This window comes from Rhinoderma darwinii, chromosome 5 (assembly GCF_050947455.1).
Source record: "Rhinoderma darwinii isolate aRhiDar2 chromosome 5, aRhiDar2.hap1, whole genome shotgun sequence".
NCBI lineage: Eukaryota > Metazoa > Chordata > Amphibia > Anura > Rhinodermatidae > Rhinoderma > Rhinoderma darwinii.
The window spans coordinates 332,025,771-332,097,859 of record NC_134691.1 but is presented as its reverse complement, the minus strand read 5'-3'; the positions used below and the strand labels follow the sequence as shown (position 1 = coordinate 332,097,859).

General features: G+C 41.1%; 1 long non-coding RNA gene across 1 annotated transcript; it reads left to right on the top strand.

Moving 5' to 3' along the window:
* Positions 1-21,032: 21,032 nt before the first annotated feature.
* Positions 21,033-43,787, top strand: LOC142653060 (uncharacterized). The gene is made up of 3 exons (XR_012848034.1): positions 21,033-21,620; positions 24,552-24,603; positions 43,618-43,787. It is a non-coding gene; the product is annotated as an uncharacterized LOC142653060 (long non-coding RNA).
* The last annotated feature ends 28,302 nt before the right edge of the window (positions 43,788-72,089 follow it).

Genomic DNA, 72,089 nt, shown 5'->3' with positions numbered 1-72,089 from the left:
ATGAAATGCCATTTAGGGTGCACAATGGCCCTTAGATGTGAGGCTGGATATTTAGAACATGAAGTAGCACATAAACAGTACCCTCAGTTATTACCGGACTGCTCTACCTTTATTACAGCTCATCATTGTTTGTTAGGAATTTAGATGTATATTGAATGCTGAAAAGATAAAAGGGAATTATTTCTATGCTCCCCCAAGGGTATAGGATTGTTTTGCAGAAGAAAACCAGAAGGGTAAATGCTCCTTAGGGAAACCCACTGGGTTATATCAATTACAAAATGAAGAATTGACTATTTCGAGACTATATGAAATAATCCAGTTTAGTGAAGCCAAGCCGGTTCTTAGTTATATCTATTCCTGGGAAAGCTGAGTAGAAATTAAGATTGAAATTCCCGTCTCCCGTATCTCTGGATAACTATGCACAGCGTCGGATAACTTGGGCAAAACACAGTAAGAGACTTTTTTTTTCGTTTAATTTGCAATTCAGGGCCTAAATAATGCTGCACTACAGTTCCCAAATATTAATACTGTACAGAGCCCAAATGAAACCACCATACCATGCCAACAAATACTACTGATAGATAATGACTGAAAAATACAATCATAAAGTGCCATAATAATACTGGCAAAGAGTGGACAAATAATACTGCCAAAGTGTGACCAAATAATACTGCCAAAGAGTAACCAAATAATACTGCCAAAGAGTAACCAAATAATACTGCCAAAGAGTTACCAAATAATACTGCCAAAGAATGACCAAATAATACTGCCAAAGAGTAACCAAATAATACTATTAGAGAGTTCAAGTAATACTGCCATACAATGACTGAATAATTTCACCATACAATTACCAAATAATACCACCATACAGTCCACAAATAATACTATCGCGTGATCAAGTAATACTGCCAAAGTTTGACCAAGTAATATTGCCAAAGAATGACCAAATAATACTGCCAAAGAGTGACCACAAAATACTGCCTACAAATTACACATAATATTGCCAAACTATGACTGAATATCTTTGCCATACAATTCCCAAATAATACCACCATACAGTCCCCAAATCATACTAGCAAAGAGTGACCAAATAATACTACCAAAGAGTGATCCAACAATACTGCCTACAAAGTACAAGTAAAACTACAATACAATACAATGACTGAATAATTTTGTCATATAATTCCCAAATAATACCACCATACAGTCCCCAAACAGTACTACCAAAGAGTGACCAAATAATATTGCCAAAGGGTGACCAAGTAATACTGCCAGAGAGTGACCAAATAATACTGCCAAAGAGTAACCAAATAATACTGCCAAAGAGTGACCAAATATAATTTCCAAAGAGTGACCAAATAATACTGCCAAAGAGTGACCAAATAATACTGCCAAAGGGTGATCAAGTAATTCTGCCAAAGAGTGACCAAATAATATTGCCAAAGAGTAACCAAATAATACTGCTAAAGAGTGACCAAATAATGCTACCAAAGAGTGAGCAGATAATACTGCCAAAGAGTGACCAAATAGTACTACCAAAGAGTGACCAAATAATACTGCAAAAGAGTGACCAAATAATACTGCCAAAGAGTGAGCAGATAATACTGCCAAAGAGTGACCAAATAATACTGTAAAAGAGTGACCAAATAATACTGCCAAAGAGTAACCAAATATTATTACCAAAAAGTGACCAAATAATACTGCCAAAGAGTGACCAAATAATACTACCAAAAAGTGATCAAATAATACTACCAAAAAGTGACCAAATAATACTGCCAAAGAGTCACCAAATACTGCTACCAAAGAGTGACAAAATAATACTGCCAAATAGTGATCACATAATACTGCCAAAGATTGACCAAATAATACTGCCAAAGAGTAACCAAATATCTTTACCAAAAAGTGACCAAATTATACTGCCAAAGAGTTACCAAATAATACTGCCAAAGAGTAACCAAATATCATTACCAAAAAGTGATCAAATAATACTGCAAAAAAGTGACCAAATAATACTGCCAAAAAGTGACTAAATAATACTGCCAAAGAGTGACCAAATAATACTGCCAAAGAGTGACCAAATATCATTACCAAAAAGTGACCAAATAATACTGCCAAAGAGTGACCAAATAATACTGCCAAAGGGTGACCAAATAATACTGCCAAAGATGGACCAAATAATGCTACCAAAGAGTGAGAAATAATACTGCCAAAGAAGGACCAAATAATACTGCCAAAGAGTGACCAAATATTACTGCCAAAGAGTGACAAATAATACTGCCAAAGGGTGACCAAATAATACTACCAAAAAGTGATCAAATAATACTACCACTGAGTGACCAAATAATACTGCTAAAGAGTGACCAAATAATACTACCAAAGAGTGAGCAAATAATACTGCCTAAGAGTGACCAAATAATACTGCCAAAGAGTAACCAAATATCATTACCAAAAAGTGAACAAATAATACTGCCAAAGAGTAACCAAATATCATTACTAAAAAGTGACCAAATAATACTGCCAAAGAGTGACCAAATAGTAATGCCAAAGAGTAACCAAATATCATTACCAAAAAGTGACCAAATAATACTGCAAAAGAGTGACTAAATAATACTGCCAAAAAGTGACCACATAATACTGCCAAAGAGTGACCAAATAATACTGCCAAAGAGTAACCAAATATCATTACCAAAAAGTGACCAAATAATACTGCCAAAGAGTGACCAAATAATACTGCCAAAGGGTAACCAAATAATACTGCCAAAGAGTGACTAAATAATGCTACCAAAGAGTGACCAAATAATACTGCCAAAGAGTGACCAAATAATACTTCCAAAGAGTAAACAAATATCATTACCAAAAAGTGACCAAATAATATCGCAAAAGTGTGACTAAATAATACTGCCAAAAAGTGATCAAATAATACTGCCAAAGAGTGACCAAATAATACTGCCAAAGCGTAACCAAGTATCATTACCAAAAAGTGTCCAAATAGTACTGCCAAAGAGTGACCAAATAATACTGCCATACAGTCCACAAATAATACTACCAAAAAGTGACCAATCAATACTTCCAAAGAGTGAGCAAATAATACTACCAAAGAGTGACCAAATAATACTGCCAAAGAGTAACCAAATAATACTACCAAAGAGTGACCAAATAATACTGCCAAAGAGTGACAAAATAATACTGCCAAAGAGTGACAAAATAATACTGCCAAAGAGTGACCAAATAATACTGCCAGAATGACCAAATATTACTGCCAAACAGTGACCAAATAATACTGCCAAAGAGTGACCAAATAATACTACCAAAAAGTGATCAAATAATACTGCTAAAGAGTGACCAAATAATACTACCAAAGAGTGACCAAATAAAATTGCCAAAGAGTAACCAAATAATACCAAATACCAATACCAAAGAGTGACGAAATAATACTGCCAAAGAGTGACCAACTGATACTGCCAAAGAGTGACAAAATAATACTTTCAGAGAGTGACCAAATATTACTGCCAAAGAGTGACCATTTAATACTGCCTACTAAGTTGAAGTAATACTGCAATACAGTGACTAAATATTTTCACCATACAATTCTCAAATAATACCACCATACCGCCTTATTGTTCACAAATAATACCGCCATACAGAACCCAAATATTAACCACAGAGTGCTGAAAACTGCCCGGCACATAACAAAGCCTTTCAGGAGTCCGGAAACGCAGGGTGACAACCCCTCTGGGTGCTACACTGGCAGCCATATTGGTATGACTACTAAAAGGCTAAACAGACTTTGTACCACCTTGGTAGAAGTGACTGACTCCAGGATTTATATTCACTTGTGATGTTTTCAGGGTGGAAATAGCCTTGAAGAAAAGTGAAGAGTCCGAGTGTGTGACCCCCTAGTTGGGTGCCAGAGTCTGCAAATCTTCACATATGGGTTTATATGTTCTGTAACAATATAAAAGTACACGTATAATACATGCCAGACCTTTGAGCTATCATTAGGCCGTGTATGTTTGTGTAACATCAGTCTATAGGTATTACAGCGCCGTTTTATTACAATAGTCGGAAACATATGAGCAATTTTTTTTCTTTTTTATGCCTTCACTTTCCTTTCTTGCTGTTTGAGGTCCAAGCCCCGGGTTTGCTGCAGATGTAACTTTATGTTTGTATTTTAAGTGCTACTTCAATTCTCTGTTGTGTCTAGGGAAGTGATTTCCGGCCCTGCATCTGAGCAGATTCTGCAGCAATGTGTGCCTGCTCCGCAGCTGTTCCTCCCGCAATGATTGCCACATGACAAACCAACACAACCCTGATGAAAAGAGACAATTTTAGGATAAAACTTCAAACAGAGAAACAAACACAGAGAGCACTGGAAAGTATCAGGGGTTAGGATGCAGCGTGTATGGAACAGACTGAGCCGTTATGCTACTCTGCGCTGTTCCACCCGGCTGCATCTGTTCCGTACAAGCTGCACGATCAATCAGACGCCTATAAGACATAGTCATAGTCTTCTATCCACTGAGGAAATAATATTCATTAAAGATCTCCTGACCTCGCCCGTCCTTACCATGGACCTTCGAGCCTGATAAATCCTCCAAAATCAACTTTTTCATTAAATTTTATATTGAAAGAGTTAAAAGTTGTACTGTTTGCTGAGAAGTGGCCTGAATATGCCCCAAAGGTTAGTCGGTGGTACAGCTAGATCTCCATGAGATAAAGATCCATCAGCAGGAGCAGGGGCGTAGGTATAGGGGTGTAGAGGTGGCAGTTGTACCCTGGTTCTGGTGCCTGTGGGGGGCTCAAAGCCCCATCTGCCGCATATGAAGATAGCAGTATTATAAATGGCACATGTTAGATGAGGGGCCCCCTTATAGATTTTGGATTGGGGCCTAGGAGCTTCAAGTTACGCCTCTGAGCAGGAGGACTTGTAAAGCTTGGAGATACTCCTCTGGTCCTGGCTGATAATCTGACCATACACGTTAGATGGCTGTGGCCTGAATGGTCATTTTTCCCCAAAAAAAATCTGCAATGCTCTAACCAGGAGCAAAGCACAGCAAAAATAAAAGGAGGAATCTGAGCTGGTTCATCCTTCTTCTCCATTTCTATTTATTGTAGGAGGTTGTGAAGCTATTGGGGTGCAGAGATTGCATGGGGGTAGCCAAATGCTCCTCTGTTATGTAAGAAGACAGTGCCAAAAAATGTGAATGTTTGGAAGGCCCTGGCACAGATTTTTTTATGTGGCTCGCAGCTTCAAGTTTTGCCCCTGGTTATAGGAGAAAATGGTGGTATAGCCTTGGATCTGATACCCCTTCCCCAAACTTGTTTGATAAAGTGGTAAATCGGGTGGTGATGGGGAGCCCTCTACAGTTTTACAAACAAGGGCGGACGTAACATCGAGGCAGACCATGCCGCCCTTGAAGAGAGGGGGCTCAGCCCTGGTTGGTTATATCTCCTTTGTAAAGGACTCCCCTCTCCAGAGGAACTGCACTGTCACCAAACAAGGTGGGGGAAATTGGCCCAAGGGTCATAAAATGGTGTGTGTGGAGAGGGAAACAAACACCAGGCCCTTCGGTCCTAGGAGGCAAAACTCAGCACCATTTTGAACTTTGCTATAGGCTCCCCACTTGTTTGTACCGTTCAGAAAGACTATGGAAAGGATATGGGTCCACCTAAGCTAGACATACCCTTCATCCTCATTAGGGTCCAACATAAATATGTATTATTACATTGTCTTATTTGTAAACCAGACAAAAAAAATCAATGGAACGAAGGGAAAGATGGGAAATTTGCAATTAAAAGTATCTGCAGAATAGTCTAACACGGTAACTTTTTGGACCAGATATTAGATTTATTTCACTAGGCTTTTGGACAACACTGCCTGTGCATGGAAAAAAATTACTGTGAATTCCCCAAACACTTTCTTCAACTGATCAAAACACGATTTTTAGTGTTTACTAATCAATTGGAACAGTTTGTGACTAAACATTCAGAATTCTGTGGAGCGTACTGTACTTGAGGTTAGCAGCTAATGTTAGGTCTATCCTGGAAACATCTCTTCATACCAAAAAGATGTCAGCTTTGGGTCATCTCCATAGTTTACGAATGTCAAAATGTCTTAGATAGTATTAAAGTTCAGAATTATAATGATTTTTCTTCTTTAATCATAGATCCAAATGGATTGGACAAAAAAAGAAATCATAAATTTTGGCACCCAATGAATCCTTTCTTCAACTCAGCTGTCAAAAAAAATAGATTGTCTTTCAAAAAGATTAACAAAAACATCAGAGCTAATGGAAAATAAATGAGAAATGGAAAAAATGTGCTTGGAGGAAGAGTGTCCTAGCGTTGTGTCCCCCCCCCCCAACTCCCGGACTCTAGAGTAGTGGTGTGGTATACTTCTAAGGTATTTCTGAGGATCATCGAGACTATTTATGGTGTCTTCCAGTTCTTCATAAGCTATGGGCAACGGGGCTGTATGGATCCCAGTAGGCGTAGCAGAACAGCTGGACTGGTAAACAGACTAAAGTTCTTTTGAGTGTTAGCAGGACAAACCAAACAAACAGATAAATTGTTTAACTTAGCTCTGCTACATATATGAGTATTTAATTTTTGCATAAAGGCATTAGTTCCAGATGAATTTATGATAGATTTGTTACCATAGTTCTTGGTGGGTACTGGTTTTCCTTGTGGAGATACAGTTGGTGGAGGAGTCTTACAGGTAATGCTCTCTGGGAAAAGTATGCAAATGAGCTCTCGCCAAATGGAAGAAAATTTGTCTCTCTAGCGCCACCTATCAATAGCTACCCTATAAATCAATGCCTGACTCATTAAAGAGCCTGGAAACATGACTAGAAGTATCAGCCAAATCAGAGACAATGATCTGTAGACCGCACTGTTTTGGAGTTTTTTCTCCTCATCAGTAAAAAGTAGTGTACTGGTTGGCTGGGTGAGATGCTTTAAGGGGGTTTTACACAGGACGATTAAAGTGCAGACGAGCGTTAATGCAACACTCGTTGCCGATAATTGCTCTGTGTAAACAGGGGAACGATCAGCAGATGAACGAGCAAATGCTGGATCATCTGATGGTCGTATCGTTTTAAAAAAGTAAAAGATTATCGTTGTCAGCACCACATCTCAATTATATACGGGGAGTCGTGCTGCTGACATGATGTGTGACAGGAGCAAGCGAGCACCGATCAACGATGTCTCGTTGATAGGCGCTCGCTTCACTGACCGCTTATCGGCTGGTGTAAAAGGACCTGTAGACTCATCTCACCACCCAGGGGTGGGTCTTTGATTTGTCTGATATCCCTAATCATGTTTCAAGGCTCCATAGACTGGTCGGACATTGACTTACAAAGTAGCTACCAATAGGTGGCACTAGAGAGACAGTTTTCGGCTTCTCTAGGAGAGCTAATTTGCATACTTTTCCCAGGGAGCATTGCCTGTAAGAATTCCTACACCAGCTGGATCTCTGTAAGAAGAACCAGTACCTTTCAAGAGCAAAAACTCTGAGACCGTTCTTGGTTCAAATGGGTGTCTCTGCTTTGGCTAATATACTTAGTTTTGTTTCAAGGCTCTTTAATGGGTTAACCATTGATTTACAGGGTAGTCATCTGTATGTGGCACTAGAGAGACAGTTTTCTTCCCTGTGAAGGGAAGATAATTTGCATTGTTACCATAGATGCAGAGATGGAAGAGTCTCTATGTTTGAGGGACAGAATAATTGCTTGGGGCAGAAGTAGGATGCAGTACAACAATGATGAAATTATACTAGTTAGACCTTTGTTTGCAAAAAATGGCAAAAATTTGTTTCCGCATAACGTTTTCATACAATGAGCACATAAAAATAATATACACTACATGCATAATACCACCATACAGTAATACGCACAAAAGTGCAATACACTGGCCAAATAAAATTACCACCATGGGTTAAGTTAAAGGTCAACCGCAATGTGATTTTTGAGGTGGCAATCTGTGTTGCGGAAACCCCTAAAATGTGGTGGTCAAGGGTTATGTGTCCCTTTTGGCCATATTAAACTTCAGCAGTGATAAAGGTCATGCAGAGTGATGTCATGAGATATGGAGATGAGTGATGTCATTAAAGGATAGGTGTTGGGTCAAGGTACAGTTTTTGCAAAGGAGCCCAGAAAAATCTATCTGCTCTTTTACTGATAGGCATTGAAATAATTGCTAGTAAAAATGCATGTGGTAGGAGACAGCGAGTGGTGCGGATAACTTTTTCACAAAAACAAGCAAAATGTTGACAAGAAACCACCAAGGTCAAACAAGTAGGTTATAACTGATCATGACAAAGGGTCCGGCACAAGTATGTCACTGGGCCAGTTATGCCAGTTCCCTCCTGTCCACTCCTGCCCTGCAGGTCATGTGTCCTCTGACCCATAGACCTATAATGTGATGAGCTAGTTCCAGCTGGACTGATTTTCTATGGCCATTCAAAGTACAAGAATCGTGACCCTGCTTTACATGTAAATACCAGGCTTATTGTCTTTGCTCCATTCAACTTAATGACAACGTTAGTAGAGATACATGAAAAGTCACCTGCTGAGCCGAAATAGGTCATGTGTCCGCTTACACCTGCAGTAGAGGGGTGGGAAATAAGAGGGTTAAACGCTAAATAATACTGAAGCAGAGATATATGTGGCATCTACAGGGTCAGGGGAAAAAAATAAATCAGTACCAGGGCCACTAAAACGTCACCAGGCATTTTTAGTGATGTCCTCATGTAAAGGTGATCTTTAGGTCTCCTCGGACACCAGGACAAGGGTGCAGCTGCATATGTTTCAATCTTCAGTCATGGAAAATCATATGTGGGAATCATCTGGGTATGAATGCCCATACCCACCAATAACATCTTCTGATATCACAACGTCAATGTGCCCACATAAGATCAGCCATAGTGCCCATAACTTGCAAACTGTAGTTTCCACATAATGCCAGCCATAGTGCATATATACTGACAGCAAAAGTTTTAGGCAGCTGTGAAAAAATGCTGCAATGTAAGAATGCTTTCAAACATAGAAGTGTAATTAGTTGTTTTTTTTAAATCAATTTAACAAAATACAAAGTGAATGAACAGAAGAGAAATCTAAATCAAATCAATATTTGGAGTGACCACCCTTTGTCTTCAAAACAGCATCAATTCTTCTAGGTACTTGCACACAGTTTTTGAAGGAACTCGGCAGGGAGGTTGTTCCAAACATCTTGGAGAACTAAGCGCAGATCTTCTGTGGATGTCGCTTCCTCAAATCCTTCTGTCTCTTCATGTAATCCCAGACAGACTCGATGATGTTGAGATCAGGGCTCTGTGGGGGCCATATCATTCCGTTTCAGGGCTCCTTGTTCTTCTTTACGCTGGAAACCATTAATCCTGACCAAATCCCCAACTCCATTTGAAGAAATGCAAACTTCCAAGGACCCTCCACCATGCTTCACTGCTGCCTGCAGACACTCATTATTGTACCGCTCTCCAGGACCCTCCACCATGCTTCACTGCTGCCTGCAGACACTCATTATTGTACCGCTCTCCAGGACCCTCCACCATGCTTCACTGCTACCTGCAGACTCATTATTGTACCGCTCTCCAGGACCCTCCACCATGCTTCACTGCTGCCTGCAGACCCTCATTATTGTACCAGTCTCCAGGACCTTCCACCATTCTTCAATGCTGCCTGTAGACACTCATTATTGTACCGCTCTCCAGCCCTTCAGCAAACAAACTGCTGCCTGCAGACACTCATTAGTGTACCACTCTCCAGGACCCTCCACCATGTTTCACTGCTGCCTGCAGACCCTCATTATTGTACCGGTCTCCAGGACCCGCCACCATGCTTCACTGCTGCCTGCAGACACTCATTATTGTACCAGTCTCCAGGACCCTCCACCATGCCTCACTGATGCCTGCAGACACTCATTATTGTACCAGTCTCCAGGACCCTCCACCATTCTTCACTGCTGCCTGTAGACACTCATTATTGTACTGCTCTCCAGCCCTTCAGCAAACAAACTGCCTTCTATTACAGCCAAATATTTCACTCTTTGACTGATCAGTCCAGAGCACCTGCTGACATTTTTCTGCACCCCAGTTTCTATATTTTCATGTATAGCTATGTCGCTTGGCCTTGTTTGGAAGGTATGGCGTTTTGGCCGCAAATCTTCCATGATGACCACTTCTGGCCAGACATCCCCAAACAGTAGATGGGTGTACCTGGGTCCCACTGGTTTCTGCCAGTTCTGAGTTGATGACACTGCTGGACAGCTTGTGATTTCGAAGGGAAGTTAGCATGATGTGTCTTTAATCTGCTGCACTAAGTTTCCTTGACCGACCACTGCGTCTACGGTCCTCAACGCTGCCCGTTTCTTTGTGTTTCTTCAGAAGAGCTTGAACAGCACATCTTGGAACCCCAATGTGCTTTAAAATCTTTGCCCGGGAGAGAGACCTTACTGATGCAGTATAACTACCTTGTGTCTTGTTGCTATGCTCCGTCTTGCCATGGTGGACCTGTGAGATTAAACTGTCTTCCACAACCTCACCTTTGTAGCAGAGTTTGGCTGTTCCTCAACCCACATATAAAAATGATGATCATATCACCTATTTGGTATAATTGGTTAATCATACACCTGACTATAATCCTACAAAATCCATAAAATTTGAGCAAGTGTACCTAGAATAATTGAGGCTGTTTTGAAGCCTAAGGGTGGTCACATCAAATTATGATTCAATTTAGATTTCTCTTCTGTTCATTCACATTATATTTTGTTAATTGATAAAAAAAAACACTATGAAAAATTATATTTTATTTTTTTTAAAGCATTCTTACTGTGCAAACATGGCGTGCCCATTCAAAATAGCCATAATGTCTCACAAACAGGGCTGTACGTTCAGCAGTTATTCTGCAGTTTTTCATAGGAACTAAAGCAAACTTTTGAATACATCCTGAAAAAGAACCTGAAATTTGGAGCTGGATTACACTACTATCCTGCAAAACCTGAGACAGAAGTAGAATTGCAACAGAGGTCACCCTATCCCAAGTCCTACTTAGTTTAGCACCCCATTTCTATGATCCCGATAGCCAAGATGAGGACCTTTACACCAATCCCCAAAATAGTGACCGCTTTGCAATTAGATTTCTTAGTAAAGTAAATAAAGTTTAGCTCAACCTCCTGCAGATTATGAAATGGATTGTTTCTTTCAGTGCAACCAGTAAAGAATCCAAGTTCTTACTTTTTTCAAGGAATAGGGGTTGAAGCCAACCTGGAAATCTCAGCCACCTGAGATGTAATATTAGAGGTGATGCTTGGTACGATAATGCTACAAAAAGGTTAATTGGAGAAAGTAAATGAGATAATAATCCGGTACGTGGCTTGCCTTGAAAACACAGGTAGGGACAAACTTTACATGCGTTGAACCTAAGCAGTTCTTAATCATAACTTGAACCCAAATCACCAAATTTTCGTTACAGCAACTCCCGAATTATCGCATTATTATAACTCCTCCAATTAAACTTTTTGAAAAATTATCACTCAAAACGGGACCTATAATATTAAGTTTCAAGTGACCAAGTTCTCCAGGTCCGCTCCATCCCCTCTTGGCATAGGTTAGAAGTCTAACCGAATACAAGCTTTTGCATGATAGTACCTCTTAAGTGATTGAGCTTTCTAGGTTCACTCCATCCCCTTCTCCTCGGCATAGGATAGAACTCTTACCTACTACAAGCTTCGGCAGAATATTACATCTCAACTGTGCGAAATCTCTAGGCCTACTCCATCCAGTTCTCTTTGACACAGGTTAGAATACTTTCCACCTAAAAACTTTGTCAGAATATTATGTCTTAAGTGGCTGACATCTCCAGGCCTACTCCAATTCCTTCTTCTTGGCACAGGCTAGAACTCTCACCAACTACAAGTTCAGAAGGATATTATGTCTCAACAGGCCGAGATCTCCAGGTCTACTCTGTGCCCTACTCCTTGGCACAGGCTAGAACTCTCACCGACTACAAGCTTCAGAAGGATATTATGTTTTAAGAGGCCGAGATCTCCTCTGTCCCCCACTCCTTGGTACATGCAGGAACTCTCACTGACTACAAGTTTAGCAGGATATTATGTCTAAAGAGGTCGAGACCTCCAGGTCTACTCTGTCCCCTACTCCTTGGCACAGGCTAGAACTCTCACAGACAACAAGCTTCAGCAGAATATTATGCTTCAAGAGGCCAAGATCTCCAGGTCTACTCCGTCCCATGCTCCTTGGCTCAGGTTAGAACTCTTAGAACTACAGACTTCAGCAAGATACTGTAATGCAAGTGGCACATGACCAAGTGGCTCCCGATAGTTTTCACAGACCCATTCACTTTAGTGGGTGAATCGGGTCCGTGAAAACAGATTCGACACTCTGATACGTGGAAAGATTGGACATGTCCTATCTCTCCACGGATCATGGACAGGACTCGTGCGGTGCACATGGTCGTGTGCATTGGGGATAGAGTAGTCCCTGAGAATTTGACCTCTAGTTAGCATTTACGCCTTTCTCCTTGGCATAGGTTAGAACTCTTACTGACTACAGGCTTTGACAGTATATTGCATCTCAAGCGGCTGAGATCTCTAGGTCTACTTCATCACCTGTTCCTTGGCATAGGTTAGAACTCTTAGCGACTATAAGCTTCGGCATAATATTACGTCTCAAGAGGCAAGACATCCAGGTCTACTTCATCCCCTGCTCCTTGGCATAGGTTAGAAGTCTACAAGCTTTGGCAGGATATTACGTTTCAAGTGGCCAAGATCCCCAGGTCAACTTGATCCCATGCTCCTTGGTTTAGGTTAGAAGTCTACAAGCTTTGGCAGGATATTACGTTTCAAGTGGCCAAGATCCCCAGGTCAACTTGATCCCGTGCTCCTTGGCATAAGTTAGAAGTCTTACTGATTACAAGCTTTATGAGGATATTTCGTCTTGTGGCCGAGATCTCCAGGTCTACTCCATCCCCTTCTCCTTAGCATTGGTTAGCAGTCGAATTATCTACAAGCTTTGGCAAGATAATACGTCTCAAGAAGCCAAGATTTCCAGGGCTACTCCATTCCCTTCTTCTTGGCATTGGTTAGAACCCTTACCGACTACAAACTTCCGCAGGATATTTAGCCTCAAGAGGCCAAGATCTCCAGGTCAACTCCAGCACCTTCTCCTTGGTATGGGCAAGACATCTTACGAACTACAAGCTTCAAAAGGATTCTAATGTTTATCTGTAAGATTCTTCTATGCAAATGTGATTTTCTTGTGTGTACAAGATGTATATTCTCCCAGGGAAGCAAATGAATAAATATTGCTGATTGCTTCTCGGTGATTATTACATTGCCTTTACAGCGCTGTTATTTCTCCTCTCGCACGATATGATGAGTAAAATCTGTTTTGATTTAATAGATATAAAACACGGAAACACTGAAGTTCTCTGTTTTGATTGTGATATCCTGAAGAGTCTCCAATGCACTAATAGAATTTGTATATATCTATAAATTGTTGTAATCATCTTGAAGGGCATCTTGTCGGTAAGAAAACAATAGATTTGTGTAGGTGTGACTCTGTATTCCCATAACGGATGCTGAAGAGAACGGGAAGAGTTTCTAAATGATTCAGACATTACACCGGGGCTGAGGTATAACCAGCAATGCCCTAAAATAAAGTTGTTTAAGGGTCGGATACGATAACTTTTTGATGTGCACACGTCAACATAAAATCATGAGACTACCGCAATAAAAATTAACGTCCCAGGTCGGGTCTATGAGATTTTTTGTAACAGCTTATAGGTTGCCCCTAAAGTAAAAATTTAGGTCACGTCAAGTCTCAATTTAGGTAAGTGGATTCTATCACCCCTTTACATAGCACCACCATATTCTGTAGACTTTACTATATATATATATATATATTGACTCGCATCTGGCTTTGTCTCCATTGGGGTTCACTGTCTCATTTCCCACTTTTCTCACATAAGAAGCTAATTTTATGGAAATCAATTGACCGGTTATAAAATTTTTGGAGATTGGGTGGAAACCAGAAGAAATCCACGTGAGTATGGGAAGACCATATGCCATGTAGACATTACCATGGCCATAATAACCAAGGTAGCAGTCAAAGCACCGGCTATGGGTCCCACCTTTACGATAAAGGAGTCTCTGAGGGGTGGTGAGCGGTCACTGTGGATAGCGAGAGAAAATGAGGACAACGGGAGTAAAGGAGGCCATAGAAGGGCGGAAAAACCCCAAAATACTGTGAAGACCACAATAACCAGATCATTTCCATTCCTTGAACTAAGGGGGAGACGGCCCAGTTGGGCTTCATGGATGTGTCGCCCCTGCTGGTCATGTTCAAAGCCGTGATCCCAGTAGGGCAAAGCTATAGTGCCAACCACAAATTTTGAGCCCCCTTGATGCCACTCATGTCTGAGAGATTGTGCACTGTATTTGTATACTATATAGGGTGTGCTAACTTTTGCCTACCCCTACGTTTACTATCTGGGGGTCATTTACTAGTCCCTTTTATTAGGGAATGTTGTATAAAAAGGGGTCTAAAATCTGTTTGTGATTCGCCAACCATTAGAATAATTTGGCTACATTCATTTTCCAGGTTTAAGATTCGCTTTTGTGCCAAGAATTCACGTTATTGGGAGCTTTGGGTAAATTCGAAGTATTACACTTAAGTGAAGAAATATATCTGGTAACATGACATAATTAGTATTAACATTGGTTTGAAAATGGCATAGTAAAGTTGTTTGTTCTTTTTTGTTTATGATTATGTATATCCTTCAATGACATATCACATGTTTGTATTATTGTATGCAGGTCCATGTTCTGGGACCAAGGATGGTTTATACTGTTTGAAAAAATTGTACAAATTTTTCAATAAAAATTTATTGATTTAAAAAAAAAAAAAAAAAAAGATTTGCTTTTGGTGAATAAGGTGAAACATCAGAGCTTTTAGAGCAGGTGCCATTGTTTCAGTTCTCTTCCCAATAATCCATTTCCTTCTTCCCAGGACCCCTCATGTCAGATTTTATAACCCTCTCATAATAAAATTTTAGGTTGCTTCTTTTCGGGAGGTATGATGCAATTTATGCATCTGGAGACTGGATTTGATGTAGCTTGACCTTAAAGAGGTGCAGAAAGGACATAAAATATAAGAATTTGTCTGTAGCCGAGCTAAGAATCTCAAGGCATTTCCTTTTAATCCATGCAAAAAAATCACATGAGACTAGGCCTGGGAAGAAAATACATTTTTAAAGGAACACTTTAGGCGAAACTGATACACTCTGCTCTTCCGAGTGCAGGTCCTGAGGGGCGGAGCCTGACACCAAAGAGCACCACAGAGTGCAGTTTATTGAATGCTGTCTGTAGTTTGTTTCAGGCATAAAATGGATAATAAATTCTAAGGTCTCATTTGCACTTGTGTTTTCGGGATCCTTATTCTTTACATACAGAATAGGACTCAAATACGGAGCCAATTGTAATCTAAAGGTGCATTTAAAGTCCATAAAGGCCGTATTCCAGAATTTTCAGTATTCAGCATGCCCTAAGATGACAACAATAATGAGTGAACTAATGAAAACCATTCTGTGTAAATTTTGACATCAAACCGAAGTCATACAGCGCATATACGGTGCACATCAGCCCCCTATTTAGCACCATATAGATTCTCAGGTGCATTAACATAAGAGTTTATAGTTTATTTACTGCATGTCTTCGAATATTATTATATTTATTTTCTTCCAGTCTCTTTAAATATATATGTGGGCTGTCATGTGGATGTTTCTGACTATTAACTCAACGAGGCATAGAAGGTATCGGGTCATGACTATGGCAGTAACATACATAAGTTTGATAAAAATTGCGCATAGTGAGCGGGTAGGAGGGAGCAGTGAAGTGCCTGTGTGTATGCAGGTGCGTGACTGGGTGACCAGCAGCCTCCAATATGGCTGACTATGATTATAACGTCCTGCTTTCAGTTAGAGGAAGAAGAGCAGCTCTGGAGGATAAACTGTGAATGTGAAGAATAAGGGCACAGGAACATTGTACAGTCATGTGTTACTCCCTACCATCTGCCTCCATCTTTCTAACCTACATGACTGCAGGACCAAACGCAGGGTTTGTGAAGACACATGAGTCTGCATAGGAGCTGAGTACATAAAATAGTAGGAGAGTTCTAATATATTCTATTTGCAAAGTTGAATTTAGATAAAATAAATGATTCAACTTTTGACAACATTTCAGTTCAAACATACAGAAAAAGTTCAGCAATTTTGCTAATTTTTTCTATACAATTTTTGGATTATTCAATTTTATTTTCTCCATTCACATCCAAAGCTGCTGGTTTAAAATCAGGCAGAGAAAGCCAGTAGCTCTATCCCATTGTCAAAGAATGCGACCTAACATCTCACTGTGTAGTTGTCCTTCGAGCCCCCGCAATCCCTAGTAACAGGAAACCGGCTAAAGTTCTAGGTTTATCTTGGGCTGTGACTAGAGAAGATAACATTATTTACCTCCAAAGAGGTAGAAGATCAGTAAAGCGAAGCATTTCCAAAGTTACTCAACATTTTATGTAAATTCTGAATGCGAAAGGTTATACATTGTTGATTAAATGTGGAAATTTCCTTTAAAAAATTGAAAAAAAAAATTTACACCGCAAACTGGATAATTGCAGTAAAGCATCTGGGAAAGCTTTAAAAGCCACTTTCAGCTACTTTCACATTTCGTGGAAATGTTTCTGTTGACTTTATTAAGGTTGTGGAGTGCAGGGAGCATTTTTTTTTTATTATTTATATGTTAAGAGTTGTTGCTTCCAAAGTTGGTTTTTACCAAGCACTCAATGCCGTACTTCACATCCAGGGAAAGTGCAATGGAAATGATTGCATAATTTGGTACGGTCTGAAGTACTTTAGAAAAAGCAGGTTTAATTGAGCATATACAGACTTGTTATCTTGTCAATCCGGGAGGAGGCAGTCCTCATAGGTAGAAAGTAGCTCATCACAGCGGCACGACGCTCCTGGCCTCTCCATAGTTACTTCTTTTATCTCTTTTATGCTGTCAATTAACATTAGGATTTGCTGCTCAAGCTAAGTGAATGGGATGGATTCCTTCAGGTGAAACTGATCGAGCGGATGCTTTGATAGGGACTAGAGACGTCAGTGTAATAACTCATCCATCACTTTCTCAATGTCCCTTGAATCCGCCATCAACTGGACCTGATAGTTTACGGATTATCAAACACTCAGACATAGAGAAAAATACTCACACCCAAAAAGTTGCACCGCTACCGTATCGCCGTGCTTGTCTCCAAAGAATATCAGGGAGAAACAATGTATTAAGAGCTGCGTAATATATCTTTTTTACTTACATTTTGATAAATTTTTCAAGAAAAACATAAACGGAAACAAAATGTTCGGTAGTCCAAAAACATATGTGATAACAATAGGACAGATCCAAAAATTGGAGCAATAAAGAAAGCACCATATCAAACAGATAGCCTGGAGGTAAAAGACAGGCGCCGCACAAAATATTTTAATATTGTATATACCCCGCCTAATTATATAGGGCACACCATCAGCTTCAGGCTATGTTCACACAGGGCGGATAAGCTGCGTAAAAGTAAACAGACTCTCCGCCCTGGTGGCCGCAGGCAATTCCGGATGAAAAACCGCACCAAATTGTGATGCCGTTTTTTTGTCTGGAATGTCCGCTGCGGAAAACTGCACATAAAAAAAAAAGTTTCATACTTACCTGTAGATATGGCGACACGTCCCTCTGCTGTCCTGCAGCCCAGCCTCCTAGGATGACATTTCATCCCATGTAACCGCTGCAGCCTGTGATTGGCTGCAGCGGTCACTTGGGATGAAATGTCATCCCTGGTGGCAGGGCTGGACGCAGGAGCAGAGAATTCTGGGTAGGTATAAGTTTTTGTTTTTTTCCTGAGTTGTGGCGGAATCACAGCTTTTCCACTGCAAAATCGCAACATCTGCTAATTGCTGCAGGTTTTACCTCCCTAGAGATTTCAATGGGGAAAACTCATTGCGCAAATACAATTCACATTCTGCGGATTAAAAAGCTGCACCGCAGGTCAATTTCTGAGCGGTTTTTCTGCTTATCATTTACGCAGCGTGTGGATGAGATTTGTTAAAATATCATCCACTCTGCTGATACTGTATTATGCTGCGGATTTTCCGCAACAACATTGCGGAAAATGCACAGTATTTTACGTCCAAGGTGCACTGGTGCGGGACACGTTATTACGCATCCCCCATAGACTAGAGTTTATGGAGAGATGCGTAAGGCGCAAAAAAATTGGACATGTCCTATTTTTTCACGGACCCTTCACATGCTCCGTTGAAACAATGGCAATGTGAATGGCGCCATTGAAATACATGTGTCCGTGTGACGACCTTTGTTTTAACGCCCGTCACACGGACGAATTACGCGCTAGTATGAATGCCTAAAGTATTTGAAACACAAGTAGTGAATATGACCCCCCTTATCACACCCCAAAATCAATACAGACCCCAGACCAGACCCTTTAAACAAAAATATACCCCAAACCAGCCCCCTAAATACAGACCCCATAAAAGAAAACCAAAACAAATACAGACCCCAGACCAGACCCACTAAACAAATACAAATTCCACACCCCTAATTGCAGACCCTAGACCAGAACACATAAATAAATTCAGATCCCAGACCATACCCCCTAAAAACGAATACAGACCAAAACCAGAGCCCCTAAATACAGACCACCTAAATAAATACAGACCCCCTAAAGAGGCTCAGACTCCCAGACCAGACCCCCTGACACTAATACAGACCCCAGACCAGACCCCCTAAATTTATTTGGACCCCCAGATTAGACCCCTAAACTATTAAAGACCCCAGACCAGACTCCTAAACAAATACAGATCCCACAATACAGACCTCCAGAATACAGACCCTGTAAATACAGACCCAATACCAGACTCACCTCTCCTCATTGCCTGCAGCAGTGGGCAGGAGTGAAGAGGACTGCAGGAACGGGGAGAGGTGAGTATGTTGTCAAGGTGCGGCACCCGGGTGATTGGTCGGCTTTTCCAAAAGTCCCGAAGGTCTCCCCTTTTTTTTTGTGAGTCTTCCCGGGAGATAAGGCAAGTATTAAAATGGCGCACATGCCATAGAACATTTGGAACAACTCGCTAGGCCTGTTAGATACTTTCAACTTCATTTTTAACGCCTCATGGCGCGTGTACATGTATGTCATTTTGAGCCCAAAAAATAGCACATTTTAGTTCTAATCTTACCGCATTTTACGACTCCACTAGGCCACAACTCTTTTCTAGACACTTTTTAAAATTTTCGAGCTAGGTAATAAAAGCGAAAAGGGCAAAATGACGTCAAAATCCGCAATATAACCACACTGCTTGAATACACTTTTATTCTTTATTTAAAAAATCTGTAGAAAGGATTTGAGAAAAGATTTAGGAGAGTCCTAAATTGGCAACGGACCTCGAGATAATCATTACCGATCCACTAATGTCTAGCGATAATCTCTACAGGGTGTAACACAGGGGCCCCAAAAGAAAAACTAGAACTGAGCCCAGCTCTGCTGTGATCCCCATCATCAGAAGGAGAGATAATTCTCTCTCTGCATCCATAATCCACACTAATATCTACACCTTACCTATGAGGCCCCTGTAATTATGAAGGTGGGCCCCCTGAGCTGCAGGGCCATATAACAGCAGCTATGCCTGCTACCCGGGCGGGTATCAGTATCTCAGTATTTAAAAGTATGGTTAGACGCTGATGAGATTGGGTCACAATTTTTGACCTATGGCCAACTTTAGGATCGTATGTGAAGAAAAATACAATACGTCAGACCAGTGGCTCTCCATGTGGGCCCCTCAGCTTAGGGGGCCCACAGGTCCCCATCTACTTTATGCACATGATAGAGACTATTGTCAAGTCCCAGCTCATTAATCTGAAAAGATTGGATACAGCTTTAATGGTAGAGGAGACTTCTTATACATTAAAGGGGTGTTAAGATTGTGGGTCAACTGGGGCAAAGCTTCTACTGGAGGATCCAGAACCCCCCACACACCCATCAGACATGAGGTATTATTGAAAATATTTTATGTCCATTGATCCCAGTGGACACCAAAAATGTGATTCTGGTTCTGCCTAACCGATAATGGTCTAGGGGCCGACTACGGTCTACTTAACCCTTGGGCCTTACCAGTTATGGGCCTCTTATCAACCTCAGTGGCCATGATACTTTTTCTTTGTGTTAAGGAGCACTTATCATATTCCGTTTGCAGGCCCTAAGGAGTGTCCTTCATGTCTACCGTAAATGCCTAATGCCCAAGCGGTCATTTTGCCCCTTGGGTAATCCCAATCAGAGGACAACTCCTCCACCCCACCATACTGTCATAGAACATCCTTTAAGACATCTTCCTGACCAGAAACCTATTTAAATAAGTTTATGCAACTTTGTAATCACAAAAAAAAAAAAAATAATTATTATTATTATAACAAAATTGATTTTGTATCTGTTGAAATAAATTATCATTCTAATGTCATTACCGGCTCCTTCATTTCTTCTCTCCAATTTCTACAGGCAACATTTTCCCGCCTGTGATTATTAATATATTTTATTAGAATTTTTGATTGTTTTCGGGTAGCGACGGCGATTGAGAACGCTCTCATCTCTCAATTACAAAGACGAAACCGGCGCGCGTCTTCCTTTATGGATGATATAAGCCTCGTGTCTAATTAAGATGCATTACTATTCTTCAGCGTATCATAATGTAATCATTAAGCTACAAATTATACCAAAATATTCCCTGATTATGTGACTCGAATGGCTTTTCTTAATTTCGTTAATGCAGCCATTAAACGCTGAAGGTAAAGAAGCACCAGGGTAGTAATTTTACTTATGTATAAACACTAGGAATTTTCGCGACTATTACAAATTACTCCTCAAGTGCCGCACTTGTTCTGCAAACATTGAACATCGAGTCCTCCATGCATCGAGTTAACATAATATAAAGCCTCCAGGGATGTTTTTCTTAAGATTTTTTCTTTTTTTTGGGGGTAAACCTTATGCAAACACCTGTTTTAATTGTCTTCTCCCCTCATCACGTGCTCTCATTGTGTTTGAAGGAGAATTCATCTCACATGAGTTAACCTTGCTTTTCACAGAGGGCACCTGCCTACTTCCTAGCGCTTATTGTAAATCAAAACACGTTGAGACGTTAAGGCATTAAGATAAAGGAGCGATGACAAGGAGCTGTGCCGATGGGATTAAATGCTTTCTTCGCCACTTGAAATTTCAGAATAGGAGGGGCGGCCGAGGCAAATAAAATTACAGGGAGCAAGGAATTCCTGAAAATTCTTCGGATGGGTGTTCTCAAGGAATAGAAGTTGCTATAGTAGTGTTTAAAGATAAAAGGACGGACACCACTCTTCGTAGCCCGAGGCTTCTCTAATTGACCAAGACTTGCGATTCCACCCATCCAAAAATACTTGGCCCCCAACCGAGCTCAGGCCTGCAATGCATGTAAAACCGGTAGCTGAGCATTGTATATGCCTGCACATCTATTAGGGTAAGTGGCAGGTTGGGTCTCAGCAGTATATTCAACCAGTGATTGTCCTAGAAGCCTAGTGGTGCGTATATGACAAGTGCTGGTTATGGATTGAGCTTGGCCAACCACATCATCTCCTTGTCCTTATGCGTTACTGCCTTTGAGGACATTTATGAAATTGTTGCTTTGTCAGAAATTTGGCATCTGGGAGAACGCCACAAATTAAATTGGAGGTGCACCATAGGATCATTAAAGAGAACCCCTCCAGACCGGAGATGAGCAAATTTCCCAAAATTGGTTTCGGGTCGAATTGGACTTCCAACTTGATTCGGTTCGAATAAATTTGCTGCGAATCGCAAGTCCCCCTATTGACCTGAAACCTCACGCAGCCCCTCTGCTCTCTTCCGAAAATGTCCACTGATGGAGGAGCGCGTGATGCTACGCCGTCCATCAGCGTCTTTTATTGTTATGCACTGCACCTGCGCTAATTTTTTGGTGCGCAAGCGTAGATGAGAGAATTATACGAAGCTTTCATTTGCACTTGCACACCAGGAAACTAGTGAAGGCGCAGTGCATTACAATAAGAGACGCTGATGGGTGGAGTCAGGTCACGCGCCCCTTCATCATCAGACATTTTGCTGCGATTCCTGCGCCACGAATCCAAAAAGTTTTGGATTAGGACGAATCTGAAACTTTTTGGAAATTTGAACCGAATTCGATTTGCTCATCTCCTGACATGTCGGTTTTAGTAGTACTTTTACTTTGCATCCATTTAGATATATCTCCCCTGTTGTCTCTCTTCCCTTAAAGGCACAGTCCAGTTTAGAAAACCCATTTTTATATTCTCTGTTAGGGAAGATGGGGAATCCGCTGTTCAGGATCCTTATCTCTTGGCTGGAGTGGAGAGCAGTTATAAAGAGCGTCCCTCACTCTGGAGGACCTGTCCTGCCACTCACAGGCAGTCCATTGTTATGAATAGGCACTGTGTAATGCTTTGTTTCTCCTGTCGGGGCGGTGCAGGGAACATGAACACTTAATTTCCACACAGATTAAAGCTGATCGCTGGGGGTCACAGCAGGGAGATACTATAATCTGCATAGGGAACCGTTCTAACAAATAGAGAGTACCCAAAGCTATAGACACATCATTTTTATCTTAATACTTCGGCTACCAGGAGACAGAAGTTCTGGTAACGTTTGAGTAATATGCCCTACAAGAATTTCTGTAATAAAGAAGGTAATCATGATGATCTTCTCACGATCATGGAGATTCATAGTGGTCACCTCTTGAGACGTTGTCCGTTGCTAGGCAACCAACCAAACAATAAAATTCTTAACAACTTGACAGAAGATGACAATTCCAGGGCTCCTATTTACCGGGGATTTTATGAATAATAATCTTCAGTGCTATATAATCTTTCGACAATAACCTGTCATTCCTGGTTTTGCTATATACCCCTCATATAGTCATTGTATTTATGTCAGGGACAATTTCCTTTTTTTTTCAGGCTTTTCTTGCACAATCCTTTGTAAATCTCAAAGTTTTGAGTGAATTGATCTTAAAAAAATAAAAATGTAAAAAAATCCCCCGGTGTCATATAATAAACCGGGGAAGATTATTGTGACAGCTGAAAACAATACTTGTTAAAAACAAAACTTGGTATTAAATTGGGGAATTTTTGTGAAAGGCTGCAAGATGGAAATTTTAATATGAAATAGCACGTTAGGTTATTCATCTCATATCTCATTTGTCAAATGCCAAAAACCTGACAGGTGACAGTCAACATTATGCAAATGACACTGAGCACCCGGGATCAAGTCCCATCTTAACCCAAGGCAACATATGTGGCACTAAATACCACTCACCCCCTGCCGCCCTGCTTACTATAATTGATTGCATAATCAGCATAGTATTTAACACAATATTACCCTCAGGGGTTAACAGTGTAAAAAAAAACAAAAAAAAAACAAACACCCCTATATAGAAGCAAAGTAGGCCCTTCGTGTTGGCCAGCTTCAATTGGGAGAATTAGATTGCAAGCCTTAAGAAGCAAAGCCACATTGACATGAATACACTGTATATAAGGTTCTGCAGAATATACTGTTTTTCAGGTGGTCACAATTACCTGATTTCCACGTTTTACATACTTGCCTCGGCCCCTCATCAAGGGAGCGTGCTAAATCCATAAAGCGGGGTCAAATAAGTGGCTTCCAGACAACGCCGGCGCCACTTATCTCTGGAAAACAATATGATTGCACAAGTAAAATCCAACTTCTCCGATTCATGGTCTTACTTACATAGAAAATATATATCTTATTCTCCCTTCCATAGACAATCAGTCAGCATAGACATGAGAGTATGGCGGGATTTTATAACCATGGGCAGCTGGGGTGTTGTTATTTTGACTTGGGACCCTGCGACGGCGCAAGTAGTTCTAATTATTAAAGTGGTTGTACAATATAGATAATCCCTTAAAGTCTTGTTCACATCTGCGTTGGGGGCATCCGTCGCAAATCCATCAGAGATTACCAGAAACAATAGAGCAGCATGCTGCGCTATTGTTTCCGGTCCAACCACTGACACGCCGACGGAAACCATTAAAGTCACTGGGTTCCATCGGCCATGGTGCAACGGAACCGTCGCTTATGGTTCTCCCTTGTTCTGCTTCTCTGGCGGAGCAAAACAATGGAAAGACCCGACGGGGATGTGAACATAGCCTTAGAATGAAGATACCCTGGCAATAAAGTGACTGACCACCCATAAGGCCACTGCAGGGGAAGTTTAGTATTACATGGTGTCTATTCAAATGAGGGCGCTCTGGCTAATAGTCCAAATGGGACAAACCCCCCCCCCCCCCCCATTCTGTGACATCTAAATGTTTTTATAGGGCATGGAAAGGGGTTGTCTTATAAGTCTTATATATTTATCAGTGTATACTCTGTTATATTAAAGGGATTTATGAGGTTCAAGTGAAAGTCATCCAATGGCCCATAACATCGACCAGGTAAGCGACGCACACACACCCGGCCGTCCATATGTTGTAAAAGAAAAAGTGATTCATCAGATCAGGCACCTTCTTCCATTGTTCCATGGTCCAGTTCTGATGCCCACTGTAGGCGTTTTCGGCAAAGGACAGGGGTCAGCATGTCTGCGGCTACATAGCCCCATATACAGCAAGATGCGATGCTCTGCGTGCTCTGACTCCTTTCTATCATAGTCAGCAGTAACTTTTTCAGCAATTTGTGCTACAGTAACTCTTCTGTGAGATTGAACTATACGGTCTAGCCTTCACTCCTCACGTGCATCAATGAGACTTGGACTCCATTCCCTTGTCAAACACCATTGTAACTAGATAATCAATGTTATTCACTTCCCTGTCAGTGATTTTAATATTATGGCTGATCGGTGTATGTGCCCTATGCAAAACTTACATCTCAAAGATTAACCCAGAAGCCTAAGTCCTGAGCACATGCAGTGGATGGGGGTGGTTGTCATCTCCTCCTACATGACAGGATGCTCCCCCATTCTTCAAATCAGTGCAGCATAATTTGCGTTTGGGACATACATCTATACCTCCCAACCATCCTGGATTCAGCGGGACAGTCAGGCGGTGTCCTGCTGTCCTGGACGGCCATGGGTATGTCCCGCTGTCAACTGTATCTGCATCATCAGCACGCAGATACAGTTGAACCCAATGCTGAAGCAGGGAACCATCAGCTCCCTGCTTCAGAATTAGTTCAGTGCGGAGGAGCAGAGGGAGCTCCTGAGCTCGCCGAGGCCTCCCTGGGCACAGCGCTACTTTAAGCGCTGTGTTCAGGGAAGCCCTTGACGTCACTGTCCATATATGGACAGTAATGTCAGTGGCAACTGATTAAGCGGAATCTCCGTTGCCGATGATCTGTCCGGGGATTCCGCTCCTAGAGGAAACCCCTGCGGTAACTGTCCATATATGGACATTAATGTCAGGGGCTCCTCCAAGAGCAGAATCCCCGGCCAAAGTCAACAACGGGGATTCAGTTTAAGGAGTAGCCACTGATGTCAGTGCCATTATATGGACAGTGACATCAGGGCTTCCCTCTCGGAGTGGAATCCCGGGCTGGGGATTACACTCCTAGATGACTTCCCAATGGTGCTATCTACATGGGGGTAGCGCTCTCTACAGGGAGGTAGCGCTATCTTCAAGGGGGTGTGGCACTATCAACATGGACACTGTGACACTATATAGGGGCACTACCTACATGGGCGCTATCTACATGGGCACTGTGACACTATCTACAAGGCCACTGGCACTTTATATGTGGGCCCTGTCACTAGGGGCAGCTTTGGGGGCATTATACTATATAAGGGCAGCTATGGGGCATTATACTGTATAGGGTTAGCTATGGGGGCATTATGCTGTATGGGGCAGATATGGGGCATTATACTGTATGGGGCAGCTATGGGGCATTATTCTGTATGGGGCATCCGTGTGGGAATTATACTGAATGGGGCATTATACTGTATGGGGTAGCTATGGGGGCATTAAGCTTCATGGGGGCAGCTATGGGGTATAAAGTTGTATGGGAGAATTTGTTTAATCATTATATTGCATGGGAGCATCTGTGTGGGCATTATACTGCATGAGAGAATCTGTGTTGGCTTTCTACTGTGTGGGTCCATCTATGGGGGCAATATACTATATGGTGGCAGCAAGAGGGTATTATACTGTGTGGGGGCAGCTATTTGGCATTATACTGTGTGGGAAACACTATGGGAGCATGATACTGTGGGGGCAGTGTGTATGGGGATTGGGTGGGATTAGAGGCGTGGCATAAAATAATTTTTTTTGCCCCTTTTTGTGATACTTGAAAGTTGGGAGGTATGCATACAACACCATTACTAGCAGTACTCCTATCATTTGCTAAGATCCGAACTCCTTAAACTCCTTGACGGTTGTTGAACGTATTCAAGGATAAATGTCTTTGTCTGATAGTTGACATGTAAAGATGGTTCCTAATGTATCACGCTGTAAGGCATGAGAGTGGTCGGACAAGCCGGACCAGATGAAACACTAAACAACCGGATATTGACTGTGAGACAGACATCATAGGAGACATGTACAATCCATTAAGGATATCAGCATCTACGTTTAAGTATCTGGAGCTGCACTGGGAGTATTAGGTTGGTGCTATCAGACTTGAGATAAGGAACGATTAAAGGAGGAAATGGAGCAAATGAAGTAGTATCACTTAAATGGCCCGGCAATTACAAGCACAATAAAACATTAGTCAGTCGGACTTACAGACAGAAGAGGAAGTTGTAGACCCCCTAAAAGCGGGTAATTACTGGCTATATCATAGTACAGATAGGAAAATGTATCCCCTACAACATTCCAATAGATGTTCAGTTCCAGTACAGACCAAATAGATCGAAATGATGGGAAAAATTACCCTTCTACATGGGAACTGCATTTTATATCCCCTGACCATGGACTGCACTGAACTAAACATTGACTGCACTATTATTAGTCTGGCCAACTGCTGGTAAACAGATCATGGTTCTCAAAGACATCTATGATCAGTTGTATCTGTTATGTGGAAAATTGGTGGTATCTATGTAGGCTTCCATCTATAATCTACAGCTAGAATAGGATTGGTCATTATGGAGAAAAGAATTGTTATAAATTGTGCAAGTATTATAGATTTTTCCCATGAGCTATAGACTAAGAACCAGAAAATGTACACAAGTCTTACCAGACCAAAATACTTGTCCTTTGGAAAACTACTGTAATGCTGCCCCTATATACAAGAATATAACTACTATAATACAGCTCCTATATACAAGAATATAACTACTATAATACTGCTCCTATATACAAGAATATAACTACTATAATACTGCCCCTATATACAAGAATATAACTACTATAATACTGCCCCTATATACAAGAATATAACTACTATAATACTGCCCCCTATATACAAGAATATAACTACTATAATACTGCCCCGATATACAAGAATATATCTACTATAATGCTGCCCCTATATACAAGAATATAACTACTATAATACTGCCCCCTATATACAAGAATATAACTACTATAATACTACTCCTATATACAAGAATATAACTACTATAATACTGCCACCTATATACAAGAATATAACTACTATAATACTACTCCTATATACAAGAATATAACTACTATAATACTGCCACCTATATACAAGAACATAACTACTATAATACTGCTCCCTATATACAAGAATATAACCGCTATAATACTGTCTCCTATATACAAGAATATAACTACTATAATACTGCCCCTATATGCAAGAATATAACTACTATAATACTGCCCCCTATATACAAGAATATATCTACTATAATGCTGCCCCTATATACAAGAATATAACTACTATAATACTGCCCCCTATATACAAGAATATAGCTACTATAATACTGCTCCTATATACAAGAATATAACTACTATAATACTGTCCCTATATACAAGAATATAACTACTATAATACTGCCCCTATATTCAAGAATATATCTACTATAATACTGCCCATATATATAAGAATATAACTACTATCATACTGCCCCCTATATACAAGAATATAACTACTATAATACTGCTCCTATATACAAGAATATAACTACTATAATACTGCCCCTATATACAAGAATATATCTACTATAATACTGCCCCTATATATAAGAATATAACTACTATCAAACTGCCCCCTATATACAAGAATATAACTACTATAATACTGCCTCCTATATACAGGAATATAACTACTATAATACTGCCCCTATATACAAGAATATATCTACTATAATACTGCCCCTATATATAAGAATATAACTACTATCATAATGCCCCCTATGTACAAGAATATAACTACTATAATACTGTTCCCTATATACAAGAATAACTTCTATAATACTGCCTTTATGTACAAGAGTATAACTACTATAATACTGCCCCCTATATACAAGAATATAACTACTACAATAATACTACTCCTATGTACAAGAATATAACTACTATAATACTGCCCCCTATATACAAGAATATAACTACTATAATACTGCCCCTATATACAAGAATATAACTACTACAATACAACCTCCTATATACAAGAATATAACTACTATAATACTGCCCCCTATATACAAGGATATAACTACTATAATACTGTCCCCTATATACAAGAATAACTTCTATAATACTGCCTTTATGTACAAGAGTATAACTACTATAATACTGCCCCCTATATGCAAGAATATAACTACTACAATAATACTACTCCTATGTACAAGAATATAACTACTATAATACTGCCCCCTATATACAAGAATATAACTACTATAATACTGCCCCTATATACAAGAATATAACTACTACAATACAACCTCCTATATACAAGAATATAACTACTATAATACTGTCCCCTATATACTAGAATATAACTACTATAATACTGCCACTATGTACAAGAATATAACTACTATAATACTGCTCCTATATACAAGACTATAACTACTATAATACTGCCCCCTATATATAAGAATATAACTACTATAATACTGCTCCTATGTACAAGAATATAACTACTATAATACTGCCCCCTATATACAAGAATATAACTACTATAATACTGCCCCTATATACAAGAATATAACTACTACAATACAACCTCCTATATACAAGAATATAACTACTATAATACTGCCCCCTATATACTAGAATATAACTACTATAATACTGCCACTATGTACAAGAATATAACTACTATAATACTGCTCCTATATACAAGAATATAACTACTATAATACTGCCCCCTATATATAAGAATATAACTACTATAATACTGCTCCTATTTACAAGAATATAACTACTATAATACTGCTGCTATATACAAGAATATAACTACTATAATACTGCCCTATATACAAGAATATAACTACTATAATACTGCTCCTATATACAAGAATATAATTACTATAATACTGCCCCCTATATACAAGAATATAACTACTATAATACTGCCCCCTATGTACAAGAATATAACTACTATAATACTGCTCGCTATATACAAGAATGTAACTACTATAATACTGCCCCTATATACAAGAATATACCTACTATAATACTGACCTCTATATACTAGAATATAACTACTATAATACTGCCCCTATATACAAGAATATAACTACTATAATACTGCCCCCTATATACAAGAATATAACTACTATAATACTGCCTCCTATATACAAGAATATAACTACTATAATACTGCTCCTATATACAAGAATATAACTACTATAATACTGCCCCCTATATACAAGAATATAACTACTATAATACTGCCTCCTATATACAAGAATATAACTACTATAATACTGCCCCTATATACAAGAATATAACTACTATAATACTGCCCCTATATACAAGAATATAACTACTATAATACTGCCCACTATATACAAGAATATAACTACTATAATACTGCCCCCTATATACACGAATATAACTACTATATTACTGCCCCTATATACAAGAATATAACTACTATAATACTGCCCCCTATATACAGGAATTTAACTACTATAATACTGCTCCTATATACAAGAATATAACTACTATAATACTGCCCCCTATGTACAAGAATATAACTACTATAATATTGCCCCCTATATACAAGAATATAACTACTATAATACTGCTCCTATATACAAGAATATAACTACTATAATACTGCCCCCTATATACAAGAATATAACTACTATAATACTGCCCGCTATATACAAGAATATAACTACTATAATACTGCCCCCTATATACAGGCATATACTTATTTTAATACCGTCATAAATAAGAACAAACATATAATAATATTGCCCCCTATAGAATAAAAAAATGCTATAATTCTGTTAGTATTATAACACATAGTGTGATCTGGGGGCCATGATGTCTTGTACTGACGCTCCATGGTTCTCATCTATACAATGTACATGTATAAGGTAATTGTTCCCATGTGGAATCACTGACAATGTGTAAATAACAAATGATTAATTTCCAAACTAGAAAATAAACTATGATGTGCAAAGTGTTGACAGATTGCAGCCCCGCCGACTCTGCCACCCTAGTCACTGGCCTCTGTGGCCTTTCTATAGAGCCAGGTCTGTCGATCAGCGTGCTCAATGTCAGCAATCTGACACAGTGATACCAAAATCATTTTCTTCTGTGTCCCCTAATCCGGAAATTCCTCTTACCAAGAGGCTTCCCTTACACAAAGGCTCAGATTCCTTCCAGGCTCTGTCAGGTTACATGCTACAAGGAGCCTGAGACACATAACAGAGCTCTGCATGCAGAACCCTCACACTTCCGCTCTGCAGAGCAGGTTACATAGCGCTCTGCCAGCTTGTCTTTGAATACAAGTGACGAGTTACAGGTGTCTCCAGACATGAAAGGGTAAAAAGCAATGAAACAGAACAGTCTGGGGTATTTTCCTTACATAAATGATTGTCTAGGTCATCGTATCTATACCATCTAACTGTAGAATAACCCAAAACATCCACAAATAGGGCTAAAAAAATAGGGGTATACTTATTTGTACAGATGAAGCAGAGCTGAATTTGTCATTTCACTCATTGGCGCTGCATTATTAACACATTGGGAGAGATCAATACTGGCAAAACTGGTACACTAGCCCCACTCCAGTGAATTATGGGCTATGCTCTTTAACAAACCTCCCGCACAGATGGCAGAGAGTGCCACTGGGCAGGGAAAAAAGTTGACGTGACCTTGGTCCCTTTATTTTTGGGATCATTGGGGGGTGGGGTTTATGCCTAATAGACACGACCGTTGTGCGCCGGCTGTGTCCCGTCCATGATCCGTGGAAAGATAGGACATGTTCTTTCTTTCCACGGATTGGAGAATTGGGTCAGTTTTCACGGACCCGATTCACCCGCTAAAGTGTATCGGGTGCCATTCGGATGCCGTGAAATACGTCCCGAATGGCACTAGGTCATGTGCAACTGCACTTAGAGGATTGACCCCTACCCATTATAATGTGATGGCATATGCAAGCAATATGCTATAACATTAGTTAGTACTACCCCTTTAAAACAACTTCACGTTGGACTAATCAGAAAAAATGGAAAAAAAAGTCAATATATGAGACTCATTTGGGTTTGTAAAGAAGTGAATTTCATAAATATGACTTCCGCGGGTAATACATTGATAAGTCTGCCACAGTGTTTTATCACTCTCTGCTGTGCCAGACTACGAACTCACCTCTGCTATATAGGTATTAAACAAGGTTAACAAGGTATTAAACAAGGTTATACTCTGGGTGTTACTACTATATCTTATTTGGAATCATGAATATGATAGCAACGCATTTCTCAGGCAGTTGTAATACGGCTGAAATGCGTTGATTTCCTTTCCATATTCTCTGGGTTATTTCAGCAAAGGACAGTTATGTCAGGAAAAAAATAAGATAGAATTATGTAGAGATACATTTATGGAATATAATATACAATCAATGCAGGCCGGCATGGTTACAGGGGGTGCATACATACTAACATATTTTAAGCCCCACCCTCATTCTGCCCGAGAACACCCCCAAAGGACACTCTTTTTGAAGCAAATTAGTATTAACTCCGCCCTTTTGTGGTTTGGTTTCTGGGACAGTCCAACAAAATTAAGGATTTTTGCCAAGTATGGGGGTAAGATTTGCTACTTTGTATCCCTGGGTCCTGGGGTGTCTTGTTTAAAGGGGTACTCCCATGATTGTAAATGATTGCTTATCGCTAGGGGAGCTCATGAGAGAAGGCCTCATTATGTGCCCCTGCCAGAAGCGTAACTTGCAGTTTCTGGGCCTCCTTCCACCTGCCATGTGTCATTTATAATAATGGTATCTTCGTACATAACAGAGGAACATCACAGAGGAACCACTGGGCCCCATCAGGACCCAGGGCCTACATATAATTGAACCGTTAAGACTCTGTTCACATCTGTGTTAGGAACCTCCGTTGCATATTCTGTTGTTTTCGTCACACAAAATACCGTAACATGCTGCGCTATGTTGTCCGGCAAAACGACAGCACCCCTTGACGGAAAACCCAATGTAACCCATTGAAGTCAATGTATTCTGTCATGCGACAGATCCGGCGACTCCGTTTTTCGTTGTTCTGGTCCTTTGACGAAGCAAAAGAATGGAAAGCCTTGATGCAGAACCTGACAGAAAGCGTTTTATTAAAGGGTCGACCGTAAATGAATGGGCAGCCATGTAATAAATTATCACTTTGCGTCCTCGGGGAGCAAGAGAAACTCTCATCTCTGTCCAAAAGATGGCTGACCCGAGCTGAGAAATCTCCCTCTCATATTTGCCAACTGTCCCGATTTCGCAGGACAATCTCATGAACCGAACCAGGACAGGTTTTGTTGGGCATTTTGGGGCATTGGGGGGAGAATGGGGCAGGGCTTAAAAGGTAACTAAACGTTCTACAAACTTCTGACATGTCATAGTGACATGTCAGAAGTTTTGATTGGTGGGGGTCCGAGCACTGAGACCCCCACCAATCGCTAGAACGTAGCGGCAGAAGCGCTCGTGTCAGCGCTCAGCCGCTTAGTGTCTGTTCGGCTTTTCCAGAAATGAATGTATCGGTGTACGGACTCAATAGAAAGCCAGTACTCCGATACAACGGCTTTCCGAAAGAAGCCGAACAGAAACGAAGCGGCTCAGTGCTCACACGAGCGCTTCTGCCGCTTCGTTTTAGCAATTGGTGGGGGTCTCGGTGCTCAGACCGCCACCAATCAAAACTTCTGACTTGGGATTACAATGTTGGTAATTATGCCCTCTATGAGAGCAATATGCACTAATGGCACACATGGGCAGGGATGGTCATGATGGCACCACCCCAGTAATAGTAACTAACTATATCAGAAAAGCAAGTTTTTGAAACTTTTTGTAAGGTACCTCCAAAGTAAGAGGAGGCCTCTAAGTGAAGCCCCTAGATGTCTTCAGACGGAAGGTGTAGACTCGTGAAGACATAATATTCATGCATTATTTGCTCTTAAATATAGATATCCGATAAAATTTCAGGACTGACACCCTCTAAAGATATCACAAGGACAATGTCACCCGCTCACGTCTGCTGGAACCAGGGAGGGACAAGAAGAGTCTTGTTCTGTGGCCGGAGTAAGCTCTTGGACTATGATGGCAGCGGCAGATTAGCTTTTCTGCAGAATCATATTTAGCTGCAGGCCCTTGGAGGACGTGGAACACCGAGGACTCAGACAGATTGGAGGAGACTGACGTTATCACTGCTAAAGACAGTCGATTATTGAGGACATTTCACTTATAATCTAAAGACTTTACAAATCTTATCTCCCCGACCCAGTGCTGGTGTCTCCTTAAACCTCTCCAGTCACAGCATGAAAATTATGGTGTGATGGAACATCCCCTCTCCTCGTGTCACAGTCATTGGGATCCAGGAAGCTGAGATATGGGGTGCTGTTTGGTAAGGTCTGTCACGAAGCGGGTAGTGGACTCACTAGGCCGTACCGCCGTAGCGGGGAGGCAGCTGGCCAAACAACAGGAAACCCCAGAAATACAATGTCCCGCACAAGGGTACCTGGATAGTCCAGACGCTGGCCGAAGCTCTGGCACAGATGGAGATGGGTGCAGCAGACAGCGCCAAACGTGGCGGATGACACAGGAGCTGCAAGTTGCACCAGACGTGGCGGATTCCTCCATACGTGGCAGATGACACAGAACGTGGCTGATTCCTCCGGACGTGGCAGATGACACAGGACGTGGCGGATTCCTCCTGACGTGGCAGATGACACAGGATGTGGCGGATTCCTCTGGACGTGGCGGATTCCGCCGGTCATGGCAGATGACACAGGACGTGGCGGGATCCTCCGGACGTGGCAGATGACACAGGACGTGGCACGACTTGATACTAAGGAACAGCACGGGAAACAGGAACGGGGAACAAGGCACGGGTCACAGCAGGAACCGGAAACACTAAGGGACCATTTGCAAGACAGACTGGGAAAACGAACAACGCTCAGGCAAGGATTAGAAGGCCAGGGGCCTTCTTATAGACCAGGAAATCATAGCAGTTGATGATGATGATGACTTCCTCCTATTTGCGCGCGCTGGCCCTTTAAGGCCGGGCACGAGCGTGCGCGCGCACCCTACGGGACACAGCCGAACGGAGCGGAAGTGAGCGCTGGCGTCTCCTAGGAAGGAGATGGGGACCAGCGCTCACAGATCTATGGCTGCGGGCGTCGGGAGGTGAGTAAACCCGACGGCCCATGGACATGGACGCTACAGTGTCCTTACACAGTTCAGTTGTCCCTGTGCAGGAACAGAAAACTATGGTGGACCATCATGTTCCCTCTTTGTCATAGGCAGCCACAGTGACAGGTAAAGCAGTTCTTCAGTGTGAGGACCTCACCATACAGCTCAGAATATATCAGTTTCCTGGAGTTTATCACAGTCATCAGGGATATAGTAGGGTAAAAGGGGGGCATATTTTTGCCCCGTAAGAAAACGCAGGCATACGGGGATACAGTAGGGTCTCATAGACTTATATGGGTGCGGTATTTCGGCTCCGTACAACTCGGAGCATAATATGGCGGGGGGTCCTTAGAGAAGTATTGCCTGGAAAAAGGGTAGTGCTTTGTAACTTAATCATCGAGATCATTTTTTTACTCTAGTTTATGGGTTCCATTGGAGCTTTCCGTCAGGAGAACCCATGAACGGGACCCTGACTGAAACAAACGGCAACCATAGGTTTCTGTTTGCGTCACCATTGATTTTAATGGTGACGGATGCGGTGCGAATGATTTCCGTTTGTCAGCGTTGTGTAATTTTGATGGAAGGAATAGCGCTGTCGACTAGGGTATTGATTCTATCAAAACGACGGAAGCCTTACACAACGGTGACAAACGGAAACCATTTGCACCGGATCCGTCACCATTGAAATCAATGGTGAGGCAAACAGAAACCTCTTGTTTCCGTTTTTGTTTCAGTCAGGGCTCCGTTCATGGGTTCCCCTGATGGAAAGCCCTGACGCAGATGTGAACGAAGCCTAATGCGTACGATTCGGCGATATGTGACTATTCGATACTGGTATTGAAATTGTAATTGTAGTTACATGGTACAGAGGCCGGGCACCAAAGTCTAGATGGGTGGATTTATTGCCAGGTCAACCGTCGAGCGATTTTATTTACACAAAGTGGTTTGCAAATCTTACGATAAACACTTTTAGGATACCTGATGATATGTGATCACGATTTCTTGAAAAGTGGTCGCCTATCAAAATGAGTCAAATCGTGCGCATTATCAGAGCGTGTAAAGGCAAAATTTTAATATATATATATATCCGATTATATTCTAAAGATAATAATAAATAATTTTGACATAACATATATACTTTCATTATTATAATATGCTATATTTATTTCCATTAAATTCTAAAATTTCGGTAAAATTGGAATTAAATTTAGTAACTTCTAGTACTTATAATAATAATAATAATAATAATAATAATAATAATAATAACAATAGTAATAATAATAGTAATAATAATAATATAATAGTTAGAATTAATATAAATAAATATATATTATCATTAATTTCCATTAAATGACATAATTCCATAAAATTACCTGTACATAAATAAATAATAAAAATAATTATTGTTATTGGTGTTATATTATTATATGTAAGTCTGAATATTTTTTTATTTAGTCTAAATAAAGAATAGTTATCATTTATTTTATATTGTTATTATGTTTCATTTGACTATGTTACTATAAAGATATATTTTTTTATATTTGCATAAATAAAATTACATTTTAATACCAATAATAATAATTTATTAATTTAAATATTATTGTTAAAATCATTACTTCAAAAATAATTTAAAACAACAAACAAATGTTTCAACTTTTTTCCCTAAATCAAACGGATAATTCAGATTTATTAAAATTCGATAAAAATTTTACAAAAGTTGCAAACAGTAGCAACAACTCCCTATAGACCTCTTAAAACTCCAAGTGCCGTCAATGTGGAAATTCTCAGATACCCTCCTCCACTCGGGTTTTAATAAATAAAAGTTATCGTATGTATAAATGGAAAAAAAACAACGAAAAAAAAACCAGCGCCGTGCAATTCTATAGGGACTGAGCTCTGCTGATAACTCAGGTGCACTGGATGATCTGGATATAAACAAACAGCTTTAGAAAAGTTCTACATTGTCTCCTGTCTACCCCGTCAATCTTTTTTTCCAATAATTATCATAATGATTCTCCACAAGGCACTTATTTGTTCGTCTTCTAAGACTCCGCATCTGGGTTTTGGTTGCGTTGCATGGTGGTAGATGTGAGCTGCAGACTTGACTTGGAGATTTATTTCCTCAGGGTTCGTAACTTATTTGAACAGCTGCAGAGAAAAACACAAAGTGACTTGTGATCTTAATGTCTGGAGAGTGTGCATCTTGATTCTCTCTGTTTTTGGTCCCGCACATAGACAACCTGTTTTCCTAACTGGGAATAATTTTTTTTGTAAATTAAAGGTCACTGCCGTTGATCAACCCACTAAGGGTTCCCCTGTACAGGTCAACGTAATAGTTAATGGTTCAAGTTTTTGTTTTTTTTTACAAAAAGAAAAAACAAAAACATTGCAGTTCTAAGGGAAGGGTCTGCCATTTGTCAATGGACCTGGAGATCTATAAATTTATATGTCATTGGGGGAGTGGGGGGGGATCATATATCAAAGTTAACTGGTGCTGCTTACCAAATGAAATGGGAGCAAGGAAATGATTTGACTATTTTTAGCTGGAAATGAGTGGAAGGCGGGTTTCCCGAGATCTATTATCTAGATAAAAGTTCTAATATGTGCTACGAGATTAAGTATAATTAACTTTAATGCTTTAATAAAGACTAAAAAATCGACTTCTTTTTTCTTTCCTAATGAAATAAGTTCAATTATGTTTTATTTTCAACAATGTATTAGAACGTATCGTCTAATGAAATCCCTTATGGAAAAGAAAAATATCTATGAGAATTAGAAATTGATTTTTTTCCCGGTAGAGACAAACATTTTAACTTCTTATAGCGATGATATCATGAAGGCAACCCCTTTTCTAAAGACAGTTGCCCCGGTGATCAGCCGTAACCAACGGGTAAAGGATTGCCCGGCCATTCAATTTGGCCGCTACCGGGAAAATGAATGGCCAACCACATCATTTATGGAGGGGCCGGGTTCACTAGAGTGGGAGCTGCTCTTAATTAACTGCCCACTGCTTAGAGTATAAAGTGGAGGACCACCTCTAAGATGTCCATATGACCTAATCGGGAATATAGACAGTGGTTGTCTTTATGATACAACCCCATCTAAGAATAGTGCAGAGGGGAAATCCAAAAACATAAAGAGGATCTGTTAAAGCAGGATCAATAAGTTAATTAATAGGGTATCCCAAATGGTGACTCAGGAACTTGTGGATCTGGTAAATTCCTGGGTCTCCAACATTTGAAATCTACTCATATGGTATGCCAGTGGCCAACCTCTCTCAATATCTCGATGCCAAGATGTCGGTCATCGACATAGAAGGTGGAAAAGAGCCAAGATCTACAAAGCTACTAGGAGGTCCTATGTTGCAGGTGGGGCATGCTACATTAATAAGGGAAGTTGATAGAACCCTCTTGAAGAGCTTTTCCACCTATAACCTAATTTGGCTTTAGGGCCAATTTCGTAAGAAAAATACCACCCAAAATGCTCATCTTGTGGGCCAAAATTCAGGACCATCACATATTGATATATCGTGTAACCTGGGTAGGCTTTCGACCTGTTATCTGGTAAAACTTAAAGGGAAAGATGTGTATAGTTCACAAGGTCGTAGTTTCCAAAATAACACAACCCTAAGCCTATCTGTAGGGGCTGCAGAGGTAGAAATTGCAACCAGGCCCCCCCAACACCTCATCTACTCAACCCCAAAAGTAAGCAGGAAAAGGTGATACAATGATGCCTTCTAAATGCTCTATAATATAATCCTGCTAGACAGAGTTATCACTATAGAAATAAATATGTTTAATAATGTATTTAGATACCGTTTAGCAAGTCATCAGTAGCATGTGAAGCCATTGGCGGGTTGGATGACGACCCAGGTGCCGTTTATGCAAGACATCCAAGTATCACCTCTGATAATAAGTCTCTAATATTCTTCACCATAGAGTAAACATATTTTCTACCATGGGTCAGAATTCTGTTGATGTCCTGTTTATGTACCATTCACAGACCATTTATTTGTGAAATTGGTGAGTGTTCAAGCTGCCAGATTACCACCATTGATGGCATCTTCAACCATGTCTCTGGGGCTAAGTGGCTTTCCTAATGTTGCTGCGTATTAAAATGAATTTCATTGTATTCGATAAATGAGTTACAACCTGTATTACAGTCCAGAGCTGCAGTCATAATTCTGCAGGCTTTAGAGCTGAAATCTCCCTGCATTCCTTGCTTGTTCAGTATCTGTACAGAACTTGTTCTGGTGATTTTTATTATTTAGGTGTTTACTTTACACCAGGCACTGCACAAAAATCTGATGTAGGAAAAACTAGATTTACCATGTATTAAAAGAGCTCAGCTAAGCAGTTAGAAGTGTGTCTGACAATAAGCTTATTGTCTGCTTTCTGTAACAATCAGCAGAATTAGCTCTGGAGTATAATACAGGCTGTAACAGGAACAGTGCAATATATATAATTTCATGTATGTACACAGTGATTCCATCAGCAGAATAGTGAGTGCAGCTCTGGAGTATAATACAGGATGTAACTCAGGATCAGTACAGGATAAGTAATGTAATGTATGTACATAGTGACTCCACCAGTAAAATAGTGAGTGCAGCTCTGGAGTATAATACAGGATATAACTCAGGATCAGTACAAGATAAGTAATGTAATGTATGTACACAGTGACTCCACCAGCAGAATAGTGAGTGCAGCTTTGGAGGATAATACAAGATGTAACTCAGGATCAGTACAAGATAAGTAATGTATGTACACAGCGACTCCACCAGCAGAATAGTGAGTGCAGCTCTGGAGGATAATACAGGATGCAACTCAGGATCAGTGCAGGATAAGTAATGTAATGTATGTACACAGTGACTCCACCAGCAGAATAGTGAGTGCAGCTCTGGAGTATAATGCAGGATGTTACTCAGGATCAGTACATGATAAGTAATGTAATGAATGTACACAGTGACTCCACCAGCAGAATAGTGAGTGCAGCTCTGGAGTATAATACAGGATGTAACTGAGGATCAGTACAGGATAAGTAATGTAACGTATGTACACAGTGACTCCACCAGCAGAATAGTTAGTGCAGCTCTGGAGTATAATACAGGCTGTAACTCAGGATCAGTACAGGATAAGTAATGTAATGTATGTACACAGTGACTCCACCAGCAGAATAGTGAGTGCAGCTCTGGAGTATAATACAGGATGTAACTCGGGGTCAGTACAGGATAAGCAATGTAATGTATGTACACAGTGACTCCACCAGTAAAATAGTGAGTTCAGCTCTGGAGTGTGATGCAGGTTGTAACTCATGATCAGTAAAGGATAAGTAATGTAATGTATGTGCAAAGTGACTCCACCAGCAGAATAGTGAGTGCAGCTCTGGAGTATAATACAGGCTGTAACTCAGGATCAGTACAGGATAAGTAATGTCATGTATGTACACAGTGACTCCACCAGAAGAATAGTGAGTGCAGCTCTGGAGTATAATACAGGATATAACTCAATATCATTATAAATAAAGTAATGTACTTTGTAACTCAGATTTTCATGTAGGTTTCACCTATATGATACCTATATAGTGTCCTAATTATTAGGGGGGCCAAAGGTCAGATAAACTATTAACTCTTTCACACACTTTCTTCTATAACGCTTATGAATACATTGCTGATATTATTGTAAGTTCTGATGCTGTTGTAAGTAAAACATCCCAGACCTCATGAAAATATCTAAAAATGTTCTTAAATCCAGCAAGGTGCACACAATCCGGAGAGGTGACTTATTTGCTTTTGAAGTGATATTTTTGCTGCTGTGCCAGATTTAATGGATAAAGGAGCTCTCATAGACTCTCACCAGTGCGGGACGTGTAATTAAAGGATTTGTTAACCTGCTTAGAACACGATGTAATATTAAATGAGTCAGCAGAACAGTGTATAGGCTTTGGGATCTCGGGGTGCTTAGAGGTCTAGGGCATGCTGGTACTTGTAGTTCCAGAGTTAGTGGAAAGCAGCAGCATGCATTTCTCTATTCTGCAGCCATCAGCAGCCACGTAGGGAGCTTTTACTTCCATACATGATACATCCATATATACTTAACTCTTGATGGACTCCATATAAGCGGAGTGTCACCATAAGCCATGCAGCAAGCATTTGATTACAGACCAAGATTTTATAGAAAATTGGCAACTATTATATTGTGTGCGGCTTCTGAGGCTGGGGGCTCTTAGGTCCCTGAGATTTCATTGTCAGTCTGAATATACAGCTAGGCGGAGTGTAACCAGGACCCACTGAGATCAGCTCATCCATGTGGAGCGAGGGCACGGCTGCCGCATCTTTAGACACAGGGCCCTTTGGTTTCAGTATATATTTATAGTGCATGTAATTAAACGCTAGTTATCGTGTAGTCGTGCCAGAGCGACATCATCACTTTAATTACCGCCTTCACCACCGTGTCTTTTATGGGTCCCTTGTCTTGCAACTGCTCCCCTACTGTCTTGCAATTGTCTGAATCTCATATACAACTCTGGTGCGCAGCCCATGTCTGTAATTACTTCCAGTACAGAAATTTCAACCAGTAATCAGCCCAAAATGAGCCGAGGCCTCCAGAATGTCAATAGTTCACCCTCAGCATTACACATAAAATGCAAAAACTGTTGTTTTTTTGCTTTTTTTTTTTTCCATTCATGTCTAGAAAGTCCCTAATTTAACCATAACCATTTCATATATATTATAAGTAATACAAGAAATTGCTATTACTTGTATGAAATGACGGCTGTTATTGTTCTAATAGCCAAATGTTTACATTTTTTTTATTTTTAATATAAAATAAAAATATAAAAAAAAATATAAAAACAAAATTAAAAAATTCTTACTTTATCCTCCAGTGTTTAAAAGGGTGATCCGGTTTCAAAAATGTTATACTTTGTATAAGGAAAGGTTATAAAATGTTTCAATAGAATTTTTGTATCAATTTCTCACGGTTTTCAAGAGCTCTGCTTGCCTTTGTTCACTAGGGCCCCATTCAGGGGTAGTTCACGCATTGTTTGGCGCTGATTTAGATGCGGAAACTGAAATATCAGGCAGGGTTTTATTTTTCCAGGGCGGCTTTTGGCTACTCGTGGAAAAAAAAGCAGCATGCTCTTTCTTCGAGAGGTTTCCGCCTCTGACCTCCCGTTGAAATCAACGGGAGGCAGAAAAAACCTGCGGCGCTCGTCTTTTGCGTTTTTTTTTGCAAAGAAAGCGAAAAAAAAAGAGTCAAACAACCCAATTCAAAATCAAAATATTTTTTCTGTCTGTCAAAAAATGAAGTGTGCTCTTCCCCTACGGCCCTGTTCGCACGGCAAAGACCCGTGAAAAAAAATGGCCGAAATGGACTCCCATTGATTTCAATGGGAGGTGGAGGCTTTTTTTTTTCCCACGAGCAACGTCCGTGTTCTGTCCGTGATTTTCACGAAACCCATTGACAAAACGCACAAGAATAGAACATGCAGTGAGTTTCACGCAGCGGACAAACGCTTCATGAAAAACACTGAATGTCTGGCGCATGAATTGCTGCAAAATTGTGTTTGAAAATTCAGCCCTATAGGTTACTGTCACTTTAACATGACTAAAGCTGGCTTGGCATTATAGGGCTTGAAAGGGGTTGGATACAGTTCTAGAAGACCTAAGAGAGTCAGACACAAGTTTTTAGTGCAATCTGGGCAAATTTATTAAAATCGAACCCGAAACAAATTTTGGTAAATTTGCTCATCTCTACTAAGGGTTATCCCATTTTGTATGCAGCCATCCAGGAACCTAGGACAGCTGGATGACCACGCCTTTAGGAGCCATATTTATGTATCCGTCGGGTTCCTTTAATACATGTCCTATCAACATGCCATAAAATACCGCAGTGGCTACACTAGGGCTACGCCGTGTCTTCTGGTGTATAATAGCCCCTTGCTTGCCAACCCTTACACAATTCTTTGGTTACACTCTAATAGAAATCAATGCCAATGTTGCATTGCCTTCAAGATTTACATTGATATCTATTAAAGCATCATGCATCTAGCATTATGATATTCTACCATGCAAAATTGCTTTGGGTGAAGGTCTTGCAGCTCTAGGCATTCCTATGGATTTAACTTTGACCCTTCAGCACGGTCCTGGACCCTAACAAAGAGCAGCATAGCAGTTTTCCTCCAGAAACAGCGCCATTCTTGTCTGTCTTGTGTTGCCGATCAGCACCATTCACTAGAAGTGGGCAGAGTTGCAATACCAGACACAGCCCTTGAACCAGAGTGGCACTGTTTCTGGAAGAAAGCAGCCATGTTTTTCTGATCTCACACAACCCCTTTACAAGTAAAAAGCACACATTCTTCACGTGAGGAATGAATTCAATAACAACAAGTTTATCAGGATTTCATGGGTTTCTCTGTTCTTGCCAATCATTTTTATCTAGCTGACATCTCCACACCTCTCACGCCTCTCTCCTAGTCCTGTCCTTGTCATTTCTAGGTTGACTACAGTAATTTCCTGACTTTCTCTTTACTTACAACCCTACAAATCATTAATACTTGTCTTCGGCATTCACTCGCTACATATGCTAATGGTTCTTGTACAAGCATCAGGCTCATTTCTTTTACTAAATCTTATTGTGTTTCTTTGCAGTTGATTTTGTTTTTATTTTGCTTAGTTATTTTCGGAATCTATATCCCTTTTTTTGCAGAAAGTAACCACCAAACCTTACTCCTCCCCCCTAAACACAGCCCCTCTTCATAACCATGTGATTAAAAGGGATTCCCAAACAATATTGATTGATGCTCCGGCTGGCAGATGCGCCGTTTCACCCCGTTCTTTGGCTTTGTTTTTAGTATGTAGCCATGAAGATACAAGAGTCTGCATAGGAGCTGCATACACAAAACTGTATGTAAATTTATTTAAAAATATGAATAAAAAAACATTAAAAACACAAGTCTTTGCATTGTCCTCTACTGTTAAGAAATCACTGTTTCTAAAGCTGGGTGGCATTCAATATGACCACCACAGCTTCTATAGATGTTGTCACCCAGCTTTATTTGCGCCATAATTACAACCCTGATCCTAAGTTTCCACCGTATTGGTTTCGATGTCCATTGGAACCTTCACGTTCAATTTTCTTTTGCAGAATGGTCTCAAGGATTCTGACATCACTCAAAGAAAATAGCTGAAGGCCACAAAATGATAGACATAGCATGAAAGTTAGATGATGATTTCTAATAAGTAACCCTCAGGACCTACAGCCATGACTAATATATAGAAAAGCCGAAAAGTGCATTCTCTAGGATCACAGATCACGTAAGGGTTGTATAACAAGTAGAGAAAGAGGAGATGTGATTCCTCAAGGAGACAATCTTCAATCTTCTTCTTCACTTATGTTCTTTGGTCTACAATTTATATACTGTATAAGGGCACGTGGTAGAGCAGAAATTAATGGCCTAGAAAAGATCTTCGAATTTTATGTCGAGTCCCTAAAAAAAAAAAACCATGACCAAAACTGGATACATTATTCTCTGTGATTTTTTAGGAATGTGAGAGTTGGACCAGGGAGATCTTTGTCTTTCTTGATGTTCATGATATTCACCCCAAATCAAACAACTGGATGAAAAACCAAATCAACCAGAATCTTTCACTTGAAGAACAAATAATAAGACTGAAGATCTTACTGTGGACATAACATGAGAAGTCCCGTCTCCTTTCAGAAAGAGGAAGAGGATGACCAGCGGCAAGATGGTAGGCGACAACCACAGAAATCATGGACACACCATTGAAAAGCTTGGAAACCAAAGCTGGAGACGAGAAATTCTGGAGAATGAATCTTCTATATGTTCATCATGAGTCAACACAGACTTGAGGGCACTTTTTCTAGTTCACAGCTCACATGTCTATCTACAGGTCTGCTTTAAAAATCAAAAGCCTCCCAAATGTCTTCATCACTATGTACCAGAAGGATCAAATCCAATAGATTACGGCCCGCTTGAGCTACGGCTATGGCTGTTTTGGCAGTAGTTACGCCCCTGACCCAGGGTGACTTTTTGGAAAGTAGACTGCTGGCTGAACTATTGTTGAGTTTTACTTCTTCAAATGTCTTAAACTTAATATTCTAAATTTAGTTCAGGTTGGGGGTTGGACTGACTAACTAGAGTACTAGAGGATCCTTGGGTGGGCCCAGGTAATACTGGGGCCTCAAAGGGCCAGCAGAAGACAACCCCATTTGGAATTGACTTTGAAGCCAATCACTTGCCACTAAGGTCTATTTCTTATGGGTCGACTCACAAATAACCTATTAGACCTATTTAATGATAACGTGCACATGTTCTGTATTGATGGAGGATAGTCCCTCAGAATCATTTTCTCTGGTGGACCCAAGGAACCCGGATTTGATGCTGAGAATAGCATGAAACATGGTCTGATATCTGTTCCTCTCTATCTTCTTTATCTGGTCCTCCATCTTTTGTTACATTTTTTTTCCAAGTTTAGTAGAATTTCAAAGTATTCTCCATAACAACAGTAACCACGTGAAGCTGTCAACTACATTCCACCCATCCACCTCCCATACTCATGAATGTCATGAATAGGAATATGTAAGCAACATCAAATTTCTCCCCACTCACTTCGTGTTTGTCAATTCTCCCCTTTTATCTCACAAGTTGAATGATAATCGCTGTAGTCAACAATTAGAGACTCTTCGCTCACAGCAATCACTTTGACATTCATGCCTGAACTCTTTAAAGTGGACTTGTCATCTTAATATAACTACGCTAGTGTTTTTGAAGAAATCAAATAAGGGTTTGTCTAGATGCCAGAGTACAATATTGGGAAAAAAAATTGTACAATATAAAAATATTTTAATTTATTTTCTGATGATTTTTTTAACCCTTGTTTCCATTCTGCAGAGAAATGTTGGGCTCGGTTGTCTTACTTCTACAATAATATCGGATAGTTTATTAGCTTTAGGGTTACTATGAGGACCATATTTATGCAAAAAACTTAATTTAACAAATTTAAATAAAAGCTATCTTAAAGAGTGTGTATATTTTTGCAACAAATATTTTTTTTTATTATTATTATTATTATTATTATTATTATTATTATTATTGCTCCTAGGCATCTATAATAAAAAATAATCAACTTTCCAAAAAATTTAATTGTAATTTTTATTCTTTATTTTTGAGAAAATTGAACTCTTACAGAATAAAAAATAAATAAACGATACAAAAATAAATTGACATATCATGTATAATGATTAGAAAATTACTTTGAGAGAACCGTCCCTGCGATTGTAAGAGAGAGGACCCACACAGCAGGCAATTTGAGACGACTACATACAATAGAATGATGAGGAAGGGAGTACCACATGACTGCAGGATCAGACTACACATGGTTTGTTTGTAGTCTGTAACCATGGAGACACATAGGTCAAGAGAAAGTAAATTTGCAAAATGCTAATTTTTTTTATTTGACATGCATCGGACCAGTAAAAATAGTTGCAATTGTGTACATAGCTTTAAAACTAGGCAAATGCATAAGAGCTACTAATGGTGAAAATTCTTACTTATTTTAATCTCTGGATTTTCAACCAGCATCAAAAATTCTTATTTATAAGGCAGTAATACACAAGTGTGGGGTTTGAGCACTGGCAAGCCTCTTCCTTTTCCCTTCCCTGGTTTTTATTCATTGTCAGCCTGGTCTTCAGCTGAAGGCATGAGTAATCTAGGACAGACTGGTTGCTAGGGACATGAAACATGATAACCCTGTAGCTGTAGCCCTTGTATCCCTAGCAACCAGTCTGTCACAAATATTTTACCACCTTGTTCAGTTCAAAGCTGGATTATTCCTGTACTGCCAACAGAGAAGAAGAAATGTAGGTGGCAGCAGGTCATAAATGCCAAGGACAGATATACCATAGAGTCAGCCTGTGCAGTTGAGGGCCCTATAGGCAAGGGGCCGATATCACAACAATAAAATTGTAGTACCTCCTACTTCCTAAGGACCATAATTACCTTGGTTCATAATAGCTGATAGATTCTGATCCACCAGGTGAATGATTGGCTAGAGAGTCATAAGTAAGGAGCTCGATGATGAGCCCCTTACTCTTGCTGTTGGTCGGCATGGGACCCATATACTGTTCTCCCAAAGGGCCCCCTCCTGCCATGTCCATCACTGTACCATGCCAAGCGCCATCTCAGCCTGAATTGCATTTTTGAGGGAAAAATTGATTTAAAATAAATTGTAGAGCTACAGACAGATGGATCTTCGAGAGGCTCATCACGCTAGTTTACGATGCACAGTCAGCAATATACGATTTTGACTTTAGTATCTTATTTTGAAGTTTCTGTGACACTGTCTGTATATAGGAAACCCAAATTTGTATGTGTTTTGTAGACTGGATCTCCTACAGTCATATATAAGAGTTCTCAATATATTCACTGAGAACATTGTCACTTATAGAGGATGGAACAAGAGGCAAGTCGTGTACCACCTACGGTAATTAGCCTGTCTTTACTGTACACTCCCTGGTGCCATACAATTGTTGTAAATTACTGTACAGCACAATCGGAAATGACAAAGAACTATTTAGAGATAAATCATTTTTTCTTTAATTGCTTAAGTCACTTATGATGATATATGTTGCTATGAAGAGGAGTCACAACAGGCAGAACATATGACGATACAGTATACAGTATATCTATAGATCTTTTACCTTATTTACATCTGCTGCCAATAAGATGGTGGCACGGCCAAGTGTCCCTTTCCACCATCTCTTGAAGATGCTCAATCGGTTTGAGATCTGGTAATCATACAGGCCACCAACTAAAGATAAACTGGTCTTCATCGTCACGTAACTATGCCAGAAGACGACAACCCTAGTGACAACCGTAATGACAACCCTATTGTCAACCCTGGTGACTACCCTACTGGACATAACTGGTGCCAAGAGAACATTTCCCGCACCATGGCCCAACCAACAACAACTTAAACTATTGACACCAAATAACATGGACCCATGGACTCATGCTGCTTCCTAAATTCTGGCCCTTTTATCAAATTGATGCTGAAGGAACCAAAAACATTTCTAAACTGGTTCACCGTGGTTCTCTTTGGATGCTCATGTGCCCACTTTCTTGTATTTGTAGGGTAGTACTTAAATCCAAAAGGGTTTTGTGCTGAGCAAAAATCGTCACATAAACTTGTTGATTTCATGAGATATCTTACAAAAATATAGCAAATATAAGAAAATAAATATATTTTTGCCAAGGAAATTTCTCTAATTAATTGGCAGTAGAAACATGTTCAATACTTTTCAATCCACTTTGAAGCCATGGTTTTCTACACTGTTGTTGCTTAGTAATTTGGGACACACGTCTGGTGTGGTGGAAACTTCTTCGATACTGCATAATTGATTTTTATTTTTTTTTATCACTTCAAATTTGTTCAAAATCACTTTCAAATTTGTTTAAAAAACATTCACTTGGTCATATTATGCCATGATATATTTTTTTATTTCTTTCAAAATATTATAACGCAGATCCTCTGTGAACTTGTAAGTGACGCTAAAGATTGCATGAACATTAATTTTAAAAAGTCATGCTGGTCACTGTGGCAGGGACATAGGGGTAAACCAACATGATGTAGGGAACGAATTGTAAGGTGTTGTTGAGGTGTGAGATAATGGGGGTTGCATGACCATGAGGACGTCCAGTGCCAGAATGAGGTCCCTTCATTCATTTTTTTAACGAATCAATGTTTTATTTTATTTAGAATAAGTTTTAAATCGTTTTAAAAATAAAAATAAAAAAAAATCTACTGTTTGAGATACAGCTTCTATGTATTTTCTTCCGGTCAAAGCTAAATCCGTCAGGTCATCGGGACTGACGGATTTGGTAAGTGTTGGTCTTGTGTGTCTCTGACACTCAGGATCCAGTTATAGATGCGATTGATAATAGTTGGTTCCTGCATGTCTTAGACATGCAGGACCAGTGCTCACTGAAGCCGTCAGTCTCGCTGACCTGACGGATTCGGCTTTCACAACAAGATACAGTTTCTATGTATCCAGCAAACATAGAAGCTGTATCTCAAAAAAGCCAATATTTTTTTTTATAAAACTCCATTCAAAAATTGCTCTAAATAAAATACCGTAGAACATTGATTCATTTAAAAAAAATGGCTTTCAAAGGTTTTCATGGCCTCTAAAGAAAATCGTTGTCATAAAAAAATAGAATTACCCTAATGAATACATTTTTGCCTAGCACGGATTACTAGACAGAGGGGCATTGGAGCATTGTTTATCAAAAGACGTTAAAATCTGTATCCACGACTGAATCTCCATAAAACACCCCTCGTCCAAGTGGTACCCCATAAAAAGAAGTTTTCAATATACTTAGCTGTCTACCCTTACCCCCATTGCTGATCTTGTAGTGAAAGTGAAATGACGTATGATACAGTGCAACGTCACATCACATGACTGCGATGGCCAACGATGGGCAGAAGCGGTGACATCACTTTGGTCTGAATATCACTGTTCCTGACCATAAGAAACCACTGTGGTCATGTGACATTGGCACGAACATCACATCATGATGTCACTTTCACAACAAAGAATAGCACAGATCGATGGGGAACAGCAACAGGCAAAGAAAAATTTTGAAACGTTTTTTTTCTTGGGGAGACACTTTTAGGGGGTCTTAAAAAAAATTTATGGTTTGGACAACCCCTTCAAGGACTATTATCACTTGAAGATGGCACCTGGTCCTTAGTTATGGAATATGTATATCTTGGTTGGTAAGTTTTATTTAATTTTTTTGACGTGGAAGACAGCAATGGGAGGGACTGGAGGGGAACTTCTTATTTTCTCTGACTTTTTCCTTAAGTGATATAATATGGCTTAAATGTGGGAAAGTAACAAAAGCCTTTGTATGAATACAAAAAAAATGTACAAACCGTATTAAGACTTATTATGAGGGATGGTCACATAAAAGGGCAGGCGTTAGGGTTGAAACAGAGTGTGTGCCTGAGGCTGAGACATAGGAAGGATGTGCTTAAATATGGGAAGTGTAGGGCAGGGACATGTTGGAAGATGGAAGGGAGTGGCATGTTAAGGGGGCACAAACAATCAGTGCCGCATATATGTCACTATGGGTTACTATGATGTACTCAGTGCTCATCCTCATCCAGTCATAAGCAATAATACAAGCTCTGGTCCATTATATGCACCATACATTCGGTACATTTTATATGGTGACTTTTGTAATAAGAGGGATTAGCTTGTTTTCTATATAGTTGGTGCAGTATATTATATTATTGATCCAGAATTTTTTTTGCAACAACATTTAATGTCATAAATCCCTTAAATACACCTCACATGGAGCAAAAACATAAGTGTCTGCTTCTTACTGTTTTGTAACCCAAAGTATCAGCCTTTGTTCTGGACCAATGGGTATTGGTGTGTTGTTGTTCTAGAAACGCAAGTGCCATTATGTCCGTGTTCTGGAACCCCAGTATAGATTAATTGTCCTGGATTCTGGTTCAGTGTGTCAGACCTCAGCACCGAGAATCAATGTATTATTTTTCTAGAACACCAAGTGTCAGTGTTCTAGAACCTCGAGTATCCATGTGGCAATGTTCTGTATCAATGTGTTATTACTCTGGAACACTTAGTGTCCATGTTCTGGGTCCCCAAATTCTATTGAAAACCCAAGTGTCAGTGTAACTTTATTTTGGTATTCAATCATCAATGTGCCATTACTGAAACCCCAAGTGTAAATACTTTTATGGATTAAAGAGGTTTTCCCATGAAGGACATTTATGACATATCCAACTTTGGGACTCGCACCTATCTCTAGAACGGGGCCCCCTAATCCCCGTTCTAGCCGTTCTAATCTGGCCACTTCCTGATTACATGGTTGGAAAATACGGAAACAGCATAACTCGCTGAGCTACGCTGTTTCCGTAACTCCTATAATAGTGAATGGCAGTTACGGAAGCAGAGTAGCATGCGAGCTACGCTTTTTTTCGTAACTACTCTTCAGTTTTATAAAAGTTACGGAAACAGCGTAGCTCAGCGAGTTGCGCTGTTTACGTAACTCCCAACTATGTAAGCGTGGGCACAAAAACCTAGAACCGGGTTTAGGGGGCCCTGTTCTAGAGATAGGGGTGGAACCCGCATCTATCTGACATTTATGACATATCCTGTGGATATGTCATAAATGTCCTTCATGGGAAAATCCCTTTAATGTCCCACTGTTTAGAAATCTAAGTTCTTCTTCCAGACTCTTGAGTTTTCCTCTTCAATCCTTAGTACCAGGGTGCTATTATAAGTTTACAATTTCCCTGGAACCACAAGTATTAGGGTACCATTGTTCTGGGACCCTAACCAGAAGTGTGTTATTCTTCTGGAACTCCAAGGATCAACCAAGAACTAGAGCACCGTTCTGGAACTTCTAGCTACAGTGTATCACTAAAACATCTATAGACAATGAGACAACATGAGTAAGGGTATCACTTTGGATTATTGAGTGCACCTGTTGTCTACATGTAGTTCTTCAGTAGGGTATCCCAATTACTTATTTTGCTATATTCTGTTAACATACTAGGAATTAGTCACCACTTATGGGACACCAACACCAAGAACCTTCAAACCAATGGTTAAAAATGTCTAAACCATAATGGTTATGCATTTAGCCCCTAGAAATGAGCTGTGGTATTCTTTCTTGATGGATCACAGCCATTTAGGTTCCATCGTTTGACTAACAGAGGGACATCTTTAGATGAGAATATCACTGAAACTATTTCCAAGTTGGGTTGTCCATGAATGGACCTTATGAAACAGTGATGATCCTATAGAAACCCCAACCATGTATTGAAAACAGTCCTAGGCTTAAGAGACAAGTGTTCGGGGAATGATGTCTGAGAGTTGTTAACAATTTGTACAATCCTGAATAGTGAACTTTGAAACTAACAGCGAGTTTAATTCTTCAGTTGTGAAGAGATAGACTGAGTTGCCGGAGGGGACATGAGCGAGAGACACTGAGGCGGAGGCTCAAGCCAGATTTATTTCTTCAAAGGCAGTTTGTCTAGCATTAAGCTGTTTGTTTGGTACATATACGGCGTTCACTTTGGATTACAACTTCCTTAGAAGATTTCAGTTTCAGTGGGTTTGTAAAATATGAAAAATACATACGGTGTTTATGATAATATGGTGGAGAGTAAACGATGAGGGCAAAAGTGTTGATGACTACAAGATACATTTTTGCTTGTCATTTTTGGTTTTCTCCCCCCCCCCCCATCTGTTTGCCTTATGTTAGTCCTTTATTTATATATTACCACTTTACATTGGGGTCAATTTAATTGGAGGTTAAATGATTTTTGACAGTATGTTTTTGAAAGGTATGATGGTGTTCTAGGTGGAAATTAACCCCTTTTTTCTGGGGCTTCAGCAATGGATCACTGCCTACTGGGACAACAGAAAAGACATAACAACATAAACATTGCTCCACTAGGTCACCTGGGGAGGAGCAATAAACTGATGGATTACTAGGAATGGACACTATTACACTGGATCATGAGAAATGGATACTACTTTACTAGATTACCAGGAATGAACACTGCTGCACTGGATCACCAGGAATTGAAACTACTACAATGGATCACCAGGAATGGACACTACTACACTGGATCACCCAAAATGAATACTACTTCACTAGATCACCAGGAGTGGACACTACTACAATGGATCACCAGGAATGGACAGTACTACACTGGATAACCAGGAATGGACACTACTATATTGGATCACCAGGAGTGGATACTACCTTACTAGATCACCAGGAATGGACACTACTACACTGGATCACCAGGAATGGACACTACTACACTGGATCACCCAAAATGAATACTACTTCACTAGATCACCAGGAGTGGACACTACTACAATGGATCACCAGGAATGGACAGTACTACACTGGATAACCAGGAATGGACACTACTATATTGGATCACCAGGAGTGGATACTACCTTACTAGATCACCAGGAATTGACACTACTACACTGGATCACCAGGAATGGACACTACTACACTGGATCACCAGGAATGGACGCTACTACACTGGATCACCCAAAAAGAATACTACTTTACTAGATCACCAGGAATCTACACTGCTACACTGGATCACAAGGAATGGGCACTAAACCATTGGGCTACCAGGGGCTGTAATATAAAATTATTTTGCCACTGCTGGTGGTTCCCAGTAAATAATCATGCCAGAATTACTGGTATAAAGGAACTAATGGCATGGGCACTGCAGATGTGATATGGAGGATGCTTGTATCTATAGATATTGGATAGTGGCATGTGCCATCATGGAAGTAACTACCTTGGTAGCAGGCATATCAACTGCATTGGGGCCTATCTCCACTAATAAAGGAGTACCAGTAGCGAGGGGCAATGAACTGCTGTTAAAAGTTGGTGGATGACTGGAAAAAGGAGAGCAAGAATAAAAGACTGACGGTGAAGATACAGAGGGGAAAGATACATAGGGCACCAAGAAATATAATATATATAATAATGTATAATAGAGTGTGGACATTAGACCTCTAGTCATAGCTAGCCTTTCTTTATAGGGGGCCCAGTATCTAAATACTCTGGGCATGACAGAGTGGCTTGAGGGTGCCCCCACCCGACAACCAGCAACCAAGGCAGATGCCCCGACAGCCACCCCCCTAGCTATGTCCCTGTGGCAATGTAAATCCTGGAGGCTTGTATAATAATGTTGGGGGGTGGGGGGGACACTACTGATTTTGGAAGAGATTTTCCCAAAACAGAAACAACATTGTGCTCCACTTGGCATCTATCCATTGTTGACTGCTGGTATCCAATGGGCATCAAATAAAATATGTTGAATATCAGAGAAACCTCTAATAAATTATATGGTATTTTGCCCGAGCAGTGTTGTGTTTACTGCAAGTAAATATCTACCTATATACGGTATTATACAAGGGGCGTACATGCTATAGATGCAGCCCATACAGCTGCCATGGGGCTCCAGGGGAGAGGGTCCTATCCCAGATGGGCTTCATCCTTTGTGCTGGTTTCACATAGTCATTACGGTGATCTTAGTTTGCTTCAGCAGTACCACGGACAGGGCCAGTCTTAGGGGTGTGCGATCTGAGCACTTACACAGGGAGTATCAACTACTCCTGATGAAGGGGGCACCATAGATGACCTGAATCAAAGGTTATCCCAAGGCAGTGGACTTGTGAGTAGGGGGAACGTGTGAAGCCATTAACAGTGATTGATAGTTCTGTTAAGAGGGTTGAGTCAGATGGGGGAAAGATGATGAATTTAGTTTTCTCCTCGTTGAGTTTTAGAAAGCGGGAGAAGATTGGAATAGATAGCTGAGACACTGTGATACTCTGGATAAGTGAGAACCTGTACAGAGATCCCCACTTCACAGCCCTTACATCATTAGGGAATTAACCAAATGATTCTGGATAGGAAATGGAGGCAAGCAAGCACCAAGTCCCCCTGTCCTAGATGGTTATGGATGTGGTGGTGTGGGCACCATTTTATTATTTGCTATAAAGCCACTTTACCTCTATGAGCGCCCTTGGAATTATAGAAATTGTATTGGCATCGAGACCACAAAAAGAAATACAAAACTGTGTCACAACATAGAAGGTACATAAAAGACTTAGAAGAGCGCAATTTTAATGCCAGGCTGAACAGAAGAGTTAGATCCAGTGCTTATTCTTCATGGTTTAAGGGATCCGTAATATAAGGTGGGGTGGAAACTTTACGAGTCAGTGTAATCACCGGCTGAATCCTTGTTTATTGTATAATGCTATACAACTAATCCTGTCATAGTCATATTAACCTGTCAACATGTCACACTGATGTCTTTATAGCGTTGTATATGGCTCATTCCCATTGGAGATGTTGAATGCTCACAGGCAAGCTTAGCGGGTGCTAGTTAGCATGGTGTGGTTGGTTTAGTAAAACATGTGCAAAATAGTCCTGGAAGAACAAAGCATTGGACTGACCAAAGAATTTCCAAAACCTGTCACTAGGCAAGATGACTTGGTTCCAATACTGGACAGGTTTGGGAAACTTTTTCCCATTTCTTGACATAGAAGCATTGCTAACACTTGGCCAAATCTGGGGTGTGTAGGTAAGCCCTGTCCTATATCTGAGCTACCCAAGAAAGTCTTCTTCCCACTTTTCGGCTGCTCCAGAAAACTCCTGCCAATCTCCAGGCAAGGAAACCCTGCTCTAGCTTCAGCTCCTGGTTGCTCAAGAAAGCCCTGCTTCAATTCTGGACCACTTGTCCAAGCCCTAGTCCACATATGGGATACTCAAAGAAACTCCAACTTGATACTGCTCATGGAATATCTGCTCCTATTCTTATCTTCTCAGGGTGGTCCTGTTATAACTCTAGGGGTGCACAATACACTCTTACTCCAACTCAGAGCTGCTCAAGGAAACTTTGCTCCAACTTCAGGCTGCTCAGATAAGCTCTGCTCCAGCTCTAGGTTGCACTAAGAAGCTCTGCTTCAACTTTGGGTTGCTTTTTGAAGGTTTGTTCCGAGGAAGAATCCTTGTCTAAACTCTACCCCAAGAAACCCATTCCAATCGAAGGGCAAGGAATCTCTGTCCTGACTAAAGTCTTTACTCTCCCATTTCACGTGTGGCCAAACTCCAGTACCAATAGTGGCTGCAGTCCAAGTCTTAAACCAATTAAAATAGTCTGATCAGACCCCCTGTGACTTTCTGTACCGGAGCTAACTTTGCAATTGTCCATTTTTAGTCCCACAGAACCAACCAATTAGATGTACAACAATGTACAAATTTAATAAGTGTAAAGCTCTGTTCACATCTGCGCTGGGCTCTGTTATGGTCAACGTGGTCTGTCCGGCACCATTGAGGTCCATTGAATGACGGATCAGTCACAGCCTGAATTCTGTTTTTTCTTCCTCTATGAGGGAACAGAAAAATGGAATTTACTATGCAGATGTGAACAGAGCAAAGCAAGTTAATGTATGCCTAAGGTTCTTTTACTTTTGTGTTGCTCAGCTCTATTAAATTTGATCATTATGGTGCACCCACATTCTGGTGGTTCCAAGATTCATTTTTGGTTCCATTATGCATCATTTAACCCCTATATAATGTCAATGTGCCTTAATAGGGAATATGAACAGGGGTTGTCTTCCATGGTCAGTTCTGCAATATTTCATTAACTTTGATACAATTTCTCACCATTTCATCACCAGATCTTTGCTTGCTATCAGTAAATAGAACTTTACAGCTCAAATTCAGATGCTGAAAACAGGGTTGCCAACATCCCATCTTATTAATTATGGACACATGCCAAAAGTCCCCTATTTTTATGGACTGTCCATGTATCAGCCTGGAGACCTGGGTGTCTATCTCGCAGAGAGTTGTCTACACTAAATACAATTGTAGAAAACTTTCAGCCTGGGCACGACTGCTGCTTCTGCACCCCTTATAGCTACGCCCTGTTGGGACCATTAGAAGATCCTCCAGTGATCCAGTCCTGTACGCTATATATGTATATTATCACTCAAATGAATAGTAATTGTGCAACCTTCCAGCGCCGTTATTGGCGCTCCTTTTTTTTCCCCATAAAGGACAAGAACGGCATTTGTAAGTAATGTAATGTTGAAGAGTAAAAACCGTGAATTCCATCCACGCTTGACACGTCATTTCACTAATCACAGGGTTAATGGCTTGTCAACCCATTCAGTAGAGGAGCCTTTCTGCTCAGACTCCGGTGACTTAGCCTGGGTGGATAAAGTTATATGGGATTAGTGTCTGTTTGCACAGGAAGGATCAGCAGGAAGGGAGCTGACATACTGACATGAATCACGTCTGTCATTTTACAAGATCAGGTGAATGAAAGTTTCCTATTCGGAGGAAATTTATAAATAATGTGGATGATACTGCGGGGCCAGAAATGGCTAAAACTGACCTATCCAACATTCAATACAGAGCCAACCACTGGCATCTCCTGCATGAACAAATCTAAAACATAAGTAATAATGGGTCAATAACACAGGTCTGCATCTGGTTAAAAAAAAGTGATTGTGATGGATCCGTCAATATCTGGTTGAAAATGGATTGTGATAGATTTGTCAACGTCTAATTAAAAAAGTTTGTGATGGATCTATCAACATTTGTTTAAAAACCAAGAATTCTGATGGATCTGTCAACATCTGGTGGAAAATAATTTTGATGGATCCGTCAATATCTGGTTAAAATAAAAGAACCGTCAACATCTAATGGGTCTGTCAACATTTGATTAAAAACGGATTGCATTTGATCTGTCAATATCTGGTTAAAAAAAAGAACTGTGACAGATGTGACAACATCTATCTAAAAAAGAATTGTGATGGATCCATCAACATCTGGTTAAAAAATGGATTATGATGGATCTCTTAACATCTTGTTAAAAAAGGATTGTGATGGATCTGTCTACATCTGTCTAGGATCATGATGGATCTGTCAATATCTGGTTAGGATCATGATGGGTCTGTCAACATCTGGTTAAAAAGGATTGCGGTGGATCCGTCAATATCTGGTTAAAAAAGGATTGTGATGATTCGTCAAAATCTGGTTAAAAAAAGATTGTGATGGATCTGTCAATATCTGCTTAAAACAAAGGATTGTGATGGATCCGTCAACATCTAATGGGTCTGTCAACATTTGATTAAAAAAGGATTGTCATTGATCTGTCAATATCTGGTTAAAAAAAGGATTGTGACAGATCTGACAACATCTATCTAAAAAAGAATCGTGATGGATCTGTCAACATCTGGTTAAAAAGGATTGCGATAGATCCGTCAATATCTGGTTATAAAAAGATTGTGATGATCTGTCAAAAACTGGTTAAAAAAAACTGTGATGGTTCTGTAAAACATCTCATTAAAAAAAGTGATTGTGATGGATCCATCAGCGTCCGGTTAAAAAATTGTGATGGATCCGTCAACATCTGATTAAAAAGGATTGTGATGGATCCGTCAATAACTGGTTAAAAAAAAAGGTCCTGAAAAAATGGATCCGACAACATCTGGTGAAAATTGGATTGTGATGGGTCCGTCAATATCTGGTTAAAATAAAGAGATTGTATCGGATCCGTCAACATCGAATGGATCTGTCAACATTTGATTTAAAAAGTTGTGGTGGATCCGTCAACTTCTGATGAAAAAGGATTGTGATGGATCCGTCAATAACTGGTTAAACAAAAAAGGACTGAAAAAAAGGATGGTGATGGATCCGTCAACATCTGGTTTAAAAATTATTGTGATGGATTCATCAATAAACCTAAAACATGCATGAGGGACTCAAAATTTTGTCAAAATTCAGTTCAGTCAGGATCTCTAGACTCAAATACACAGCTCAATGCCTATTATGAATCTTAAAAAAATTGGGAATGGGTAAGACTTAGAAGTACAGTAAGAACCCATACACTGGTTTTTGGAAGTCATATTACCTCCAGCCGGGTTGTGATGTCTATTCAGAATCCTGACCACTTCTCTGCACTTCTCTGTGATTTACAGCACAGCATAGCGAGATCTCGCTGTGAATGACAGTTTACAGCGCAATCTCGCGAGACTACGCCTACTATGCTGTAAATCACAGAGAAGTGCAGAGAAGTGGTCAGGATTCTGAATAGACATCCCGTCCTGGCTGGAGGTAATGTACATTCATAGTCCGGACACTGCAGTAATGTTATAGTGTGTATGTGGCTGCACATAGCGATATAGCTATATCACTATGTGCAGTGTAAATGAATGGAGAAAAGTGTATGATGCTGATTGGTCACTTATTGGTCACTGATTGGTCAGCATCATACACTTCCCTCCACAACACCCACTTGGTCATATAGTAAATCACGCCCAGTTGTCCATTGAGAAACTCATTAGCATAAAGCTAAAATAGGTCATAACTCAGAAATTATCGTTTTTCTAAATAAAAAACACTGCTGTGATCTACATTACAGCGCCAATCACATCATGTACTATATAGGCCACTTATAATGTGGTGACAGAAACGCTTTAAAAGTTGTAGGTGGTCAGAGCCATAGTACGGTCATGTGCCGTCAGGTGGAGTTCAGATATGGTGGAAAAAATGAGAAAAACTGTAGCATGGCCTCATATATGGTTTTGAACACCCTATCCACATGTATTGTACTGTACTTTGTTCTAGATTATTGCTGTGACATACACCACGTCTAAACGCGACCGCTAACTCAGCAAACAATGGCTAGTTTCACAGGGCCATCAAACAGCCGCATTTGAGCCTTCGTGTCAGATCTGAACCTGCTACGGGTCTAGCCTGACGTAGAATACTATAGAACCCTGAGGTGATCTTTTCATTATAGTTTTATCTGAAATGTGCCCGTTTTATGCTGGTTTCACAATCTGCAGTCAATTGACATAATAACGGCATCTGTCAAAAGCAGCCAGTGTCTGTTGATGGATCTGGTAACTTCTACAGCTATTGTGATAATGGTATTATATTAGGCCATTGCTATTTAAGCAGTTCCCACTTTTAATCGGGTAAGTTCACCAATGGCTGACGTGGTGTCATGCACCAGCAATATTACGCCCCTAGGGGTGTAATAACCCACATAGATCCATATATGAGACCCTTAAATCAGACACTGAATGTAGATATTGTAGGAGCGAAGCCTCATGTGTGGCAACATCAGTGATCAGTGCTGAATGAGATGCTCTAACCTCCAGGGCTGACTGAGACACAGATGATGAAAGGATTTTTCAGTCCTCGATAGACTGATCCCTCCCCTCCCCCCCCTCTCGTAATTTTGGTCATTGAGGGGTCGGCGCTGCTTTCACTCTGCAGGTGTTTCCACGCATCTCACACATGTTTACATTTTAGTTCTGCATTTAGCGGGAAAAAAAATTCTGCCATTACAAAAAGTTATTTAAGTATTTGAGGTATTACCTTCTGAGCATATTTGTGTAGACATACAATGGAGTCAAACAGATGACTATGAAGAAAAGCCGTAGGGGGGTCATTCAAGAACTGGAAAAACTGCAGATACATGGCGGGTTATATTGTGCCTGACCTCATTCTACTGTCCAGAGCTGAGGTGATTCATGTGACCCTTCAAGGAGAGTGTAGCAGATCCATCATCTAAGGAACGCAACTATATCTAAGATCCATATAACACGGTTCCTGAATATGTCATTAATAGACTTTCAATAGGGCCCGGCAAAAACCGCCATATAAAAAAATGTCGACACTTAAGATCTAAAGGCCCATTGACCGCTGTGGATCCATTCCGTACCTCTGATTTTAAGTGTTAAAAAATTGTGTGTGGTATGTTCCTTCCCACGCCGTATTAGGGAGCCGAACCACACTCAATGGGTCCATGGTGGGATTGCCTCTATATTAAAATAAGGTCACATTCAATGGGCTCATGGTGAGATTTGTCACGATTTTAGAGTTTCATTAAAATTGGACGACCATCATGGTAAGATAAAACTCGAGCTTTGTTTTTTTACATTGATTTTCCAAGTAGAGTCTCATAGAAAAAAATTTAAATGGGGCTACTACAAATAGGTGGGGCTATATTCTACTACCAAGGGCAAGCCCTGTGAGATTAGAACCAATATTTAAAGAAGACATTGAAAGGTCATAGCAAAAAGAAAAATTTGTCAACCCTCAATAGGACCATGGTGAGATTATACTTTTGTTTTTCTCATCAGTTTTACAACTACAATCTCCTAGGTCAAGCTTTCTAAACCTAGAACCCATACTTAAACAAGAGATTAGTTTAATTGTATATAAATTGGGACAGCCATGAATGGCCCATGGTAAGATAACACTTGACCTCTGTTTTTACATTGCTTTTCTTACTACAACCTTCTAGGTCAAGCTTTGACGAACAGCACCAAAAAGAACAAGAGTTGACTGGATGGTTCACGTTTCCCAAGGAATGGTCCAATATCCAAAAATGTACAGCCACTGTGGAGAAGGCGGCAACACACATCAAAAAAGACTCCATACTTTTACCAAGAGATTGGAACCACATAACAAAAAATTTAAAATTAGGCCACCTTAAATGGGCTCATGTTGAGATTACACCCTTCTTCAGCTTTCAGATTTACCACCTCCAAGGTCACGCTTTGTAAGGCTAGAGACCACTAGAGAAGACAGAAGCCTCAGTCCTTAAAATAAGGCCACCCTCAATGCAGGGGTAGGAACAGGCAGCAGAGGTCCTCTGTGCAAGAACTGTGAGTGGGCACAATATTCTCCAGCCCCTGATAGGACATCTCCCTCATGACCCCACTACCACCGGAGCAACATTGGTGGTAGTAGGAGACAAGTTGTGGTACTTTCAATTGCAATTCATGGAGGAATTGCAGTAAACTTAGTGGGGACCTGATAGGCCCCTTTCTATTTAGGGCCCCTGTGTAGCAGAACATGCTGCACAGGCAATATGTCCGCCCTTCCGTAAATGGGTCCATATGGGGATTATATCCTATTTCTGCTTTTCATATTGGTTTTTCGACTACAACCTTCCTGGCCAAGGTTTCTATGGCTAGAGCTCATACTTAAAGAGTAGATTAGAATTTTATAGAACAAAAAAAAACTGGTACATGGTAAAATTACCATCTAGTTCAGTTTTTTAAATTGGTTTTCGAACTATAACCTCCAAGAACGTGTTCCTGCTTGTGGCTGCCAGCGCTCTGAACCCAGCCGTGTCGCAGGTCAATGGCCACTGGTCCGCTCTGATGATGTCACAGAGCGGCTTCTTTAAAATGGAGGATCTGGTTGCTGAACACTGGCTGTGAATTAGGGACATTTTCATGAGCATCTTCACTTGTGTTTTTGACCCTGACTCTGACCTTAGCCCTGTTACTGAATTTTGCTCTGGTCTCGCGCCTTTGGATTTGTCACTTGGTATTTGTTGTTCGACTTACCGGTTTCTGACCCCTGGCCTGTCTTTTGATTACTTCTTTGTCTTATCTTCTGGATTGTCCCATCCTAACCACTCTCCCGGTGACAATCCCAGCTTCTTTCCTGACTATGCATCTGCCTCAATTCCTCACTTTCCTTGCAATGTACCTACCCCCACGACCTGGGAATCAGACTGTGAAAGTCCATACCTCCTTGCGTGGGTTAAGAGTGAAGAACGGGGAGATTCTTTCGAATCTGCATCTTAGTTGAGCCAGTACCAAACCAATTGTGGCTCAAGTATCCACTAGTGAGAACCGTAACAGTCGCATTGGTTTTCCAACTTTCTAGGCCAAGCATTGTGAGGCTAATTCAACAAACATAACCAAAATGGACGGAGGTGAGCAGGAGAACACATTTATCATTGTATGGGTTGTGGCTAGAAGACGAGAGGGCATTAGTGTATTGGTCATCAGGTTAATTTTCCAGTTTCAATTGTGACCGAAGGAAAACATTGTAGAAGAACCAACCAGAACGTTACCCAGCTGACGTCTATCAGAAAACTGTTGAAATGTGATCGACCCATCTGGAGCTGTGTACTCTCTGTGAAGTGAGTCAGAGGTCATAGTATCAGCGAGGTCCTGCTTGGTATTTCTGTAGGTTGGTCAAGCAGGTTCAGTGGCTTACATATCAGGTCCTGTCCATTAACAGAGAAAAATAAGATTATATGTGAAATGTTACACGAATTATAGTTTACATCTATTTCTAGGTATCTGTGGTAAGTCTGTATTAAGGCAATGATGTAATAAATAAAAATACTAGTATTATATAGACTTCTCATGTCTATGGAGACACCCCTACTGTGGTCCAACATTTCCTATTGACACGAAAATCTTGCTATCGTATCGTCAGAGTCAAGTCGTGTCTTCCACTGCACCCACGGTACCACCTGCTGTGAAAGTTAAGTCGTGCCTCTGCTACTGTCTACATTGCCTCATGTACCCGTTCCGAACTATAGACATTGTTTTGTACCTTGTTGGCCAGCTGCTACCCCGCTACGCGGTACGGCCCAGTGGGTCCACACCCCGCGTCGTGACAGGTAATTTTTATATGTAAATTGGTGATGAGTGGTGAGCTAGTGGTACAATTTAGTCCAATAAAAGGCAATTGGGGGAATCATGCATGTTCTATATGCAAACCTCTCAATGAAGCCTCTTGGTTAGTTAGACACTCCTATAAGGGTCCTAAGGCTACTTGGTTAGTTAGGAGTTCCTATAAGGCTTCTAAAGCCTCTCGGTTAATTTGACTCTCCTATTTGGCTTCCGAGACCTCTAGGTCAGTTAGATACTCCTATAAGGTTCCTGAAGCTTCTTGGTTAGTTAGATACTCCTATAAGGCTCCTGAGGCCTCTCGGTCAATTTGGCGCTCCTTCAAAGCTTCTTTGGCCATTTGGTTAGATAGACACTTATTAGGCTTCTGAGGCCTCTTAGTTAGTTACACTCCAAAAAAGGCTCCTGCGGCCTCTTGGTTGATTTGACACTGCTATTAGGCTACTGAGGCATCTTGGCTAGTTAGATGCTCCTATTAGGCTCCTAATGCCTCTTGGTTAGATAGACATGCCTATTAGACATCTGAAGCCTCTTGGTTATTTCGATGCGCCTATAAGTCTTGCTGAGCACTCCTAGTTAGTAAGATGCTCCTAAAAGACTACTGGGGCCTCTTGGTTAGGTCAATGCTCCTATAAGGCTGCTGAGGACTCTTGGTTAGTTAGATGCTCCTATAAGGCTGCAGAAGACTCTTGGTTAGTAAGATGCTCCTACAAGACTCCTGAGGCCTCTTGGTTAGTAAGATGCTCCTATAAAGCTGCTGAGGACTCTTGGTTAGTAAGATGCTCCTATAAAGCTGCTGAGGCCTCTTGGTTAGTAAGATGCTCCTATAAAGCTGCTGAGGACTCTTGGTTAGTTAGATGCTTCTATAAGGCTACTGAGGACTCTTGGTTAGTTCGATGCTCCTACAATACTGTCTCTTGGTTAGATGGTCCATTAGGGCTTATTTATAGGTTCTTCCCTGTCTCAAAGACACGTTCAAAGAAAGAAATGTTTAAAACCAGTCCATGGGATCCTACACAAGATCTCTAAGTGCCTTTGAATGGGCAAACAGGCTTGGAGTAATGTTGTCTAACCTTTATTACAAGATCTTGTAGATGTTCTATTTGAAAGGTCTCTGATCTCTTGGCAGATGCCTGATTGTTGAAAAAAAAAAGAAAAAAGTACTTTACAAGTTTCCCTCTTGGAACCATAATATCTTTATGATAGAGGATGACCACCAAGAAAATGCTTGGAAATCCAATCAGGAGCCTGAAGTTCTAAGCAGAAGATAGAAATCTTGGAGAAACCCTACAACATGGTTGTTGAGTCAAACCATCAGATAATAGTTGCTATCGAACAAAAATGTAGAACTTTCAAGACTCTCCTGCTGATGACTTACACGTCTCATGAGGTTGTGTCGAGTAAAAAGATCCATGTGATTAATACATTCATTAACGTTAATCCTTCCTTTCAACTGTCTCAGATAGAAAATGAAGCCATAGTCAGCCCCCATCATCCCCATCAAACAATGAGAAGTATTAATGGCACGCGTGTCAGGTTCTGGGTGAGCCTGGTCAGCGTGCATTCGTCATCACCGCTGATAGAGAAGAGATTTTGTTACTTGTTTTGAAATGTACAATTCTACTAATATGTTCTGTAAAACTGTTTTTAGAAACCTACAGTAGTGGGGAGAAGACTAGAACAATCCGGAAGTTATACGCTGACTTTTATCTACATTGGTTCAGGAAAGTGTGCACTTGATATTTGATTTGTTGTGGGTTATGTTACTCCCTGAGCGACACGGTGTGTGGTGTTATATACTGTATACACAATCTATACCATATACACATATACACAATCTATACCATATACACATATACACAATCTATACCATATACACATATACACAATCTATACCATATACACAATCTATACTGTATACACATATAGACAATCTATACCGTATACACATATACACAATCTATACCGTATACACATATACACAATCTATACCATATACACAATCTATACTGTATACACATATAGACAATCTATACTGTATACACATATACACAATCTATACTGTATACACATATACACAATCTATACTGTATAGCAGGGCAGGTGTCAGCACCCGGCAAACCTGGTTAAGTGCCGGGGCCCACTACCCTTCGGGGGGCCTACTCGGCTGCCATCATGGCTCCTCCAGGAGTGGAATCCCTGGCCAGAGTGTTGCGACGGGATTCTGCTTATTGAGGGAGCCCCTGTCTAGGAGGCGGTGTAACTACCGCTGTAATAGCCATAGCGGCTGCTATAGGGCCTGCAGCATGAGGGGGCCCGTGCTGCCCACCGTCACGGCCCCCCCATGCCCAGTAGCCCCACTAGCAGCCGCTATGGCTGCTACAGCAGTAGCCATGCCACATTCAAAAGTATCTGCGTCCTTAGGACGCAGATACTATTGAACGCTATGGCAGAGCAGGGAGGTAGCTCCCTACTCTGCCATTTACTAGTCTATAGACTCCCAGGCAGAGTGCTAGTAGCGCTCTGCCTGGGACTTTGGCTCTGGGGTTGCCCCTGACAACACTGGACAGTGATGTCAGGAGCAGAGCTTGAGTCCCAGGCGGAGCGCTAATAGCGCTCTACTCCGGCTTTGGGGTTGACCCGGACATCACTGTCCATATATGGACAGTGATGCCAGGAGAAGAGAGAGTCCCAGGCAGAGCGCTAGCAGCGCTCTGCCCGGGAATTTGGCTTTGGTATTGCCCCTGACATCACTATATGGACAGTGATGTCAGGGGCTTCCTCAGAGCCGGAGCAGAGCGTATACTAGCGCTCTGCCCGGGACTTCAGCTCTGCTCCGGACATCACTATCCATATATGGACAGTGATGTCAGGAGCAGAGCAGGAGTTCCAGGCAGAGAGCTAGTAGCGAGGGCTGTGTGGCACTACCTGGAAGGGGGTCTGTATGGCACTAACAGGGAGGCGGGCTGTGTGGCACTACCTGGGAGTGAGGCTGCGTGGCACTACCTGGGAGGGGGGCTGTGTGGAACTACCTACACTGGGCTCTAAATTTATGGGGTTACAAACCGGGGGGCCTAACTTCTACATGGGGGCACAAAGGGACATTTTCTGCCATTTTACTGCCGCCATGAGTTCCCCCGAAAAGGGACCCATTTATTAGGGGCTAATAAAAAGCCGTTTCTTCACCACTATTTGGAGTGCTGTCTCTTATTGGACAAATATTGAGGAATTGGGAGCTGTGATTGGGCTCCTGGGACGTGCACCCACCTGTATTTCTGACTGGTGCTGCTGGATGGTGGACTATCTATCTATCTATCTATCTATCTATCTAATATAATTGCTCACATTTTCAAACATGTAAACAATGGTATTTCTTTCCTCAGAAATAAGGGTATAAGAAAAGTTCAAATACCCCTTTCAAGCTCCTCGTCTGTAAGATACGTCAGAGTTTTGACCACACTTCGCCTTCCTCAGGGCAGAAATGTGAAACACGTGAACCTGCCTAGGTGTCAGGGACAAGCTTTCATCTTCGTTCTAATCGATGACTCCACAGAACACACCACTTTCCGAGCGCCATACAATGGCTGGAGTGCGGACGTTCCACATTGCTAGTACATTTATTCTTCTTTATCCCACTGACATTAAGATGACCTTCTGGACCAGTAAATGACCTACAATGGGACAACTTCAAAGATGGGACCTTCATGTTGTCCTTCCTGATGGACGACATCGCAAGCATCTAGGGCACATTGTAAATACTTGACAAACACCTAATAATTTGGACGTTGTACATGACAAAAGAAAAATGGGAACCCATAACATGTAAACTATACATTCCAGCCCCCAGCCCCCAAAAAAAAAAAAAAGATGACAAAACGTGTCAAAATGGTCCATGCCTTGTGGAGTAGAGACAGCAATAAACTAACCAGAATACACACATACATAAAAATTCTGACATCCCATTGCCACCACTAGGGGGCTTATCTGTATGCAGCTATAAACATATTTTATTTATCTGCCTTCTGATTGGTTTATTGGTCAGAGGGATCGGCCTTTTAGTTAAAGGGATTGTCCAGAATTAGAAAAACATGGCTGCTTTCTTCGTAAAGCAGCGCCACACCTGTCCACAGGTTGTTTGTGGTATTGCAGTACAGTCCCATTATATTCAATGCAACTGCACTGCAATACCAGACACAACCCATGGACAGGTGTGGCACTATTTTTAGAAAAAAAAGACAGCCAGTTTTTTATAACATGGACAACCCCTTTAATTTTAGAGAAAATGCTCCAATCTTTTTGGCTGGCAGTAAATTATTAAACGTATTATAGAAATAGATGTTATATAGACTAGATAGGTCATCAATCTCCCATGTTCCGGTTATCACAATTTATCCTCATGTAAACTAGTGCCGCCCCCCGTACACTGGCAGATGGTAGATATATGAATACAATAGAACCAGGTAAAACCAGGGGGATGTAACCAAATACAAACACAGCTGCGCTGCTCCCACCGCGCTGCGCCGTCGTCACTCTGCCAGATAGAGGATACAGGGCTGTATGCGTTGTACTGAATGTACTGTATATACTATATGTAGACGGCTCCCTATTAACAATATCATCAGCTCTATACTTATAACTTAGGTGATTCTGCCATTGTTGAGCTTGTGCGTCATATTTGATTGACCCTGAAACTTATTTTGGTGTAGGTGCTCGTAACATCTCGAGGTAGTCATTCATAACATAAAGGGGATGTTATGGTGGATGTGAAATGACACCTGGTCAGCTTTTTTCCCCCCAGAAACAGCGCCACTTTTGACTATAGGTTGCATCTGGTATTGCAGTACAGCCACATTCACTTAAATACCAAGCACAGCCCATAGAGGAGTGGTGCTGTTTCTGGAAAAAAAATAAGACCTTTTTTGATCACAGAGAAATCTGAGACAGTTCCAGGGTGGGATCACTTGGAAAGGGCAGGTCCACGACTGGGGGTTGGGTGCCTTGGAAAGAGTTAATTTAAGGGTGTGCGCTATGTAAATACTTTATTCAGCTGCTCAGAGGCTGTGCTGGTCTTGACAGCCATCCATGGTATCCATCTTTGATTAACATTACCACTATATAAGAAATATAGTGGAAACTGTCAACAAGCAGGCCAGCTGCCCCTGACAGATCTTATTAACATTGGCTTGCATGAACTCTCAGCGTGGCTGTAGTGGTAGTAAAGGGCAGTGTCATGAAGACAAACCCTGTCCATATACCGTGGACAGTGGCGTAACTACCGCTATAGCAGCCGTAGCTGGTGCTCCATGAGAAACCTCGGACTTCCGGGGTCTGTGTCGGCAGCTCCATAGAAATGACTTCTGCATCGGTCGCGCTTGTGCGCATGCGTGACCAGCGCTCCTTTCATTTTTATTGAGCTGCGCAGACACCGGAAGTCCGAGGTTTGTCATGGAGAACTTCGGGGGGCTTTCGGTCCCCCGTTCTCCTTATCGCTGCCAGCGATCCCACATGTATCCCCTATCCTGTGGATAGGGGATACATCTCTTTTGTAGGACAAACTATTGGCAGTTTTTTTTTTTGGGGGGGGGGGGTTCTGTATGGCGTTATCTACAGGGGGGGGGGGTCTGTGTGGCGTTATCTACAGGGAGAGGTTCTGTATGGTGTTATCTACAGGGGGGGTCTGTATGCCGTTATCTACGGGGGGGGGGGGGTCTGTGTGGCGTTATCTAAAGGGGGGGTTTGTATGGCGTTATCTACAGGGGGGTCAGGATGGTGTTATCTACGGGGGGTCTGTATGGCATTCCTTACAGGGGGTTCTGTATGGTGTTATCTACAGGGGGGGGCTGTATGCCGTTATCTACGGGGGGGGGGGGGTCTGTATGGCGTTATCTACAGGGGGGTCTGTATGGCGTTCCTTACAGGGGGGTCTGTATGGTGTTATCTACAGGGAGAGGTTCTGTATGGTGTTATCTACAGGGGGTCTGTATGGTGTTATCCACAGAGGGGGTCTGTATGGCGTTCTCTACAGGGGGGGTCTGTATGGCGTTCCCTACAGGGGGGGGCTGTATGGCGTTCTCTACAGGGGGGGTCTGTATGGCGTTCTCTACAGGGGGGGTTCTGTATGGCGTTCTCTACAGGGGGGGTTCTGTATGGCATTATCTACAGGGGGGTTCTGTATGGCGTTATCTACAGGGGGGGGTCTGTATGGTGTTATCTACAGGGGGGATTGGGGCTGTAAGACGTTATCTACAGGGGGCTGTGTATGGTGCTATCTATAGGGGGCGCTGTGTTTTGGAATCTATAGGGAGGCACTATCTACAAGGGGGGTGGGGGTTGTGTGATACCCAGCGGAGGGGGGGCCCAGTCTTTCCTAGTTACGCCCCTGACCGTGGACCTCCACTCTATGAGCTAGAATGAAGAGCTGCGCTGTAATTTATCTAAACATTCACCATGTAATACTACATGTGTCCTGTAGAGGCCACTGTCTGGATGACTGCAGCTTCCCCCGGGAGCCGAATCCATAGCAATCAACTGATTTCTGGAACTTTCTAATATACTTTGTGTTTGGTATTTGTTTGCTGTCAGTGAATGAGAACATTCTTGTTTGTATTCAGAGGCAGCACTCTCAGCTGAAGGTTTGCTACAATTGTATTCACTGCAGGCAATGCTCTGTGAGGTGATTATATCAACAGCAGCTTCACAAGTCTCTCTGGTAGTTTGCTACAATGTGTCAGTCTGGAGTCCAGGCTGTTTAGCTCACAGAGCATTGCTTAGACTGGATACAATTGTAGCAAACACTCACCTCACCTATTCATTGACAGCAAACTAATATGTTGAAAATGGTTAAGGATTGAAACAAAATATATTAGAAAGTTGTAGAACTTATAGAAACGTATAATTATAAGGGTATGTTCACACGGGCTATTTTCAGCCGTGTTTAAAGCCATAAACGCCCCGAAAAATGGCTAAAAAAGCGGGTGCTGAACGCCTACAAACATCTGCCCATTTGTTTCAATGGGAAAAACGGAGTTCCGTTCCCACGGGGAGTTTTTTATGCGGTCGTTTTCAAAAACAGCTCCGTATTTTCAGCTTTTTTTTGTTAAGCGTGTGAACGTACCCAAACAAGATCAATCAACAGCAGCTTGTAGATTGTTTCCATGTAGCAATAGAACAAACTAACACCTACAAATCCCAATAACTCCCCTGAGATACTCTTCCGCCAGTGTAAATGTCAGTATTTACTGTAGCTTTAGCATTCTATTCATGAAAGCTCAGAATAAACAATGCTACATGTTCCTTCCAGAGAGAGGATTACCGCAGTGCATGAAGTCCAAGAAATCCTTGAGTCATTCACTTGTGTGATGTCTTATGGTATGTGCACACACACTAATTACGTCCGTAATTGACGGACGTATTTCGGCCGCAAGTCCCGGACCGAACACACTGCAGGGAGCCGGGCTCCTAGCATCATACTTCTGTACGACGCTAGGAGTCCCTGCCTCGCTGCAGGACAACTGTCCCGTACTGTTCAGTATGGGACAGTTGTCCTGCAGTGAGGCAGGGACTTCTAGCATCGTACATATGTATGATGCTAGGAGCCCGGCTCCCTGCAGTGGGTACGGTCCGGGACTTGCGGACAAAATACGTCCGTCACTTACGGACGTAATTAGTGTGTGTGCACATACCCTTAGGGCTTCTCCACACGTAGCGGAATTGCTGCGTATTTTCTGTCCGGAATTGTAGACTGAAAATACGCAGCAGAATCCAGTAGCATCAAAGTGGGTGAGATTTAACAAATCTCATCCCCACGTTGCGTAAAATTTCCGACCAGTTCACCTGCGTCATTTTCTGCAGTAAAAAAAAAAATGGTGCAGTTATTCTGCAGCGGAATTCTAGATTCTGCAGAAATTTTCTGCACCAATTCTGAAACGTGTGGACAAACCCTTTGGCCGGGTTCCCATGGGCCGGATACGCTGCGTAAAAACCACGCAGTGGATTTGACCTGCGACCCACCGTATATTCCGTCGGAAAAATCGCACATTGTGGTGCGGTTTTTCGGACACAATTTCCACTGCGGGACAAAGCCGTTTATACTTACCCCCTCCCCGCTGTCGTCCGCTCCGACTTCACTGGATGACGTTGCAGGCCATGTGACGCTGCAGCCTGTGATTGGCTGCAGCGGTCACATGGGATGCACTGTCTTCCCGGTAGGCCAGACTTCAGGAAGGAGGGCGTTCTGGGTATGATTTTTATTTTTTCCGTAGTTTCGATTTTTGCAGCCTAATTGCTGCGAATACGCTGCAAAAGTCGCAACACTTGGCTTTCTATTGCGGGTTTTGCATCCCCATTGAATTCAAAGGAGAAAACCTGCAACGGAAAATCGACAAAAACGCAGCATAAACTGACATGCTGCGGAGTTAAATACATATATAGCCCCATTACAGAGCCCAGCGAGCTTTTTACCAACCCCAAAACACAACCTAGAAATCTGCATTGTTCTGCAATTACATCCCTCTGATACGGCTCTGCCTGTGTCAATGTCAGTATCCACTGTAATCCTTGCATTCTATTCATGAAGCAGGATCCTCAGGATGAACACTAGTATAAATCATGTTATTTAACGGCATGATATTCTGGAAACAGATCTAAATAGTAAGGTGAATATTATTAACAATCCATAATGACGTCGAGGGGACGGTGCAGATAAAACGCGCACGCCACTTTTTGAGGTCTCTTTTTAACCTGGAAAGGAACGGCCGTCGTTTCTTTATCCAGCGTTAGTTACGGGTCACATCCCTGTAGGTGTTCCGTGCCACCCGTAACATTACCCACAAGCAAATACCCCGTGCACCTGGGAAAATATAGGGTGACTGCGCGAACACCCGCACATTTGCAGCCATTGAAATGACGTGTGGCCGGAGAGAATTTCCTCCATTCGCTTCATTTCCGATATTGGCAGGAAATTGAAGTGTTTTGCGCACAGCCGGTCTCCGGCACGTTGTTTAACCGCGCCGTGATCATAATAACGCTTGTAATTAGGCACAGCGGTGTCAGGACGGCCAGTTAATGAGGGAGAAATTCGAACCCGGGACCCGTTCACAACACAGGTTTTATCC